The sequence below is a fragment of the Nannobrachium achirus genome (assembly GCF_963921795.1).
Source record: "Nannobrachium achirus genome assembly, chromosome: 4".
Lineage (NCBI taxonomy): Eukaryota > Metazoa > Chordata > Actinopteri > Myctophiformes > Myctophidae > Nannobrachium > Nannobrachium achirus.
The window spans coordinates 39,778,326-39,850,414 of NC_137813.1; the positions used below are offsets into that span (position 1 = coordinate 39,778,326).

The 72,089-nt window shown below is 43.5% G+C and overlaps 3 protein-coding genes across 3 annotated transcripts in view; 2 read left to right on the top strand and 1 right to left on the bottom strand.

Annotated features, from left to right (window-relative positions):
- Positions 1–25,785: 25,785 nt before the first annotated feature.
- Positions 25,786–41,527, bottom strand: cdk12 (cyclin dependent kinase 12). Its single transcript, XM_080724694.1, has 13 exons — positions 39,375–41,527; positions 37,813–38,544; positions 37,518–37,703; positions 37,279–37,418; positions 36,632–36,802; positions 35,665–35,854; positions 33,671–33,727; positions 32,002–32,103; positions 31,702–31,779; positions 29,941–30,057; positions 28,987–29,118; positions 28,194–28,417; positions 25,786–27,233 (listed from the first exon to the last, which is right to left on the bottom strand). Exons 1-13 carry the CDS (start codon positions 40,763–40,765, stop codon positions 26,788–26,790), a joined length of 3,966 nt encoding a protein of 1,321 aa, XP_080580820.1. The 5' UTR covers positions 40,766–41,527; the 3' UTR covers positions 25,786–26,787.
- A 1,403-nt stretch (positions 41,528–42,930) lies between these two features.
- fbxl20 (F-box and leucine-rich repeat protein 20) lies at positions 42,931–58,841 on the top strand. Its single transcript, XM_080722970.1, has 15 exons — positions 42,931–43,212; positions 46,000–46,061; positions 47,176–47,230; positions 47,347–47,421; positions 48,277–48,371; positions 48,604–48,672; positions 48,763–48,858; positions 49,010–49,136; positions 49,608–49,682; positions 51,272–51,402; positions 52,040–52,100; positions 53,042–53,086; positions 53,177–53,233; positions 53,602–53,814; positions 53,952–58,841. Exons 1-15 carry the CDS (start codon positions 43,171–43,173, stop codon positions 54,057–54,059), a joined length of 1,311 nt encoding a protein of 436 aa, XP_080579096.1. The 5' UTR covers positions 42,931–43,170; the 3' UTR covers positions 54,060–58,841.
- Positions 58,842–68,970: 10,129 nt separating this feature from the next.
- Positions 68,971–72,089, top strand: part of LOC308282583 (SH3 and cysteine-rich domain-containing protein 2-like) — a 38,796-nt gene continuing 35,677 nt past the window's right edge. The window contains exons 1-2 of the mRNA XM_080722971.1: positions 68,971–68,996; positions 69,460–69,571. Coding sequence (XP_080579097.1) covers positions 69,485–69,571 — 87 coding nt within the window. The 5' untranslated portion in view covers positions 68,971–68,996; positions 69,460–69,484. The remainder of the gene's footprint in view (positions 68,997–69,459; positions 69,572–72,089) is intronic.

Sequence of the window (72,089 nt, forward strand, 5' to 3'; positions counted from 1 at the left end):
ATAAGCGGATATGTGCTATTACGGCCTTGCCTGAAATACATAGTAAACAGACATATGCACAGCCGCCCACTGTACTATACCATATCTGAATTTGACATCTCAAGAGGGCATCTTAGACATATTGGAAAAGATAAACATGCAACATGAATGACGCCATGCACATCATGGAACCTGCACTGTCATTAATTTCAGACATAGAGGGAGGTCAGTGTACCAGAAGGTAGGTGTGTGTGTGTGTGTGTGTGTGTGTGTATGTGTGTGTGTGTGTGTGTGTGTGTATGTGTGTGTGTGTGTGTGTGTGTGTGTGTGTGTGTGTGTGTGTGTGTGTGTGTGCGCGCGCACACGTGTGTGTGCACGTGTGTTGCGGGAGGCTGCTTGTGTGTGTGCATCAGTGCATGCATAAGTGCGGATGGGCGAATGTGTATGTGCGTGCATGCATGTGTACGTATTTGTGCAAAGTTGTAGATGGGTGCGTGCACACATTTATGTGAGAGTACGTGCATAAAGAGGAGGGGGTAGACACAAATACACACGCGCGCACACACACACACACACACACACACACACACACACACACACACACACACACACACACACACACACACACACACACACACACACACACACACACACACACACACACACACACACACACACACACACACACACACACACACACACACACACACACACACACACACACACAGGTGTTGACAGGTGGCTGTGGTAAAGAGGTGGTCCCTGAGCTGGGGTCTGCCTGTCTCTGGCTGAGAGAGAGAGGAGTAAAAAGCTCCCAGCAGCTGTCGCCCTAATTCCTCTAACACGGTGCTTGTGCTCTGATTAGAAAACAGATCTGGCCTCTAATTTACTCCTGACACCAGCTAATGCTCTATATCTCAATCGCTCTGTCCCCACTCGCCACTGCCCTGCTAGGCTGGACACAGCCGACACACACATACGAGCAGCACACACTACAATGACTTAAGATGCCTAAGCAATGTTGTGTATGCAACAAAAACACTTGAACCACATTGTGACGGCCCCTTGGTCCTTTACACCAATGGCCTGTTCCATGGGTTCCTTTGGGTTCCTATGGGGAGTCATGTGTGCCCGATAACAGATTTATCGAGTACCCGGTATCAATCAGCTTTGGGCTTATCAAGCTTGTTATTGAGCATAGCGGCCCATGACGTCATATTTAAACAATCAAGACAAGAGGCGAATTATTACAGTACTATTCAAGATTCAAGATTAATTTATTTGGTCCCGAAGGAAATTTGTCTTGGACATGCAGGCTGCTACATAACATACAACAGGACAAGACAGACAGAAAGTAAATTACAATGAATAGTGCACAACACACAGTGCTGACATACAGGTCAAGTGCATACATTACATTACATTACACTAGTCATCACCCCTACTAACGGCCTGAGTTCAGCAGATTAACGGATATGGGAATGAATGAGTATTTGTATCTGTTCAAATGTCTTTTCTTGTTTTTAACTGGGACTCTATAACGTCTACCCGAGGGTAGCAGTTCGTATTCTGGATGCAGAACATGAGAGGGGTCAGCAATTATTCTCTTAGCTTTCTTAACTACACTGTCCTCAAATATTGCTTGAAGGGTGGGGTGCTCCCTCACACCCATCACCTTCAATGCAATCCGAGCTAGTCTATTAATCTGTGCTTTTGACCTCACAGTCAAATTACCAAACCACACACAAATTGTATAACGGAAAATACTCTCGATCACAGCATGATAGAAAAGCAACATCACTCTCTGCTGGACACCAAACACCCTGAGCCTACGCAGAAAGTGAAGTCGCTGCTGGATCTTAGTACACACATGATTAACATGGACATCCCAGGATAACTTGCTGTCAATATGCACGCCCAAGTATTTGTATGAATCGACCTGAGCAATATTGACATTATTTATGAGTAATGGAGTGTGGTCCCCCACATGACCTGGATCAAAAACCATTTCTTCAGTTTTTTTTGTGTTAACAGTGAGGTGATGGTCCTCACACCACTGTACAAAACTGCTTACCTCCTGCTCATACACAGAGGTACTTGTCTTATCGTCTATAAGACCCAAAATGGCTGTCATCTGAGAACTTAATATATGAAACACTAGGATGAATGCTGATACAGTCATTAGTGTATGCCGTAAATAAATACACACTATCCATAATATAAATTATAATTCAACACTTATTGCACACTAATGAATGATTGTTTTAATGCTATATGTGTTACTTTTGCCAATTATCTTCATAGATTGAACAAACTCACAGTTGCAACAACTGGTCAAGAAAAAAATTACAAAAAATCTGTTATGTTCTGAATTTGTCGTCTTATATCTTTCCACAAAATATTAGAAAGCGCTCAATAGTGGGCTCGGTAAAAGCAGAGCAATAACCCACCTATCTCCCCGACTCCCTCCCCAGTCAAAGTTCAGAATTTTAATGAATGAATGAATGAATTATGTACAGGATGTAATTTGCTGCAAATTGGGTGACTTAATGTAATTGACCACGTTTAAAACAATATTTGATTTTAAATCCTCTCTCTCACACTTCTGCCAGTGTGCCAGTGATCACCTTCCCCTGTGCCAATGTTGGCACCCGTACCTAAGGTTGCCTACCCCTGCTCTATACCATGATATTGTATCATGGTCACATACTAAAATATCTGACGGCAGACTATGCTATAGATCAAAATGTATACAAAAATACATTAGTAAACTAGAAGCAGTGCTCTTCCGAGCACAGGTCTCCACCAGGCTGTGCATCCTATTGGTGCTACTGTATAATAGGCCAATGTAAAAAGGGTGGCATATGTTCTTCACCTTAGATCTTTCATGGCAATCGGACGCTGCATGCATGATTTGAAGCATTGTGTTCCAAAAATGTGTTTTGCTAAAGTCTACCTGCTGGTGGCGCTATAACAGGCCAATGTGAAAAAGGTAGCATTTGTTCCTTGACCTAGTGGGAATATGTGTGGCAAATTTCACGGTAATCGCAAGCTGCGTTGATGATTTGAGGCATTTTGTTCAAAAACGGAGCAATCCTGCAAACTTTGGAAGCCAATATTAGCCAATCAGGATGGAATATGAAATATCAGACGGATCGGACTTGATCACATGACTATAGAGATACTGTGTACCGATTTGCGTGATTTTTGGATAAAATCTCAAGGAGTAATATTCAAAAATGTGTTTTACATAAGTCGGCCCAAAGGTGGCGCTATAAAAGGCTGATGTGAGAAATGCAGGGCAAAGGTTTATCCTTAGCCTCTCTAGGGAGTGTGCTTACAAAGTTTGAAACTGATCGGTGGAGTTATAGGTAAAACCACAAATCGGCCTGTTATAGCGCCACCATGAGGCTGATTTAAAAAATTTGAAGTGGCATTTCTTCCTCGACCTAGTGGGAACGTGTGTGCGCAATTTCATGATAATTGCACTTTGCGTTTGGGATTTGAGGCATTTTGTTCAAAACGGCTCAATCCTACAAATTTTGGAAGCCAATCTTAGCCAATCAGGATGGAATATGCAAAATTGGACACATCCGTGTCAATCACATGACTGTCGAGATACTGCCTACCGATTTGTAGGATTTTTGGACAAAATCTGTAAGAGTAGTGCACAGAAATGTGTTTTGCAAACATCGGCCACTAGGTGGCGCTAGAAAAGGCCTATTTGAAAGATTTAGGGCAGAGGTTCTAGATTGGCATCCAGGGAATGTGTGTGCTTACTTTGGCAGCGCCCGGGCCAACGGCGACTGAGATTTGGTGCACACAAACTGCGAGGACGCACGGATGCACGAACGCACAGACAGACGGACGGACGCACGCACGGACGGACGCACGGACGGACGCACGGACGGACGAAGGGGAAAACATACTCTCCCCCATGCCTTCGGCTGGTGGAGACAATAACCACTTAAGCCCTATTAAAAAATAATGACAATTTAGATCTGCTATTGTAAAAAAAAAAAAAAAGAAAAAAAAAAGAAAGAAAATGCATTCCATGTAGGAAAATAATAATAAAAAAATAAAACCGGGTCCATTACCCAAAACGTGTCACGGCCCCATAATTGGGAAACGCTGAGAGCGCAGAGCCATGATTAACCCCCAGTTGTCACACTAATGATTAGAAACATGGATAATTCCCTTATCCCTATTGGCATCCGCAGAAAATACAACACAAACCAAGCCGTCAGATAACAATTGGTTTGTTTACTGGTGGTAATAGATAATTAGACTTTTCTTTTTTTAATTTCTTTTCACATTTGACTCACAAATGTTCTGAAAAATGATAAGAATTCACTTATTGTGTATGCAGTCCCCTTTTTATTTATTCAAGGCTTCAACAGGGCTCCTATCAGTGGCTCCATTGGGCCTCTCTGGTCTAATTTCTTTTTTTTCAGCAGCAGTGATCCTCTTGGTTTCAGCTTTTTAGAAGAGTCTGGCATTGCATCGCAAATCTAAAACAGAATAGTGATATCTTTAAATATTCTACCTAGAAATATATTTGAATTTCATCTTACCATTTGAATTTTTCCCATTGAAGTCAATGGGGAAATGTAATTCACTAATATATTAATGGCCACTAGTCCTGTGCCCGGGGGGGGTATGCACAGTATATGAAGGATTGAATGTAGGAGTCTCAGACCGGTGCCCGTTGGGCAGAACAGTCACCATTGACGTCCAGTTGTGCAATACCTGTCTGTGATGTAGACACTGTTTATTATCAGTGATGTCAGCATGCAGACAGATGGCGGACATCATCTCCAAATTTGGACATCGTTTCAGCTTGCGGCTGTTACCATGGTGGATGTCACGATGCTCATTTCCAAATCTGGGCATTGTTTCAGCATGTGGCTGTTACCATGGTGGCGACACTGTATCAGTGATGTCAGTATGTGTGATGTCAGCATGCAGACAGACGGTCAGACGGACAGACATTACATTTTGGTAAATTAATAGTTATAGATATATGGAGATCTGTGTCAGTCCTTGTCCCTTTCATGCCCATATATGGAGATCACTGATGTCATCGCTGTTGTCAGCCCCTTCTTGGAATGCCCATATATGGACCTACTGTGTCAGTCTCATGTGGTCTATGATGTTGTCAGACAGAAAAGTTTAATTTTTAATCAAAGTCAATGGAGAAAAATTATTCACAAATAAATGTATATAAATGAAACTATATAACGTGATTGTGCAGTCCAAGTAGGGAATGAGACATTACCCCAGGTGAAGGAGTTTAAGTATCTCGGGGTCTTGTTCACAAGTGAGAGAAAGGGGAAGACGGAGAAGGAGATCAGCCGGAGAATCGGAGCAGCAGGAGCGGTTTTGCAGTCGCTGAATCACACTGTTGTGAAGAAAAAAGAGTTGAGCCTTAAGGCAAGCTCTGTCTTTCGAGCAATCTTCGTTCCCACTCTCACCTATGGTCATGAAGTGTGGGTCATGACCGAAAGTATAAGGTCTCGGGTACAAGCGGCCGAAATGAGTTTTCTCAGAAGGGTGGCTGGTATCTCCCTTAGAGATAGGGTGAGAAGTTCAATCACCCGAGAGAGACTTGGAGTAGAACCGCTGCTCCTTCACTTGGAAAGGAGTCAGCTTAGGTGGTTCGGGCATCTAGTACGGATGCCCCCCGAGCGCCTTCCTAGGAAGGTCCTCGATGCACGTCCCACTGGGAGGAGACCCCGTGGCAGACCTAAGACCAGATGGAAGGATTATATCTCCAGACTGGCCTGGGAACGCCTCGGTATACTCCCAGAGGGAGTGGAGGAAGTTGCGCAGGATAAGGAAATCTGGAAGTCTAAGTTGGAACCGTTACCCCCTCGACCCGATTCCGGATAAGCGGTTGAAGATGGATGGATGGATGGATAACGTGTCTCTCTGCAAAATGCAAGGAATTGATTCCCGATGAAGCCGGTCGATTTAACATATGGCCTTAGTGCGTGATTAGCACAGTAAAAAAAATGTTGATGAAATATGGAATAAGGTCGGACAACTACTATAGTGTGGTTGCCCTGTAGGGGAAAACCACACTAATAATTGTTGCGGAATAGCATGTCAGAGTTTAAAACAAACTTTTGGGGCAATTTAGAGATACTTAAGACTATTGATCCAGTGTGCTGCTATATTATCTATGAAAATATAATTGTCAGATTGGGACTCATATCTGCAGATACTCATTAGGCCTACTCATTAATCATACTCAGATCAGGGTTGGAGGCAAAAACAGGGGGGGGGGGGGGGGGCTTGATTGAGACATGCCTAGAAATACATATGCATGCAAGAAAATTACAGACAAGTTATTTTACTATCGATTTCACACAATTATCAATAAGTATCTATAAATCAACAAGTGGCCCTAGCCCTACAGTGAAAGAACCGTAATAATATATCACAAGAGAAGCATTTCAGGAGGTATTTCAACAAGAGAACACTTAAGCCTCGAACAGAGTCGGTTTCGCGGTGGAAGGCTATCCACCGCGGTGTAGTGCGGTGTAGTCTTTTTGAGCGTTAACATTGTAGTTTTATGACTCAAAAAGACTACACCGCACTACACCGCGGTGGATAGCCTTCCACCGCGGACCCGACTCTGATAGCGGCTTTAGTCTACACAGAAATAGAAGTAACAGGGGTGAATGAGGGTGGGAGAATGTGACTGCCAGTTTGCATGTTGGGTGCTGGTGAGAGGCTGCCCGGGTGGGAAACTGGGTGCTGTGATGGAGTTGGCCCAGCAGGGGGCAGAGGTGTGATGCTGGGAGTGGGAGGTGACGGCACAGTGTCACACTTAACACAAGGTGTCACCTCATCAGCCTCTGAGAGCGAGAGAGAGCATGCATGTGTGTGTGTGTGTGTGTGTGTGAGAGAGAGAGAGAGACAGAGAGAGAGAGGGGTGGCAGAAAGCAGGGAAAGTAAAGGCGTGAGGGTTTTGTGTGAGTGAGTGACTTGCAAGTACTGTGTGCTGTGTTTCTGTTGCATGTCAATAATAGGCTTCATGTATGTGTGTGTGTGTGTGTGTGTGTGTGTGTGTGTGTGTGTGTGTGTGTGTGTGTGTGTGTGTGTGTGTGTGTGTGTGCGTATTATGTGAAGGTTTATTCCTCTTTCCTTCCTCTGTCCCCTGTATTCGTCTCCAGGGACTCACTTGGCATCTCTCCCTAGTTTTTATTCTTGCTCCGCGAACCGCTGCTGCCTGAGCTCAAGCTGGCAGCACACACCCACGCACGCACACAGGCGTGCGCGCACACACACACACACACACACACACACACACACACACACACACACACACACACACACACACACACACACACACACACACACACACACACACACACACACACACACACACACACACACACACACACACACACACACACACACACACACACACACACACACACACACACACACTCTTCCTGGTCACACAAATGAACCAGCTTTGCACCAATGTGCCCCCAAAATATGCCGTGAAAGGAAGACATTCTCCCCGAGCTCTGTTTAAGTAGTCAGCCTGTCTCTTTCACATCAATGATGTAGATAAATATTGGCAAGAAACTCTTCACAACCAAGCACAGCCAAATACAAGGGACATCAAACACGGGCTACAAGTTTAGTTCAAAGAGCTAAACACAAATACACAGGCATCTATGAAAGACTGTGATGCTTACAGTCTCCCAGGAAACAGCCGCATGTGCACGTACGCACACACACACACACACACACACACACACACACACACACACACACACACACACACACACACACACACACACACACACACACACACACACACACACACACACACACACACACACACACACACACACACACACACACACACACACACACACACACACACACACACACACACACACACACACACACACACACACACACACACACAGCATTCAAGGAAGCAAAAGGATGTGAGCATTCCACATTTGGTTTGTTTATTTGAATCTCTGCTATAGCAGCTTCTTTAAATCCCCAAACCCCGCCGTTGCAGCCCCTAACTGTCGGCAATCTCACATTTCTCGTGCAAACACGCAATGACAGGCACACGAGCAAAACTTCAAAAAGCAACAAATGAATAAATTAAAGACAAGTCTGACGGGGATGAATTAATAACAAGGGGAGTGAAATACAAACAGGAAACAGGAGTGCGGGAGAGATGGAGTGTGCCTGAGTGAGGGAGGAAGCACAAGGGAAGAGAGACAGAGAGAGCGAGAGTGTGTGTGACTTTGTGTGAGTGTGTGTGTGTGTGTGTGTGTGTGTGTGTGTGTGTGTGTGTGTGTTGAGGGGGGAGCAGCTAAAGAGGAGAGATGACAGAGAAACAGAAAGAGCGTACGTGTGTCAAAGCACTTCCATTCCAATCTCATTTTTCTATAAGTCAGACAGACTCTGACATGTGGTGGGTCTCCCGGTTGAAGGTTGAGAGAGCAGCGGCATCATTCACAGCGCGCGCCGGCTGCGCCCCCAGCTCACCCGCTCAAGTAGAAAACACAGCAGCACTAAGCAAGAGGGGAAAAAACACCTGCCATGCATTTGCACACGGACGTGCATGTTGCAGGTGAAAATTGCCTTGCCTGAACGGTGACACAGCGTGAGGCTCAATGAGCGCATGCCTTTTTGTTGTGGCTCTCCTGCTCTTGCAGAAGAAAACATTATTAATTTATTTATTTTGTTTTGGGGGTGGGGGGGGGGGGGGGGGAGAGAGTACAACCACGAACGTGGTATGCAAATGAAACGGTTATTATTGCATTGCTCATCAAGCAGCGCGGAGCAGACATTAATAGGCTGATGAATATGCATGTGAATTTGTTAATTAAGTTAATTATTCTGCTGAAAATGCATTCGTCTTCCAAGGACATCTTCCCCAGGATTCCAACCTGCTCCACTCATTAGTCATGCGATATTTTACACTGGGCGCCGAGACAAGAGGTAGAAAGGGGAGGGGGGGGGGGGGGGGGGGTATGTGCACAATATGAGGGCATCATGGGCTTTAAGTCCACTTAACAATAGCAATAACAGTCTCTGGGAGGGATATAACAGTACTAATGACACCTGATCATTAATCACCTCTTCAAACCTGAAGGGTCAGTGAAAAGCGACAAGGCTCTGCAGCCGTCTACAGTGCCCTCACAGTGGCCAGACATTTCACTCAGTCTCCCCTTTTTCTCTTTCCTCTCCAGTAATTCCCCCTCTTCGCTGCTTTTCCTCTAATTGCTTATTAAAACCCTCTTAAATGAACTTTTTGTGCCAACTTTCCAACACATTAATTAATTGTTGTAGCCAATTAAGTGTCGCTGTGCAAATGAGCTTGAGCACAAATGGTCCTGCAGGGCCGGCCCCCCCAACACCCCCCTCCAACACCCCCCCCCCCATCCACCCACCCACACCACTACCCCCCCCCCCCCCCCACCTCCTCCCCCTCACTGCCTGCCTTCCCAGCAGCCCCTCTGCTCTTAAAGAGGTAGCATCGGCAGGGAGAGATAATTATCGACGGAGACACGGCTAAACATGGTGTCAGATGTGCTGGAGAATGTGAGGAAAAGACATGGTGTGTCTTAGATTGAAGGGAAGATAGTTGCGAGATGCAAGGACAAAAGCTTCAGGATCTTTGTTTCTCCCTGACTCAACATTCTTTGTCACTCCCTTCGTCATAAACCAGTCAGGTGTTTCGTTTTTTACAGAGTTTATTAAACCCGTCAAAACTGTGAGTGAGAGAAAATAATAATCAGCATACAGAACATAAATCATGACAAAAAAGGTAAAAGGAAAAAATACAGAAATTAAATCACCTCTCTGATTGCATGGGAAAACAAAGGGAATGAATGAGTCCAGGGATCCAACATATTGGGCTACAAAGTGAACAACTGAAACCAAAACAAATAAACAACCCATCAATGAAACTCAAAATATTTGCAATCAAACTTAAACAGTGCATCAAAAATACGACAAAAGTTGCAGTTTCAAACACACCTTGTTTAGCTCACCACGCCGCTTACAAACTTTTCTGCCTCCTCTCACAGGAGAGAGACTGACTGAGGCTGCAGCGCGGCCATGTCCGGGTTGCCATATAAGGCGGAGACAACAAGCATTTCATGACGTCAAACAAAAGGTGCTCTCAAAGCAATATATTTGGGAAACAAATTGCGTCAGCCAAACTCCCACCAAATAAATCCTTTTATTTCAAATAACTTTCAAAACAAATGAACAAAACAAAAACCCAAACATTAGTCTTGACTATGAACTTTATTTGCTTCAAGTAATAAAACAATCTTCTGTACGGGCCTGTCAAGATAGACAGGTCTCGTACTCCTTTTCCCTTTATCGTCCAAGGTCGCATCGCACATTAAAAGCTTCACTTTCCTGACCCTTCCATCAGGGCTGGGATAAACTTCGACTACTCGAGCCATCTTCCAACGGTTTCGTGGAGCGTTCTCTTCCTTTAAAATCACAATGTCATTGACTTCTGTATTTCTCATTTCCTTCTGCCAGACTTGTCGCTGCTGAAGGTTGAGGAGATACTCCTTCTTCCACCGGGTCCAAAATTCGTTAGCCAAAAACTGCACCTGCCGCCATCGTTTCCGTAAGTATATGTCTTGGCTCACGAACTGCCCTGGAGGTGGCATGATGATGCTGGATTTCATTGTAAGTATGTGATTAGGTGTCAGTGGTTCTAGACTCGTAGGGTCGTTTAAGTGTTCGGTAGTGAGAGGCCTGCTATTCACTATAGCCATTATTTCATAGAAGAACGTCCTGAGCGACGTGCTGTCAAGTCTTTGGGCGGATTGATCCAAAATTGCCATCAATACATTTCGAACCGTTAAAATCTGTCGCTCCCAGACTCCTCCCATATGACTGGAAGACGGACAGTTCATTACAAATTCACAGCCATATTGCTTTAATTGCTCTTCATTTAGTCCTTGCATTGCCTCCATGAATTCTCCCTTTGCGCCAACAAAATTCGTGCCTTGGTCGCATTTTAATTGCCTGACATTTCCTCGTATTGCAATTAGAGTCCTCAGAGCGTTGATGAAAGCATCTGTAGTAAGGTCATCGAGCATCTCGATGTGGATGGCTCTACAACACAAACAGGTAAACAGTAGGCCATATTTTTTCAACTGCTTCCTAGCCTCCTTCACATAAAAAGGGCCAAAACAATCCACTCCACAGTACGTGAAGGGAGGAGTCGTTTCCATTCTTTCCGGTGGTAAATCGGCCATTTTTGGCTCTTGCGTGCTTCTCCTGTATCTTCGGCATCTTGTGCATTTATGGATATGAGAGGCAACAACGCTGCTACATCCGATGATCCAAATTCCATTTGATCTCAATTCATTTACAGTAATTCCTCTTCCTTGATGATGTACTCGTTCATGATAATGCTTAATGATTAATGAAGATATGTGGCTTGTTTTAGGTAAAATCAGTGGATGTTTTACATGGGGGTGAAGACTCGATCTTGTCAAACGTCCTCCAACCCTTAGGACCCCCACGTCGTCAATAAATGGGTCTAAAGCGTGCAGCTTGTTGCTCTTGTCCTTTGTTTTAACTGACTTGTGAAGCTTGACACTATCAAGTTCAGTTCTGAGAGACTCTTCCTGTGCCAGCTTAATGATGAAAATCTCTGCCTCTTTTCGCTGCTCCACACTTGTGGCTTCACCTTTAAGTGGGAGACCCTTGACCCCTTGAGCATAGCGTTTTAGGAAGGCAATGGCTTTAACTGCTCTTGTCCAGTCGGAGAACTTTTGTAAGCGGTCCAGCAATGTCCTCTTTTCCTTCGCTTGTACATTAAATACTTGGGCTTTGCGAAGTTCTGGATCATCGCTCATGACCTCTTTCACTATGGTTTCTCCTTCAGGTAGCTGTCTCTCCCATAAGAACTCTGGGCCTGTAAACCAATTTGAAGTTACAAGCTGCTCTACCGTTAGCCCTCTCGAAGCATGATCTGCCGGATTCGATTCCGACTGAACGAAGTGCCACTGCTTCACTTCAGTAAGAGACTTGATTCTCTCAATTCTGTTGGCAACAAAAACATGAAATCTTCTGGCATCATTGTTTAGATATCCAAGGACTACTTTAGAGTCAGTCCAGAAATATTCTTTAAGATTGTCCACTTCGAGTTCGTTTCTGAGCAGGGCACTAATTCTTGCCGAGATGACTGCGGCGGATAACTCCAGACGCGGTATTGTCGTCACCTTGGTGGGGGCAACACGTGCCTTACCCATGACAAGTGAGCAATGGACTTCACCGTTTGTGCTGATAGCTCTGAGGTAAGAGCATTCGCCATATCCGGTTACACTCGCATCTGAGAAATGGTGAAGCTCATACTGAGCGACAGTGAAATTTGCAGGAATATAGCACCGGTTGATCTTTATGGTGGACAAGTTCTTAAGGTCTTGCAGCCATGATTCCCACTGGGTTCTGAGATAATCTGGGAGCGGATCGTCCCAATCAAGCTTCTCTTGACACATTCGTTGCAATACTTGTTTGCCCAGAAGAATAAAAGGAGACAAGAAGCCCAGAGGGTCATAGATGGAGGCCACGGTGGAAAGTATGCCTCGTCGGGTTAGAGGTGATGGTTGAACAGTGACTTTAAATTCAAGGCTATCGGATGATAGACACCACTGAACACCGAGGGCTCTCTCCATAAGGGGTTCTCCAAAGTCCATACTGAGATTTTTGCCACTCTCAGCACATTCTTCCTTAGGTATTGAAGACAAGACATTCTTGTTATTGGAAACAAACTTATGCAGTCTCAATTGACCAGTACGGCAAAGATCTCTAGCTGAGTGAATAAGCTTGATGGCTTCTGCTTCACTTGTTACACTCGCCAGGCCATCATCAACGTAAAAGTCTCTCTGAATGAACTTGACAGTGGACAGGTCAAACTGTCCCTGACCTTCAGAGGCAAGATGCTTAAGACCGAAATTGGCACAACCGGGAGAGGAAGCTGCCCCAAAAAGATGCACCTTCATTCTGAAAACAGATGGTGGAGAATCCAAATCACCCTTCTCCCACCATAAGAAGCGTAAATAGTCTTGGTCTACAGGTTTTACATGGAATTGATGGAACATTCGTTCTACATCACACATGAAGGCAATTGGTCCTTTACGGAACCGACAAAGCACTCCCACCAAGGAGTTGGTAAGTTCTGGCCCAGTCAGAAGGTGGTCATTCAAAGATGTATCTTTATACCTGGCTGAACAATCAAAGACCACTCGTATCTTAGTGGGTTTTTTGGGATGGTACACCCCATGGTGGGGAATGTACCAAGCAGGAAAAGTGCCCAGCTGTTCTTCTGTGACCTTCTCTGCATCACCGCGAGAGATTATATCTTCCATAAAGTTCACGTAGTCCTCATAGTACTTCTGGTTTTTCTTGAACTTTCTTTGTAAACCAGAGAGACGGTGGACTGCACAAGCCTTATTGTCAGGCAGATTTGGTCGCTCATCCTTAAAGGGCAAGGGCATCTCGTAATGACCATCTGGTTTTTGTGTAATCTCCTCCTGCATTTTTGTCAAGAACTTGAGATCTTCCTGGGAGACTGTTGTGTCTTCTCCAGTTCTTTCAATAAAATCAGACTCCAGGACCCTTATGATGTCATCTGGAGCAGTCATCTCTTTAATTTGAGTTTTGCAAACATAGTGAACCTCATTTTTAATTTCCGCCATTGGGCTCACTTCTGGCATCACTTGCCTCACAGTAATGCGGTGACTCACTCCGATATCGTCGCCATGAAATTCACCTGGGTCGCCATAGCTGATGACGCTCCACCCAAGGTCAGTTTTTTGCGCAAAAGGTTGGTTTCCTTCACCATAGACAACCTCTCGAGGCATTAGAGCACGTGGGCAATTATAGCCAATTAAGATAGCAATCTCACACTCTTGATGGGGAGCGATATGAGGAGAAAGGTGCTTCAAATGAGGCCAAGGCTTAACAGTCTGTGGAATTGGTATATGGGATCTATTTGCTGGTATGAATTCACGTGTATACATAACTGGAACAGTGATCTTTGTGTTGGAAAAGAACCCTCTCACTTGTAACTGCTTAAGTCTCTTGCATGGTACAATTGTCCCTTTGGAGGACATTGTGGACAATTTAAGTTTGACTGGTTCCGCAGATGCATTTAATTGGTCTGCAACTTCCTCAAGGATGAAGGAACAGTCACTTTGGGTATCAAGCATAGCATATACGAGGATTTCTTTCCCATCATTCTCAGGGGTCGAGACGTAGACAGGTACAATAGAAGAGGTTTGATTGACAGCTCCATCCTGTGAGACACTGTGAGATATTTTAGAATCAGTTTGCACAGATGCTGATGGTCCTTCATCCTTGTTGAAATGAGCTTCCTTTCTGGGCTCGAAGGGCTGATCATTATGAATACAGGTTGGGTGACGTTTCTGACAAATGTCACATGTCATTTTGTTCCTACAGCCCTTTGAATGATGACCAGGTGATAAACATCCGAAACAAAGCCTTTCCCTTTGTATGAACTGAATTCTGTCGGCAAGTGGTTTTGCTTGGAAATTGCGACAGTTGCTTAGTCCATGCCCAGTTTTATTACAAAGGTGGCAGGTGATTAGTTGCCTTTCTGTGGTTGTATTGAATGTTTTTGCATTTGCTGTTTGATTTCTGAATTTACTGTGTCCATCAGATTCAAGTTGTTTCAGAGCACTGTATGACGTTATTGGGTTGCAGGCAATACTGGATTCGAGATTGAGGTAGGTTACGAAATAGCTGAAATTCGGAAATTTTCCATATTGTAGCTGGTATGTGGTGGCTGAACGATTCCATCCTGGGATTAGCCAATCTGGCAATTTGCTTGCAAGCTTTTGATTTTCCATTGCATCGTCCAAGATTCTTAAGTGTCCGTTATGTGCAATAGCGGATTCACAACTCCTGAGAAAATCAACAAATTTACGCAGTTCCACTCCATCCTTCTGTATTATTTTTGGCCAGCTGTGCAATTTATCCCGGTATGCCTTCGCAATAATAAATGGATCTCCAAAACGCTCATCCAATACGTTCCATGCAGAGAAATATGCGTCCTCAGTATCCATCCAAAAATATCCCTCTACAGCCTCTTTGGCTGCTCCGCCTATATATCTTTGCAGGAAATACATTTTTTCCACTATTGGGACGTTTTTCCTTTCAATTAAGGTTTGAAATGACGTTTTCCATAAGTTGTATTTCAATGGATCATTGCTGAAAATGTCGGGCTCCGGTATAGGCAACCGATTAGATGAGATAGCCTCAGAGAGCACCTTGACCAGCTTTAGGGTTTCATGTTCAGGTGTAATGGCGACCTCTTGTGATGATGGTTGGTCTTGCACATTGCTTTCTGCTGCACTCAGAGGTTCCCCATTTTCATTGTACACCGGGATATTTGCTTTAGCTGCACATAGTCTTTTTTGTTTTTCCAAACGATCTTGTTCCCTTTTTATTTCTTCCATTGCTCTTTTGTTTTTTAGATCCTCTTCTTCGAGCTGGTTGAGCCGTCGCTGCTGCTGCTCCTGTTCGGCCATTAACCTTAGAAATGCTTTGGTGGCGTTAAATTCAGCTGCAGCCTTGTTGGAATCTTTAAGTTGAACTTGCTGTGGAAATGTTTGATTTGTAACCGGCACGCTTGACGTGGTACTGCTGTCAAATACAGAGCTGACTTCTGGCCAGTCTATAAGCGTTTCCCCAGTTTGTTCAATCAAAGTTTTTGCATTACGGACAAGATTTGATGTAACCTCATTGCATTTATCGATTCTGCGACGAACGGTGAGTGTTGGAATTTCCACTTTACGATAATCATTATATATTTCATTTAGCTCCTTTGAATACCTTTCCAACACATCAACATTATCTTGCAAAGTTTCAAGTTCAGTGTCATTAACAATGCCCTTCTTTGTATTTTTAGCCTCGACCTTCCAGTGTGCGTAGACACGGTCAAATTTACCCAGTAATGCATTTAATTTGGTAGCTAGGAAACCTTTCCCTTTCTCAGTAAGTGTGCGCTCTCGCTCTCCTCTGCGTGGTTCAGTACCAACTTCAGGAGTAAGAATTTCTGCTTGCTTTGTCTGTGCTAGTGACTTTTCAGCCGTCTTTGACCCATCTGCGTTTAGCGACATCTTTCACAAAACCATAAACCAAAACCAATAAAACACCAAAGCTTAAAAACCAGATAAATCAATTTCCTGCAGACCTTAAAGTGCCGTTTTTTCTTTTTTTACATTTAATTAAACAAACCCATAATGCATTTTTTAAGAACCACCAATATTTCACCAATAAAACCGAAAAGTCTTTGTTTCACTCATATGATCCGTTTTCAATGCAAGTAATGTGATCTCTTCTCAAATGTCTCTTTAATGTTTAAAATCTCTTCAAGCACCTTTGATAGCACACATTCCTTTAGACTCTCGTGTGTGTACTAACCTCTTGTGCCGTTACGCGTTTGTGGTGCTGACAAGTACATGTTCGTGTCGCTTTACTCTGTTTGAGGGAAGGGTGAATGAGGGGGGGAGGGGGGCGATGAAGGGGTAGGCTACTCCAGCAGCTCCGCACCAGTCTGTAGCACAACGGGCTAGCGCTTGTTGAAAGGCGCCGCCTGGCCCTGTGTCTCCGCTGATTTGGCCGGGCTGCTAGCTGACGAACCTCCTCCAGGACGCCTTGGATCACTGATGAATGCGGAGTTTTGACTGTCACTCCCTTCGTCATAAACCAGTCAGGTGTTTCGTTTTTTACAGAGTTTATTAAACCCGTCAAAACTGTGAGTGAGAGAAAATAATAATCAGCATACAGAACATAAATCATGACAAAAAAGGTAAAAGGAAAAAATACAGAAATTAAATCACCTCTCTGATTGCATGGGAAAACAAAGGGAATGAATGAGTCCAGGGATCCAACATATTGGGCTACAAAGTGAACAACTGAAACCAAAACAAATAAACAACCCATCAATGAAACTCAAAATATTTGCAATCAAACTTAAACAGTGCATCAAAAATACGACAAAAGTTGCAGTTTCAAACACACCTTGTTTAGCTCACCACGCCGCTTACAAACTTTTCTGCCTCCTCTCACAGGAGAGAGACTGACTGAGGCTGCAGCGCGGCCATGTCCGGGTTGCCATATAAGGCGGAGACAACAAGCATTTCATGACGTCAAACAAAAGGTGCTCTCAAAGCAATATATTTGGGAAACAAATTGCGTCAGCCAAATTCTTAACATAGCAACAGTATTGGTTGAGACACAAGAGAGAAGGCCTAGCGGGGTCGATTATGGTTCTATAGAGGTGACCTATTACGTTATTGACTACACCCCTGACCACTAAAAAAGGGAAATAATGTCTTCTATGGCAGTGGTCCTCAACCTTTTCAGGCCACGACCCCTAAAATAACCCCCCACCCTGACGATCACTAAGAGTTGAGGCATTACATTTTGTATATCACGGTTTTATTGTGAAAATAGCAGATCTACATGCTCACAACATGTAGATCACCTATTTTCACAATTTCTGACTCTAATATTAAACAATTTGGGCAATGTTTAATTTGTCATTTCAGAGGTATTAAAAAGTCCTTCAATTTCCACTTTAGAAATGTGCAGATACTCTATATACACTTAAACTTTATGTTGGTTTGTTTACTGTTGAGTGAGAAAACGGTGTTGCACATTAAGTTAATCATCTGGGGACCCCCCAAAATAATTTAGGGACCCCCTGGGGGTCCCGACCCACAGGTTGAGAACCACTGTTCTAAGGGCCGATGCATACTCCGCTTTTAGAGTTTAACTCGACTCGGTTCGGTTCACGGTGTCGCAACATCTCAGCAGCACTGAACAGCCGACTTTATGACAGTACCCCCCGCTCCCTGAACCTCTGAATGATGTCATATTGTAGTTTGGACAGAGCTGAACCGAATTAAACTCGGCTCTAAAAGTGGCAAAAGCCAAACCAAAAAGAAAGTGCTTTTGTTACGAATCCCTGCTTGCTTGTTCAGCTATAGAGGAATAACAATGAAGAGGGCAGAGAGTGCCAGCAGTTGCGCACTAAACTATAAACAGAGAAGAAACTGAGATAGTGTTATTGCAACAATAAAGCACTCCCATACAGCAGTAAACCATATATCACCACTGGAATAAAGTCAATCAGTTTTTGAAATATCACATAAATAAAAAATGTAGCCATAAACAGAATGGCTGACATTACATTTTGTTTGAGAGGAGACAAAGAGTGGCTCAGACTGCACTGAAGACAGCATAACTCTTTCACCACCCAAGTTGCATTCATAATTTAAATGTTTTCCAGTATAATCAGCTTGGCTAGGAGGGTGACGGGGTGTAAATATCTCGCCATTAGAAGAATACCACTTTTATTAGGCTAGAAATATACAGCTCTTGTTACATACACTATAGCTGTTCATCACATACAGTGGGGGGTGTGTGTGTGTGTGTGTGTGTGTGTGTGTGTGTGTGTGCGCGCGTGCGTGTGTGTGTGCACGCAGACATCTCTTTTCTCTATAAAATCAGAGACGTTAACCACCCTATCGTCCCCATTTCAGTAAATCATATTAGGTGAACAACATGCAGAAATAGGTACAAAAAAATTGACTATCTCCAAGCGTTGTGTGCTTGTAGATTGGCTATTTTCAGCTATAAGGAGGGGACCAAGTATAGACCCCTGAGGGACCCCAGTCATTAAGTATACAGGGTTTAAGTGGTTAACCATTCCACATACATCACCACTACTCCCCGCACCCTCCACCCTCACTGCTTACCTAGCATCTGCAGGGGTGTCAAACTTGTTTTGGGGTGAGGGCCGCATTGCGCGAAAGGTGACTTGAGGGTCGCATGCATGGTGAGCATCAATGGTGTGTTCTAAGCTTTTGAGGGCATACTATAATCTATGATCCGCGGCTATTTGTGTGACCAGCGCATACACCATTGCATAATGCCTATCAGATACGCTACTTTGTAAGGTTCACAAGGGCACACAGCATACTCCGCATAGCCACGTGACAGGTAGAACACAGCACTGGTGAGCATGCACGCGTTCAGCGTTGACTTACACAGTTCTCACATGGCTTTGTTTTTCAGCCTGTTGTCTCAGTCACTGCTATAAATAATCAAGAATTGAGTGCAAAGGACCCCAATGTAAACAAGCCATAGTGGTTTCTTGGGTCCTATTAGTAGACCTTGTATCTGAACTGTACTGTCCTGTGCTTTTCCTATGCGAACTGCTAATAAAGTATTCAATCAATCAAATAACACATTCACCCTGTAGATTCTACAGGGTGTGAAGTGTTGCAAGGGTCATCTTCTGTCCTCATATTCATATCAGACCTGTACAAAGTAGGCTTCAGGTATGAGATACTTACAGGCACCTAAAGGCCTGTTTTGTGTCAATGTCATTGATTACCTCAGCACTAACTGGAGGCAAAACAAAGGAAAGGTGTGTTGGAGTCAATACAACTGAAGAGATTAGTAGTGAGAATTTTACAGTACATTGACCCTAAACATCTTGCTGTGTTGTTGGGTGCCAAAATCGAAGAACTAATGGATCCAAGTTGAAAAAACAAACTACATTATAGTGTTGTGTTAACCATTAATATTGCATGCATGTCTTGGCAGTGGGGTTCAGAGTACATTACATAACTACTGATCAGAGTCTCAGCATCCCATCAAACAGTTTTATTTTGTTCTAAATTCATGTAGAAATTATTGATGGCCATTAGAAAACATTAACAAGTTATCAATTCATTTAGGGATGATACTGTATCTACGAGAAACCTTTTGGGAAATCATGTATCATTAGGATCTCATCATCAGCTTTCTTCACATTATCACTGCACCTACAAACTCTTATTATAATAGCCAAACCACAAATTAGGTGACGGACAAGTTGCGACCAAACACAGACCTATGTTGCAACTGTACTTGAGCCACTTCTTCTGTCTATTATCCGTTTGCCAAAAATAGGCAATCTACAAGCTCAATACTATTCTGCTATATCTGCTATTTTGGGCTAATGTCCACCCCAGAATATGGATGCTAGAGTTCAAGTGGTTAATTCAATGTGTTGTATAACAGATAGGCTTGCTTACTTGTATTTCTCTTCCTTCTTCTCCATCAATGTTCTCCTCTCCACATTCTTGCATCTGCTTCCCTTTCCACGCCTCCTGCTTCAGCCATCTCCTCACTCAACCATCTGAATCTGCCGTCAGCAACAAATTACATTTTAACACAAACCAGTGCAGAATGACAGGTTAGCAGACGTTCCTAGGGCGTTTGACAAGAAACCAGGTTGAAACATGGCACAGATACACAGTAAATCCTCAGTGTTCTAACACTCAAACTCTACAAATGGAACTAAATGGACCCATAAGGGTCCCATAAGTTACAAATGGATAAATCAACATTGTGTATGTACCCTTTCAGTGGAGTAGATTGTTCAGCTCAATTCAATTTTAGTATAGGATTAGGTCTTGACTGTATAACTATAAAAAAAACAGTAAGATCGGGAGATAAGCGACTGTAAGGTCGCATACACAAACTTTAGAAGGCAATTGTAGCCAAACGGAAGGGAATATGGGAAATGGGTCAGATCCATGTTGATGACATGACTTTAGAGATACTGTGTGCCGCTTTGCGTGATTTTAGGCCAAAATCTGTAGGAGCAGTGTCCAAAAATGTGTTTTGCAAAGATCGGCCTGATGATGGCGCTAGAATAGGGCCATGTGAGAAATCAGGGGCGCAGGTTGTGATTTGCCATCCAAGGAGTGTGTGTGCAAAGTTTGGCATGGATAGGGGCAACGGTGGCGGAGATATGAGTAGGGGCAAAAGTGTGACGTGACGTGTGACGGACAGACTGACTGACAGCTGGTGGAGGTTTTGATAGTAACTGCGACCTGACGGTCGCAATCAACACTGTGTATGTACCCTTGCGGTGGAGTGGATTGTTCAGCTCAATTCAATTTCAGTATAGGATTAGGTCTTGACTGTATAAAATCAAATGTTTGTAGTTTTCTCTGACCATGGTGGCTTCTGTATATTTCTAAACTCATCAGCAACTTTTAACTGCTTTACAGGACATCAGATTTGTGAGTCTGGTACAACTGAAACATTTAAAAGCTACACCAAAATGTACCATCATTTCAATGGCTATAGCCGCCGATACAGTACAAACATGATCTCGTTGGCAGTCACAGGCACAAACTCTATGAACATGCTGAATCTGCATACAACAGGGAATTGTCTTTTGGCGATGTGTGCCTCACATCTCAGTGTACATCTACTTCTTTGCTACAGGCTACCAGGCCTAGAATATCTGTTTTTTTAATACCAGATGTAAAACATTACACTTGCCCACTCTAGCTTTCTACAGTATAATTGTTGGACACAACACCAGTGATGATTTTTAACCCCGGCCCTTAAAATCAGTAACAAAACCAAAAGGGACAGTGAAAAACATGACAAACCTCTGAAATTCTCTATTCACTATAAAGAAAGGGGAATAAATATAACACCAAATTTCATGTACATGTGCCAGTGACTGTTTTTGTCAAGCTATTTGCCATAATTTTTCAAAACGACTGGAGATTGCTGAAAGTGACAGAACAGCATTCAAAATGGATACTGCCTCCCGCAGTCGTGCCAGTCTCTGTCATGGCGAGGATGAGCTTCAGACTGGCAGGACAGCACTTTTATGGGCACTGCCCATGAGGTGCCTTTCTGATTGATGGCAAAGCCTCCTGCGCCGCCTTCTCTTCTCAATCCTGATTTATTCGTCTGGTCTCTGTGACTTGGCACTGGCATTGCCCACTACTTCCCCTATGGTAACTCCCTGCGGGCACATTTACCATTATTTGGAGTCCCGATGGGCAACCGCATCAGACAGACATTGTCTACACGTGCACACGCTCTCATTGGCCACATCTACAGACATCACACACACACACAGTGCACGTTCTCGTCCCGGCTCACACTGGGGTGTGTGCTAGAGGGCAGGTGAGCCTCACACTGCCTCCACTCAAAAAGGATCTCTCACAGTGGGCTCAGCTGGGCTACAGTCTGCCTGGTGGGCCAGGGGGGTAAGCGGCTCTGTAAGCCTGCCAAGAGAGGCAAGGTCTGGGGTGCGTGGGGCCAAACCCAGCGTGGGCACACTCACTCACGCACACAAGCACAGTCGCTTGCACACACACACACACACACAAGCCTACGAATATGAACCTCACACAGAAAGATCCTGTGTTGACTTAACTCTGGCCATGGCTACACGGAGCTGGATATTTCTGAAGCTAGACATTTTTTTGTGCTGTTGGGGCTTGCAGCCACATGAAGCTGGATATTTCAGCCGCGAAGCTGGATATTTTTTAAACCGGATAAATAAGTGAAGACATTGAAAAATATCCGATTCACTGGATCCGTGTAGACACGGTACCCAGATATCTCTTAAGACTTTACTGTGTGTGTGCTTGTCCCCCAGTGGAGGTCTGGGGTCTCAGATTATTTTAGACCTAGATATCTTTCTCGTGTGGACCTAGATATTTTTCTATGTGGATATCTGAAAAACCGGGATATATGAAAAATCCAGCTCCGTAGTCATGGCCTCTGAGTGTGTTCAAAATAGAATGTAAGCTAATGGAACTGTAGCGGCCCAATCTACAGCACGGTTCTCATCAACGTTCAGAAAGGATCGGTCAAAGGACTAAACTGTTAAGAATAAAATCAACACTTATATCAATAACATTATTGCTAAGAGGTATAGTTCCAGGCCTATTGGGCTTTTTATTATCGGAAGATTAGGCCTCCAAGTTATCTGTACAACCCATAAGAAACATTGTGCAATGATGCCGCCCCGGCTAGGTCAGAGCTGAAAAACTCAAAGGTAGATGGGTCCAGGTCAACTAGAAGTGACATTGCATTATATTTTTTTGCCTGGCATGTTGAGGGATGACTGTGTTTTATTAATGAGGGACCTATCGCCCATGCTATGGTAACTGAGGGAATGTCCACCACCTGGTGGCTATTTAGAGAGGTTTTAACTAATGAACCTGCAGCACAGATAACTGGTCGCATGACTTCCTTTAATAAACGGAAACAAGAAAACACATATTACAAAATATCTTTTGTTGACACACGAAACTTTAGCACGTTTCGCTTCCTTATATCCTTTTCCAAGCAAAACAACCCAACAAAAACGAACTGAAAAGGGAACCGTGGGACATGTTCATTTTAAGCATGGGTCTTTCGTCTTTAAAGTAGAAAATAACACAAAAAGCTTTTGAAGCACAGACTGGCAGGGAGGCAAAAGGCAGACGTATCAGAAGAGACCATCAGGAAAAACTTTCAATGTTGTGTGTATGTAGTTTAAAGCTGTGGCTAGCAGAGTACTGTGAGCAAGAGCAGTTTACTGTATATCCTTGTTTGAGAACATAAGGGCAACAGGTTCAGATTTAGTACAACACTGAGGGTTAGCTAGCAGTGAAAGCAACTGTTGGTCCCAGCATACATTGTTTCAAGAGAGAGTGGCTATCATAAAGGCTCCCCAGTTCAATTCCCACAACAGATTTAAGTCAAATGTCCGTGAGCTAGACACTGGGGCCTTCATTCTATGTCACTCTCAAGACGTACAACACATTTTTAGCAAAACAAAAATGGTTGCAATGATGACAGCTTCAAATTTATAACAGAACCACTAGGTTAAGAGTAAGACGAGGAAAATAACAGGCCCCATGTACACATTTCACTTACGTTTGTGCCACCCAGAGGAGCGAAGTTGTTCATTATTTCCCACCACGGCCAAGATCATTCAGGGGTCGCTAAAGCCACAAAAGAGGCACAAGGTTGAATATCAGGGATCTAGCCAGCATATCTAAAGTTCAACAGAAATGTATTTCTGTGATCCAGTGTTTTATATCAGGGCGTTCAAAACCTCTTATCTGCACACCCTGCCAGTGCTTTCACATTTCAGTTGCACTGTTACATACACTGCTCTAAACAAAGCAATTATCAACATGATTGCCTAATCATCAGTGGGCCCTGCAGGGCACAATGATTTGATTTGGAACAGAAATGAATTAAACAAAATCAGAGCTGATCCCAATTCATGTACCACTCATTTGGAGGGAACATCATTCCGCCAGGCCGTTAAAGATGGACAGGGAGTCAATGAACACTCCTCTGAAAACCCATTTTCTTCAGTCACTGATCGTCATTGTCCATTGCAAAATACCTTTATTCAACATTCAAAACCTACATAAGGGTTTTCACCTGGAGATGGCCCTTTGAGACATAACTGGTCAGGTCAAAGGTGTCACCTCTTTTTTTTCACCCACTTCTTCTACCTTTTCGTTAGGCGAGTGCTGCTAGTGTTGTGCCTTGTGCTGCCCAGATCTCTTCCTCCAGGAACCAAGAATCAGCGGGCAGCTCCATGGGAGAAGCGGAGGTCCTGGTCCTTGGGGAACTGTACTGCAGTGGCAGCGGTAGAAGTCACCAGTCCTGCTGGGGCCTCAGCTGCAGTGGAGGGTTTAGGGGGAGAGTCTGCCACCCAGGGTCGTGGGGGCTGTGCCTGAGCAGAGGTGTCCACAGCTGGAGAGGGGTTCTTGCTGCGTTGGGGTGCCCCAGCCTCAGAGTCCTTTTGGGAGATGAGCTGAAGCAAGGCGGCTGCCACAGTGGGGCTGATGTCCTGACCAGGCTGGCTCTCTGAGTCCACTTTCTGTTTCTGTCTACGTAAGGGAGCCGATGGTGGAGGTCCGGGCGGGGACGGAGGACGATGATCTGTAGCTGAAGGGGCCGCATCGGTCCCAACTGGTTTCCTTTTTAATATTACGCCACCTGAGTAGGGACAGAGGGGGAACAAAACCGTGATTGAGCGGTGATGAGAAATTCAATATGGCACCTATACACTGGTCATATTGTAGGCATCCTCCAAAACAAAACCCTTTATTTTACCTGCCTCACCTGGCTCATCTCACAAGAAATACCATTTAAAATAGTAAAATAATGGACACAACTCAATACTGTACAGTTAACTAACATTCTACAAGGTAACATGTAACCGAATGAATTAATCCTAGATGCAAATCATTGGATGTGCCATTAGTTACTTTTATGTTAATAAATCATTATTTTGCTTTGCTAATGTCATGTTGAAATAAATGCTGTAGACCTTTAAAATTAGATTTGTTTTTTGCTAAACCAAATCAACCAACCCCCCACTCATTGGCCTAGAGATGTACAGTAACATATGTATACCGTTTCTACAACAAAAAAGTACCATTAGCACATTTAACAGCGACTTACTTCATGGGTGCAATAGGAATGTGTAATCTTGTACGCAATGTAAGAAGTCAATGACTGCCATTCAAGAGTGCCCAAAAAAATGCAGGTGTAGTTTAGAAGATCACGTCCACACTGGGTGAGGAACTCTTAGGAGGGGAAAGTCTAACTAGATGGACAGAAAGGGTGACTTGTGTATGGTACATTCTGTAGATTTTATAGGTTTATCTGACATCTCCGCGTTTTACGGTAATGCAACAACGCTATGAGACACATTCAGTCATTTATCTTGACTACTCAGCTATAAACCCTTGGAGACCGTTTCCAAGGAAACAGGATTGTTTGTGTAACATGGTTTTATTCTGCCTACTGATACTGATAACACTGGTGTTTTCATACAATATCTAATTCAATGTGAACAGTCAAAATAAAAGAAAAGAAAAGGTGTGACAAACCAAAGCTAAAAGAAACACATGCAGGTAAAGTCTAAAGATTCAAAACATTTATTTTGCACTTTATAATTTATTAGACTTTCTTCCAAAAAAAGAAAAGAATTGCTGACATTACAGACTGTTTTAAAGCAACATCGTTTCCTGCAAAAGAATCCATGACACCGGTTTTAATGAAATGAAGTGAGGAATAAAACACACGTGTGGGAATGGGAAAGATACAAGCAACAAAGACTGTGAGAAAGAAACAGGAAGAAGGCAGAGGTGGAGGGAAGAGTACAGTGTGAACCATGAACGTCCTAAAACGAATAACTACACCCTCGGTTTATTTGCCACACTAGTGGGAGATGTCCATGTGCACAGAGCCCTTTCCAGGTGACCAGGGTCACGTAAACACTAGTCAGACATCTCGACTTGCCAGCTTTACGTGTGTAGTATATGCGAGGGTAAAAAAAGAGAGACCGTTGTGTGTGTACGTAATTGCACCTGCTTATCGAAAGCAGTTAGAGGATCCGTGTCTTGCTCAAGTCTTATACTGACATGCAGCCAGGGGAGTCGTATCAAACCGGGAACCTTTCGATTCCAAGACTGACACTCTACCTCTTGAGCCACTGCCGTCCACTGTGTGGGGAGTGGGGCGTAACGAGAGGGAGTAGTGTGTGATGAGTGGACCGCTTATCCACCAAAGGGACCTAGCAATCTTTAACATTTCATGATGTGCATCGGTTGATCCTTTAAATTCACAAGGTAGTTTACGACATCTTTTTTGCCCATGTCACATTATTTGAAGAAATGCTTTTCCTTCTTTCTTTTAAAAAGGGCTTAAGAATTATCAGCATTTCTGGACATTTATAGTCAAGCCTATATTTGTTTACAGCAGATATATTCGAATATCTGTCAAACATTTTATTAAATCTGTATGGCCTAAAGGAACCTTCGTTTACAAAAAGAAAACTTTATTTGACTTGTCCTCTGTCCTGATCTGTGCATGGATACAGTCCCCAGTGATTTCCACCTGACCCTGGTGCCTTTTATTTTACCCCTAGAGACTAAACCCAGACTTGCCCTTGCGTTCGGCAGCGGAGGCGGACGAACCGCGCGTTACCGCCTCCTCTGACTGGACACCATTGCTCTCATCGGTTTGCTCTGCACCATCGGCCTGCGGCTGGATGATATTGCTCAATAAGAGGGCCAGCAGATTGGCCTGCTCTTCCTGGCTGAGGACCGGTTCTCCAGGCACTGGGGACGGCTCCTGGGGTTCAGGCGGTGGTTCAGGGGGCTGAGACCTGGTAGGCTGGGCCTGTTGGTCGTCTGGAGCCCCCTGGTGGTGGGAAGCCTCATTGAGCGCCGACAGGGTCTGGCTGAGGCTCTCTGGGTTGGAGATGTTAAGGAGCTGAGCCACCTGGCTGAGGTCTGAATGCCCCTGGAGCAGGTTCAAGAGCACAGCCATCTCTGTCCGATTCAACTGCTCTGCTACAGCTCCCAGGCCTGAACACATTAACACACATGGAACCAGAGTCATGAACAGCATTTGACACGTATTTGACTAATAGGGGAGAAAAAAAAAGAAAGAAAAAAAAAAGAACAGTTTTTGCTGATCAAATTCCATGACATCTATTGCAATTTCCATAATCAATCTTAGCTGGCAGCCATTTTGAAATGCTTTGCTTTTACTTTGGCGACATGTGGATTGAACTTACTCATGACATTATTTCACAGAATGGAAACAAGATGTGTACACATGGGTAGTTAGATCAACCTATACATAACCTATACATGTATATTCCATATCTTGTCCAGGTTTTCACTGATTATTAGGAAGGAACCATGTAGGGTTGTTCGATGTGGCCTAAAAATCGATTTATTTCTCAGAAAAGTCGATTTTCGATTCCGATTTCGATTTTTTGGTAAAAGAATAATACATTGTTTCAACTATGTTGTTTTCATTTAAAAATGCAAGGACATGATTTTTTTTTTATTGTTGTTTTATTTTTTTTATTTTTTATATAGCCAAATAGCAAAATCTAATATGGTGAGCCCTGCCCAGTCTGACGTGTGCTGCACATGCATCAAAGAAATTACACATCAGAGATAAAGTAGTATTAATTTGGTGTCGGACCTTGTCGTCCTGCTTTAGGAGGACCGGGCTGTGCACTTTTTGCCCCGTGCAAGGCTCCAATGAGTAAGAATTACCCTAATTAAAGTGAAAATCGATTTTACGATTTCTTATTTTTTAAATCGTCCAAAGGAAAAAATCCAGATTTCGATTAAAAAACGATTAATCGGAAAACCCTAGAACCATGACACACTAAAACACTGTCAGAGCGACTCCTGACTGCCTTTGCATGTGTGTATGTTTTTTCTGAAACACTGCCTTAGTGTCTCATAGACAAAGGAGATCCAATCTCCCAGGTTGCTGGTGGTTAAATGGTGTGTTGCAGCAGTTACCTGACAGCTCATTGGCTGAGATTGCTGTGGAGGGTGGTCTTCCGGGTGGTGGGGGTGGCGCACCAGCAGGGCTGGCCTGGGGCCGACTGTTCTCTCCACTAGAGGGCCCTGTAGGGGTCTTACGGGGCACTTTGGGCACAGGCACATCCTCGGGCAGCCCGCTCTGACGCGCGCGCCTTCTCTTCTTACTCCACAGCTCGTGGCAGTCCTGGTGGTGTGGGAGACTGAGGGCAACAAATGGCAGAGGCACAGAGAAAGAACGCAATGCATGAAGGGCAGGGTTGATGAAAGCAGAAATGATGAACAGAGGGAGAGGGGATGGAAATAAACCAATCATAAGTCAGGCTGGAATAGTTATCTAGTGCAGTGGTTCTCAACCTGTCGGTCGGGGTCCCCAAATTATTTTGGGGGGGTCCCCAGATGATTAACTTAATGTGCAACATTGTTTTCTCACTCAGTAAACAAACCAACATAAAGTTTAAGTGTATATAGAGGGTATCTATTCTAAAATGACAAATTGTCAAATATTAGAGGCCGAAATTGTGAAAATAGCAGATCTACATGGTCACGTTGCGAGGCGTTGTGAGCATGTAGATCTGCCATTTTCACAATAGAACCATGTTATACAAAATGTAATGCCTCAACTCTTAGTGCTCGTCAGGGTGGGGGGTCCCTAGTTAAAATATGATTCTTATTATTATTGAAAAGGTTGAGAACCACTGATCTAGTGCAGTGTTCTAGTAGATAACTTTGTGACAAGGAAAGGGAATTTCACGGTCGTCAGGGAACTCACTCTGGTGGGGGCATCTGGCTGGGCTCAATGTCAAACAGGAAGTCACTGTTCAGAGCCTGTTCTGAGGTGCAGCGTCGCGCCGGGTCAAGGGTCAGCATACGGTCCAGCAAGTCCAGAGCGTGACTAGGCAGACTGTGATTGAGGGGGAGAGAGGGAGGAGTTTTCAACAACTGAGCCAGACAGAGGTTTGGTAACAGCTACAGCAGGGGAAGGCTGCCGTTCTTATGTATAACCTTTGGGCAATCAAAATCAGTTGGAAATGTTTGATTTCTTTTCAGGTGGTGGCATATCCGACTTTATTCCATCCGTCCATCTTTGCCCTCCTAGATGACCTTTATTTTGCTGCGCTACTCCTCCCACAGTTTTGGTGGCACACACTTGGGCCATATGTCAAATCGAACAAATCGAATAGGAATCTATTCCTTGCATTTTGCAAAGAGATAGGTTAGATAGTTTAATTTGTATAAATGTATTCCTGAGTTTTCTCCATTGACTTTGATTAAAAATTTAACTTTTCCCAAATATGGAGATGACCGCCATCATAGACCACATGAGACTGACACAGTATGTCCATATAAGGGCATTCCAAGATATGGGCTTAATATTGATGACATCAGGGATCTCCACATATGGGCATAAAAGGGGCAAGGACAGAATGATTAGCACCGCTCAAATAGACAAGGACTGACAAGTATTTGCAAGTGTGACCCGTGTTACGGCCACACTTGCAATTTCCAATTGCATATTTCTATTTAAACTTAATGTTGGTATGGCACACTGACTATCAAGAAAATAAAAACATGGCAGTTCATACGAAAAAGGTTGTTGCATTGGGGATCGGCTACATTGAGCCAAGATATTTAATGTAGAGCGAAAACAGAAAGGTCACTAGTATGGAGGGTCACTGAGGGACTGCTCAACAACGTATGGGGTTTAAGTGTTAAAGCCACATACAAGGCAAACTCCTCCCGCAGTCGTCGCCTATACTGCTTCTTGGGTTTCATGGTGTTGAAGTAGGGTAGTTTAATGACATCAGGCCAGGCTGCAGGACAGGGGCTCCCACACAGACGACTGGGAAAGAAGGACAGAACAGAAAAGGAAGAGTAAGACCACAGACCTACATTTTCCATTAAAGATCCTATGACACGGCCTGAAATTATCATGTATGATACACGTCACGTGGTCTCTCTGAAAAGTTTGTAACGGCACGCGACGTATGTATGACTATGGTCTTCCTGACTGAGACTGCTGTCTGCGTTCTCCGATACATTTTGTAATTTAGGTCCATTGTGCCTGGGAAATCGTAGTTGGGGGAATATTGGAACAGACTACCCAGTGCAAAGTTAGGGGCCCCCCAAAAGGCCTGGACTTTGGTCTAAAAATGCATCCATAAAGAATATTGGAGGCCCTTCATCCCTCAAGTCCCGTGCTTCCTTTGTTAAGATGTAATGGCTTAGGACGGATTAAGACTAAGGTCCTGGGTCCGCACTTGGTTCCGCTTGCCAGATGTTGTAATTAGTGTGAACTATTCTGTGAAAATTCATGCGAGTCTGTGAGAATTCATGTGAGTTCATCCATGGGCTAATCATGCTTACTGTAGGATAGGGATGGAGCGGTATAATGTATTACGGAATTAACACAGTGTAAACAGCCACAGTATTTACACGTGAGATTTCCGAGCTCATGGTATGCTCACTGTATTTTGTTTGATATCTTACTGTGAAATCTCATACCGCTGCATGCCTACTGCAGGGTGCTGTGTTCGATATGACATAATTTACACAAAAACCCCCCCAAATTAAAACTAAGTCTGGGCAGCAAAAAATAAATCTCCTTATCAGAAAGAATGAGGGGAAAATGCCAACACATTTCTTCCAGAGGAGAGGGGTGCTAACATTTTAAGACTGCTTTGAGATAATACTGTTTGTATGGTAGGCTAGATTCATTGTATAATGTACGGTATATAAAATGACTTAAGGGGAACACACACCAGAAGCGGGCGGCTGCACAACATCGCATAGCAGTATTGACGCACGTGAAGTGCCGTGCGGTAAAACCAACTTTATGCGGCGCATCCATTTCCCCCGGTGGGGAGAACACTTTCACAGCGGCGTATCGGCGCAGCGGGCGAGGCGTCCGACCCGCGTGCGTCTGACGCCACCGGTGTGGGTTAGTTAATTGAAAATAATGTGAGCGTACGTTTTGACGTGCCGCGTCCGGTGTGTGCTCCCCTTTAAGTGCGAGTGGCCCCAAATCTAGAGCACTCTGCCTGGAAGGCTAGTTGGCAGTGCTGTGATTAGCCAATAATTGGATGTTTGGCAATAGCTTGTTTAACCAAATGTGACAAATGTGACAATTACCGGTACCTCCTTTCTTGTCAAGTAGTGTCTTTTCGAAAATAGTTTTCGCATTAATCTTAATGTAAAATATATAGTATATATATATATATATACAGTATATTATTAGTGTAGGCCAGGGCTTAACTTTACCAGACACACAGTGCAGAGCAGCAGTGTTAAAGTTACAGGCCAACAGAAACACATGCTGGAATCCAAATCCAAAGACTGAAATTAGTTGTGGTGGTGACTGAGAATTGAATCCTTGCAATTGTAGGTTTTTGTATCAACACATCCCTAAGTGCCTGGTGGTGAATCTTGAGAATGTATAAGCCACTGTGGCTGATTTGTTTTGTCCTGGCCATAATTGCAAGCCTACCTTATGAGTTCCAGCTGTAGTAGTTCCTGGTTGGCCTGGAAGATGGGCTTCTTTGTAAAAAGCTCTCCCAGAATACAGCTGGGCATAGACAACAATGGACACATTTAGATATATTAGCAACCACACAGCTGGACTGTTGCAAACCAAATCAATCAATTATCAAGTACCAATTATGTATTTAAGATGTAAAAAATAAATATGAAAGAATAAATACAGCTAGAGATTATAAAACGAATAAACTCAAATTGAGTCAATCCACAGATTCCAGTTTCCATGATTGTGTGTGGTGGCCACGCTTACCCACAGCTCCATACGTCAATGGCTGGAGAGTACCTCTCCTCTCCCAGGAGGAGCTCAGGAGGACGATACCATAGCGTGATTACTTTATTAGTGTACGGCCGACTAGAGGCAAGAAGAGACAGAATACAATGAGATTCTGCAATGTGTAATGGTGGAACAATAATGCCACCTTGTGCCTAAACAAACACTTCAGTTCAATCATTCTGTGCCATTGAGATCATGGGTTTTAAAACTGTTGAGCACCATCTAGTGGACAGACTTTGACAATGGGAAGATTAAACTAAGCAGTAATGAATGATGGGATTGAATTAGTGATGTCAGAACGAAATTTGGGAGTCGAATGATTACATTTTTTTTTAAATGAATCTTCGAATGTTGAAATTGCCATTCAAATGTTTAAAAATGTTCCTCCATAAATGTACTGAGAAACAAATCTAATACAGACTCATTTCCTGACCTACCGATGTGAAAACAAATGCTTTCATTACATCACTCGTGATCAATGGTTTGAGTGCATGCACTGCCACTGCACACAGTAAGTTAATATGTCGCTGCCATCCAATGAGTCTGTGTTGTGCACGCTCGGCCGTGTGCCCGAGTCTCAGGTCATGTTGGGTCAGTGCAGCAGGCAAGACTCCTCCCTTTCCCCCCAATAACTGAAGTTGATAGTTAAGTTTAACAAACTTCCATAATTATAACAACAGCGACAGTTTTTATGTAATAATAACATTGTTTACTCTGCCGCTACAACGTGGACCTGTGGCTATCAGCGCTTGGGACGGTGGATGAGAGCCTGTTCTCGTTAGGAAATATACGGGCTGCGGATCGGTGGATGGAGTTCATGATAATATTACAGTAACATCCATCTAAAAGTAGCTACTATACACCCATGCAAGTGAGAAAGTGGGTAAAACACAGTTGCTTACAAAGTGACACAAACCAGCAGGAGTTTCTATATCGCCTGTTATCTTTATCAGCACCATTTGTGGACTATGCTCGGAGGTTCCGACACAAAAGCTTTAAACCAGTGAAAATTAGGAGGCATTTCCACTCAAATCACACTAGAGTTTATTCAACGTAAGAGGACAAACTGCAGGGCCAACGTCGATGGCCACTAGCCAGGTTACTTGACCATTACCAGTTGCATCTTTTCATCTGACACGTGGTAAGAAGTTGCAGCCTAAAGGCCTGTCCATACTCTCTCCAAAACCGAACTTTTCGTCGTAAAAGGTAACCTAAATTAAAGCCAACTAATGTAGTTGTTTTGTTTAGCCTGTTATTATAGAATTTTAATGTGTGCACATGGGTGTTTATTATTGTATAAACTATATAGATATTCTTTGAGCGGTGCAAACATTTCACTCTGTATTAGTACAGATGTATTAGAACGTCCATGCTCATACACATTAAGTAACTGATGTCACAGACAGAACAGCCCATACAAGGAGATAAGCATGTGTGTCGTGTTTGCACCGCTCACTTCGCACAAGTGCGATTTTATATAATTATAATATATTATATAACATATTTGAATCATCCATGAAGTCATCCATCACAGAGTAGTATACCACAAATTCCATTTATTGTATTCAGTGGTATTGCCCCTCTCCATACAGGATAAATGGAGACATTTAAATATGTTTACAACAAGCAAACATCTTTATCTTACCTCTCTTCTGAATTGTAGAGCCGAGCCAAACCGAAGTCAGCCAGTTTGATCTGACCACTGCACAAATAAAACAAAGCAGTTTTGTGAGATAAGGAGTCAGTCTTATAGTATGGAGCATGGGAAACCATGCTGTGTCAGCAATTACAGACAGACACTAATGATTACTCTTGTATTGCCACTTTAACCAGAGTAAAAATCCTCTTCTTGTGTAACAAAACAGATATACTCCATTTTAATCATACTTGTCAGGGTCTATTCACCTCTTAAGGCAGAACAATGCTCACTCAATTGCAGATTTGCACAGTGTGATTATTTACTGCATCAAATCAAGACATTTGTGCAGGTTGCGCACAAGCACTTGAGCTAACAGTGTTCAGAGCTTAAGTGTGGTTTCTACAATAAATATGGCACTCTAAAGCAGTGGTGCTTTGGGGTTTTCTTTTCAGGGAGGACGGTCATTTATTGACGTCACATGCACGCGCGCCTTTAGATGTGTACGTGCGCCTACATGAGCGCATGAATCAAATAGAAAATACTGCGCTGAGGTAGAGAAACTAAAAGTTTGCTTTGAACGAATCAGTACAGTACCTACACAGTAATGGAGCCATGTAGCCTATGAGGACGCACGCACAATGACGCACATACAGTCACCGCTAGAAACCTACAGTAGGGTAGGTGTTAAAGTAGCCTATCCATATGAATAGGGTAGCCTACTTGGGCTTGTGAATCTATGGGGATGCGCAGCGCAAGCCCACCACTCACTGGTAAACTTGTTATGCAAATAGCCATTTGATTAGATAGGCTACTATGGCAAGTCGTCACTTCTATATCCTATAACTCTATGGTTCTAGCATGCACTGTTCTGTGCCGTTCCTGCGTGTGCATGTGGGAAATATATTGGCCTGACGGCATGTGGTCATGTCTGGCCTCGAAAGCTGCAGCTCTAAAGCACTTTCCTAAAGAACAGATCTGTAAGTGCAGAGTTCATAGCAAAGAGTACTTAGCACCTTTGTTAATAAAAAGGCATTTGCATAGTCTGCGCTGCTCCAGTGCATTCTTTTTCACGTTAACAGCCAACATCAAACAATGGCCTACAGCAGGGGTTTGCAAACTTTTTTGACTCGGGGCACCCCTGTAAATAACTCTTTCATCCACGGCACCCTTGAATTACACCGTTTATTTTTAGAATCTTAAGTCATATTGGAGAAATATCTGTTTCCATCAAAACTGACGTTTAACTTGACGTTTAGTTAGTCACTTGAACCCCAGAATCCCAAGTCTGGGGGATTGTGTTTGTGTGTTTGGTGAAGAGAGTTGGCCATAGATGGAAAAAGAACTCATCGAGTACAGTGCAAATCAGGTCTGTTTTACTAAGCATAGTGATGTGATATTGATGAATTCCAAATGTTATCAGATTATTCTGCAGCACCCCTGGACTGACATCACGGCACCACCCACTTTGGGAAACTCTGCCTTCAGATCTATAAAATAACGTGGTTACACGTTGTGTCTCGCTGTATCCACGATGCATTGTGAGCTTGTAGTTTGGCTACTTTCAGTCTGTGTGTGACACTGATATATGACTACGCATCAATCTGGCTTTAGCTAGAAGATCTTTTCATTTTGGCATGTGAATAAATAAAAGATATTTCATTTCAAATTCATTAAGCAAAGGTATGGGTCAATACTGTGGATAGTGAAGGCTTCACTCAGTTGCCTGAATAGCCCGCTACAGAGCAGATTGAACTATCGCAATAACTGAATCGTGACATTGTATCGTACCGCCAGATTCTTGGCAATAGGAAGCCCTATTGCATCAGTCAACCAATCACCCATGACGTGCCATTGAGAGGTTGGCGAGAGACATGCTATACCCACACACTCATTTATATTGTTTTATCTTCTTTTTGTTCGTTTTTGTTTGTTTGGGGGGGGGGGGGGGGGGGGGGGGGGGGGGGCGTCATTACGGATGTGTGTGCAGTGTTTGCCATTACCTGTTGTTGAGTAGTATGTTGGAACATTTGATGTCTCTGTGCAAGAAGTTTTTCTTGTGGCAGTAATCCAGGCCTTCCATCAGCTGCCGCATGAAGCTACGGATGTGTTCTTGTGAGAACTGGACTAGGCCAGACTCAAGCAGGCCCATCAGATCATGGTCCATATACTCAAACACAAGATAGAATGCACCTGAAATGAGACGAAAACGTTAGTTTTGGAAGCTAAAGTACAACATTATTCCCACACACAAAGTATACTTGTAAGATCAATTAATTACACCCAGTGGACAGATTGCAATCAACATTTCCAACACAGTATTTTTGCAAAATTATAATGATATAAGAGCACAGCATGACAGTGGATCAGGAGGGAGTGACCGCAAGGGAATCAGAAGGTTCCTGGTTAGAATCGACTCCCCCTTGGTTGTCTTTCTTTGAGGAAAAACACTGAATTCCTAAACTCTCCCGATGAGCAGTTTGGTTTCTTGCATGGTTTTTACAGGTGCTCTGATCGGCCAGCAATTGGGATTGGCCGATATTTAACGATGACAATGATGTATTATACGTGAGCCAGTTATTTTATTTCATGGTCGCACAACGGCTGAAACATGCTCGCAAACTATTCCTATGCATTCGTTATATTGTTGTTGATGTACTGACATTATCTTGCTTATTATAGTGATGTATTACCTGCTTATTGTAAGTCGCTTTGGATTTAAAGCGTCTGCTAAATGCCTAAACTGTAAACTGTAAACATGCTCGCTGCCTGCATGCATGCTTCTACAGAGTAAATGAATGAATAAATACATATTTTTTATGGAAATATTGCCCTCCCACATAATCATATCTGTGATCATATCAGCCGATCAGACTTCTTAACATTACATCAGCATTTTTCTTATTCCTGTTGTTACCTCTGGACACTCACAGATTACAACTTCATCCAAGGGAAAACACTGATTATTACCTCTGTCTTTTTTGAAGTCAAGTGCATCCTGTTTGTCAGTGACTATCTCCTTCATGTTGACCACACTGCGGTGGTTGAGCTGTCGCAGGATTTTAATCTCTCTGATGGCCGTGATGGGGAAGCCCTCCTTCTCATTGTCCAAGCGCACCTTCTTCAGAGCCACCAACTCACCTGGGAAGGGTGAACAGAGAGCATTCACAAAAGCTCAAATGAATCCAATGCACATTTAATTTGTCAATCTGCTCAAGCGTAGGGCTGTCACAATTATTACATAATTGTCTAATCATTCATTTTCATAATCGTCAGAAATAGTGGAAATAGCAGATCTAAAAGCTCACAAGGTGTCGCATTGCGACGCGTTGTGAGCTTGTAGATCGGCAATTACCACTATCAATGTTCTTTTTTAAGTATAAAGTTGTCAAATGTGTCAGTAATTTCTTTGTATATTTAGGTTATGTGTCATATCTACCATGTGCAACTTAAAAGCCTAAAAGCCAAACAGAAATGTACCGGTAAATGTCAACGACAAATACACAATTAAATCGCAATTATTTAAGTGACAAATGTCATAATCGTGACAGCCCTCCTCAAAAGTATGCAAAACACCAATTGACAGTAAAGAGACAGAGTTCACCCCATATTCTTACCAGTGTCTTTGTCCTTTGCTTTGTACACCTGTCCATAGGTTCCTTCCCCTATGATACCAATAATATCAAATTTATCTACACAGCGTTTTCCCCAGTCACTCTGGGTCTGTTTGCGCTCGCCATAGCGCGGACAGCAAAACCTGGGAAAGACAAAAAAATAACCAATAAGAAAGTCTTACCAAGGAATTTGGGGGAAAGGCAGATCTTTTAATGAGGCGAGAAAAGAACAAGAAACGTACTTTGGTCTCTTTTTAAGGGCAGTCTGGGGTAGCGGGGGAGCTTGGCGGAGAGGGGGGGACTGTGGAGGTGAGTCGTGGTCACCTCCAGGTAGGGTGGGGGGCAGCGGCAGGTCGATCAGTGACGGCCGACTGCGTGCTTCCTTCTCCTTCCTGTGCGGCCGTTGGGGAGGGGTGGACCTCTTTGGACTGAGACAGAGACAATATCTTAAGATAAAAGAAACAGGAGTGGCAAGGTGTTTGTGTTTGTGTGTGTGTGTATGTTGTGGTTGGTTATACACATTATCTGATCTATCACCTGTCCTGAGAGTCTCCCAGCAGCATGGGTGGCAAAGGGAGTGGGGGCAGTGTGGAGGTCTTGAGTAGAGGCGCCTGCCGGACAGGGCTGCGTGCAGGAGGGGATTTGGGCTGGGGGACGGCTGTGGGAGGTTGGAGAGTGGTTTCTGACAGAGGTGGTGGTGGCGGTGGTGGTGGGGGCGGTGGCGGGGCCTGAGTGACTGGGCCAGGCGGCATGGGGGGAGAAGGCTGGTGCAGAGGAGTTGCAGGGGATGCAGATGATGTTGGAGGAGGAGGTGCAGTGCCCTGGTCTTCATCAGTGGGATTGTCCTGGATCGGAGGCGCAGGGGGAGGAGGCGCAGGGGGCAGAGGCGCAGGGGCCACAGGCTGCGCTTCAGCCGCCGCTGCAGAGTCTTTCTCTGGGTGTATCGCTTCAGGTTTAGAGGCCCGCGAGGAGGGGCCTGTGGTCTTACTCCGTGCCGAAGGAAGAGGGGTAGAAGTGGCATTGCCACGGGCAGCGGCCACAGCGGCCACAGCAGCCTGGCGCTCCTTCTTCCGCCGGCTAAGCTCCGCCCCCAAGCTGGAATTCAACGGCAGACGTGACGTGGTAGGGGATCGGCTGTTTGCCCGGGTGCTGTGGTTCCCACCTCCGGTTCCTCCAGATGACGAGTGCTTCTTGTTGCGAGAGCGCGATGAGGACCGGCGGGAAGACGAATACAGCAGAGGGGTGCGACTCCTTGAGCGCCCAGAACGTCTAAAAATAAATGAATAAATAGAACATTTTAGAGAAAAACTTTATTTTTAATCACATTATATATATTCAGAGGTTGGTGGTTGTCACCTCTTCTCGCAAAAGACAACTTTGCATGGATCACATAAATAATGCAATCAGTAGTACACATTAGGCCCAAAGCCAACTGTACACAACTTTCCAACATCCCATCGTGCATTGCGCAGAAGTTGCACGGAGCTTCCGGCGCCGCAGCCGAGTGTGATCTACAAGCTCACAACGGTTGCATCTGCGACGCGAGCTTGTATGTCTGCTGTTAACCGGAAGTGTGGTGCAAAAAAATAGAAAATCCTCAGATTATAGTCGACATGAGATTTGCCTTGCTGGGATACTATTGCAACTGGAGTGGGTGGCTCAGTTTGACAAATTTTACACCACCTTTACACATATTATGAAATAAAATGGCTGGTATTCTGATTTAAACTTTCTCCTACATCAAAGGATTTTCAGGAGAGAAGAGCTGCTTAAGAGATATGTCTGATGTTACATATATAATACACTGTTTTAAGTAAAATTTTATTATAAGATGAATCTGATCTAGGATGTTAAGTGACATGACTCAGGTCTTGGATCAGAAAACATTCCACGAATCTATGAATATGGGTTCATTCATAACTAATAAGATAGGATTCCCCTTTCTAATGTAAATTAACCCTTTATTATCATCTACCTCCTCATGTTTGTCTCCATCTTCATGCAGCAAAACTCACTTTGACGTGTGCGTGGCGTGCAGTGAGACTAACATGGTGTCAATTTCAAACCTTGACCAAGTGTCAGTGAACTGTGGTACTCACCGTGACATGGGGCTTGTGCTGGAGGACCGGCGGTTACCGTAGGGGCTAATGGAGCGTCTCCTTGAGTAAGGACTACTGTCCCTCTCATAGCTGGATGACCTGTGTCTGCTGCCATAGGGACTTTCTGACCTCTGCCTGCTGCGGCGAGACATCTCCCGGTAGGGGCTGGGGCTCTGCGGCGCTGGCCTGCGCCGGTGGTAGCTGTCATCCCCCTGTTGCGCATAGCCACCGCTCAGAGGGCTGTCACTGGCAGCCCCCCTTCTCGGGCTGGGGGACAGAGCAGAACTTGTACCTTTACGACGTGGGCTGCCCCTGCTCTTGCCCTTGGGGCTCGACTTTTCGGCTCTTCGGCTCTTTGATGACTTTCGGTGACTCCTGTCTGTACGTGCCCTCTGGGAAGATGTGCGGCTGGTGCCTTCCCCGTGGGCCTCTCTCCGCTGTTGTCTCTCCTTGCGGGACTTCCCTGAGCGACTGCTCTCCTTGCTGCGGGATGACGAGGTGGAAGAAGTGGCGCTACCAACACTAGCAGCAGGTTGTTGTTGTTGGGAAGTGGGCATTACCTCCCCACGCTCACGCTTTGACACAGAGTGAGAGTCCTCTGACTGATGATCCTGGCGCCGAGATGTGGAGCTGGCTGACGGTGCAGCAGGGGCAACTCTGGTTGACGGTGCAGCAGGGGCAACTCTGGTTGACGGTGCCACAGGGGCAACTCTGGCTGACGGTGCCACAGGGGCAACTCTGGCTGACGGTGCCACAGGGGCAACTCTGGCTGACGGTGCCACAGGGGCAACTCTGTTCTTGATCTTTGCAGAGTCCCCTTTCTCACGGTCCCTACTAGTTTTTTTCTTGTTCCCCTGATCCACATCCCCAGGGTCTTTAACTTTGCTGGGGTCCTTGGGCTTTTTGCGAGAGTGTCTGTGCACTTTGTTCTCACTGCCCCCTGCAGTGCCGCCACCATCGACCCTGTCAAACTCCGCGGGGGGTTCTAATCGTTCTCTGGCCCCACGCTCCGATGGTTTTGATGAAGGTGGGTCCGAAAAAGTGTCCGAGTCTGAGCTTATATCGTCATACTCCACGAGAGGCTTCACCATGTTGCCGGCAGGTGGCGCCGTCCCGGCGAGGGTAGAAACTCCAGGGCCCTGTGCAGCCGAAGGCTCACCACGACCATGTTTGCTTGATTTGTGCCGTTTGCGTCTTGCAGAGGAGGATGAAGACATAGACGGCTTTGATTGAAGCTTGCCATCTTTATTCGTCAAGTTCCCTGCAGAGGAGTGAGGCGGGACCTGGGTCTGTTGTTGCCCACTGCTGTTGCCACTCGCCAGTGCAGCAGGGCTAACGCTAGATTCCAGCTTCCTCTTGTTGGTCCCATGATGTCGGTCCGAGCCAGGCATTCCTCACGTCGGCGACGGTACCTCTCCTGCAAACGGGGCTCGGCAACCCAGGCAATTCATTCACGAGAGAACAGTATTTCCAAAAATGAAAGTGTACAAACAAGCATTTAAGGGAGGGGGGAAAAACAAACAGACCAGGCCGCTCACGTTCAGTCCTTGTCAATTCATTCCATTGACGTCGCCGACATAGTTTGCCAACGTAGAAACAAACAAAAAAAAGAACGCCACGGTTGTTGCCCCGACCAGCACTAAAAACTCTGCTTTGAGTTAGTATATGAAAAAGATCCACACAGGACACCGGAGCATTGTGGTCTCGTCTTCGTTTCTATCTAGCTAGCCTGCTAGCTAATGCTGAGTAGCTAGCGTGCTGACTCGTAAAAAGAAAAGAAAAAAGTCCCTTAGTAAAAGCTGTCGTTGTCCGGTGCCAAGTTTTGTAAAGGTGTATTTATTCCATAGAAATACGGTTTTAGAGTTCAGAAACAAGCAAAGGCCGTCATTGAAAGCAGCTCTTGTTTCTCGAACAAAATGAAAACTTGACCCGGTTGGTACTGTTTACATGTTCCCTTTAATGTCAATTTTATCTACTATAAACTCAATGTTGATCAGAAATTATAGTATACTCGTGTGCAATAAATGTTCCAGTTTATTATCAATGGCTCTGGGAATCAACCAGGCCTGTATTTAGGGCGATGCTAGTGGATTTAAGAACATCCACGGCCCTGTCTGAAGGAGACTACAAACGCCATTGTGGCTCCCTGTGACTAGCAGCTTTTCCTTACAGCAGCACGGACCGGAAACCCAGTGGGCTGTCAATCCTCTGTGTATCCTAGCAACATCCTATCAAGAGCTTTAACCCGCCTTCTGTACTAATCAACGATTCGCTGTCCACGCATTATATGCTTGGACAAATCCAGTAATGTGTGCCATTTTTATTAAAGTTATTTAAACACATTGTCTGTGTTTGTAACGTGTTTGTAACATGTTTGGAGTTATTACATTAATTCCATATTAGATAGACTAATGTATAAAGTTTACATTTACGCATCTGCAACGCGGCCAGGCTAGATTAGTTTTTCAGTTCCAAAAAGGCTGGAGCTGAATCTAATTAATAACACTACATAATAGGCAATAGGCTATATCGGTTATTACTGGAGCTAGACGACGAAAAGTGACAGACACACACACACACACGCACACACGCACACACACACACACACACACACACACACACACACACACACACACACACACACACACACACACACACACACACACCCTCTTGAGTCTTGACAGTGACTTATATTCCAGATACATTGAGAAAAGTAGGGGATAATGTTTATTAAAGATACCTTTATTTGTGACCCCCCCCCCCCAAAAAAAAAACCTTGTCGACAAGCATGCATGGGATTGTGTGTTTCCCATGGTTTCCCGCTATGGTTACGCATTCTGATGAGAAATGTACGTGTGCGTTGATTGGTTACTTTCCCATGCTGGAGGTGGGGTCATTGACAAACAGGAAGTGGCGTTCTTTGCTGTTTTTACAAAGTGGCAGTTCAGTCCTATGGTTCAGTTCAGTCCTTACACAGTTACAATGTATGCACAAGGATATAATGTGACGGGATAATCGCACAGCATTATGGCTGACCAGTAACAATGTCACATTCCACGTGTAAGACAATAGCAAAGGAAGTCTACCTCTAGTAGCCTATACATTATAGTGCATTTTATTAAATAAATGGTTAAACAATGAACAGCAGCACTGCATGTCTGTTGAAGATTTTTGACTTACAAATCAAGGTGTGCTCAGAGGTTTATCATTGGCTATTGCAAGAGAAATGTTCAACTTATTTAACCTTTTGCCTTCATGTTGGCTACATACAGCATCACTACTTGATAATCATCTTTGCTTTTAAGCCACCACAAAGGCCATGGCAGTGCGAGCTTTTGTGAATATATTGACCAATAGGCTATGTAGGCACACATTAAGGGTTTACTAACAATGAGTTGTGGTTAGGTAACGGGCCACAGCACCGTTGATAATAACGTTAAAGTGATGCAGGCCTTGTGTCAACTTCATTTTAGGCTGCTATAGATTCTATTGGACTATTGTGTTGTTGGGTTAGTGGGGGGAGGTGAGTGGTGGTGAAGTGAGCAGATATAGCAACACGGGCTCGCTGGTCAGACAGTGCCGTTTGATCAAAAGACAGCACTCTTGCGTTTCGTGTTAAATTAACAGGCTGAAAAACAATGAAATTAGCTGTTCGAGCACCCGAAAGGACGGTAGCATGAGAGTTACAGAGGAGAGTAATAAACAAGAACAGGGCCGACATCTCCACGGCACGCTACTGCGCTTCCACTGAAGGCATTATCCCCCCCGGTTGAGTCGGTAAACCGTACCGTCCGATATGGGGAAGGAGGTAAATGGTGTTTCGCGGAGTCGGTTTGAGGTGAGTTTTCTATCTGTAATAACTGGTTGTTGACGTCCATTCAGCGATCCTGTTGTTAACGCTAGGATATAGGCCTACTTGACGACTGTCGCTGTGTTTATTGTACAACGGCGCTGCTTATGGGCAGGCAGGCAGCTTCCGCAGTCGAATGTTTGGATTAGGTAAAATACTGTTGTTTTGTCTTAACAACAGCATTTAACGCGATTTTTTCACGGAGGACACGGGCCAACATGTCCATTGACACCTGTCATGCTGTTGATTGTTCTATTTGGGGATTTTAAAGGCCCTAAAATGTGTCCTCGCTTCTCTTTGTGCCGTCAAAACAAAGACAATGAGGCACCGTACGTAGCACATACAGACAGTTTTGATACAGTGTCATTTAAATCGCCATGATATATTTCTCGGCTTTCCTTGGGCAATGTTCAGTTGGCATTTGATAACCGAGTATATCAATGGATCTCGGTTCTTTCATATTTTTTTCCCTTGGCTTTTGCCGATAGATTGTCTGTCTATATGTCTGCTGCGGCTGTGGGGGCCTTGGGCTGAGACTTCTACATGGACCGTATTAGATCCGCCATGGCTCGGCTCGATTATTTACAAATAACCAGCCATAACGTTTTTTTATTGAGTAAACTTATATGAATTAAGCCGCGCATTTAATTGGAGAATGTTGTTGACTGCGTTCACTATCATAAACTTTACGTCGCAGGCAGCAGTAAACACATGCATGCAGCCAAGTATTGTGGAAAAATAAACAAAAAAAAACTTGAATTAGCAAATGCTATATAGTCTATATTCTCGAGATGACATTGGTTGTATAGCATGAGCTCTTTGTGTTGTTTAATCCCTAGCTTGCTGGGATTTGTGTGGTTTTATTTATTTTTAACGGTGCAACAGCTGAAGACTCGGGAGATCCAGGCCGTACCTTCTGGCCTGACAGCTGCGGTAGATACGTGATCTGTAGTTTATTAGCCAATAACAATGGGCTACAACAGGCTGGAAAGTGGAACGCAGTTACGTCACATCATTTTCTTGGTTAATTTAATGAAAGTCTTCAATAATGATTGTTGTTGCTATTTCTGATTGACGTCAGTCACGTCACCACCCTAGCTACTGTAGCTTTTCCCTGAGCCTGTAACTCAAGACTACTAAGCTACAGGCGACAAAACAATCTAAATGTATTGCAGACAGATTGTCCTATGATGATCATTTAGCCGAATTTCACAATTTCAGTCCTTACTTATAGACCTATTAACCTTACCCAGTAGGGGAAATACTATGTAGGCCTACATAATATCTGTAGGCCTATTGTGTAGTAGGCCTATATCATATCTGTAATGTGTTGTATGTTTAAGGTTATACGAGGGTTGTTGTTGGCCTTGCTCATCTCTCTCTCTGTGTGTGTGTGTGTGTGTGTGTGTGTGTGTGTGTGTGTGTGTGTGTGTGTGTGTGTGTGTGTGTCGATGTTTCTCCAAATATGTTTTGAACATAACAGTGTTCAAATGATACACTGATTACACTCAACACCTATTGGGCGTATAATAGTTCATTTATGCCAAATTACATTATATATTTATTGCATATTGGTCAAAGAAGTAGGCCTAGTAGTTATTTCTTTGTTGAATGCTTCTTGTCAGGCAAGTTGTGCATGGCATGTTCCATCCTGCACGTTGTATTCACACAACAAAGATTATCACCCCTCAATTTGCTTGTTATTTTTTATTATATAGCCTAATAGACTAAAATGGATCATTGCATCATTTTGCCATATTGTGACTAATGTGATACTCATAGATTAACATAGAGAATGGCATCATCCCACCTTCTTGGATATTATAGTCTGCTAATATACGTAACTGGAAACCCTGCAAGAGGGAACACAGTTTTACAATACTTCATCTGTATATATATTGCACAGGCATGGTCATGATCGTGTATGCAAGTCACATATACCTTCTATTATGCAAAGTGGTTGGGGTTTGAGAAATTTGTCTATGAATGTACTGGAGCCTTTAGGCTCTTATTTCTGATTTTCTGTAAAAAAAACATACAATTATTTGTTTGTAATGCCTTTAACTTTCACATAAGCAAACATAGTCTCAATGGTCCTAAAATATACACATTTATTTGAACTACTACATAAGTTGGAATACATTAATGTGAACACTAGACAAATACAACAGTGTGTTAACTGACAAACTGAATATATCTACTTGGATCAGGCAGCAATACTCCATTATACCATTTTGTAGAAGACATACAATACTTCCTCTTCTGTATCATCCACCAGCAAACTCTGCTGTGTTGACATTGATAATCAGATTGTGAACATTTATCCATGGTTATGTACTGGAACTGTCCAGGGCACTGGTTCCCAAACACTGGGTCGGGACCCATTTGTGGGTCGTGAACACATTTTTATGGGTCCCTTCATTTTTGGTTTCCTACATTTAGATTTTAATTATTATTTCAAAACATTTTCAAAAAACATTCCCCAAAAAGATAAGATTTTCAAAATCCAATGAATTTCATTAATTAATTAATAAATAAATAAATAAATCTAAGAAATTCACTAAATTAGAAAACAAATGTTGCTGTGTTGTGAGCGTGTAGATCAGCTATTTTCACTAGTTTGTGTCCCTGCCAAACGTCTAATTTCTCTTTTGGTTCTTGAGCTAAGTATTTGGGGACCACACTGGTCCAGGGGGAGGGAGGGCATGGATGGAGGCAGCTCCAGCCATGCTGAGCCTGTCAGGCAGGCCTAACGTTGTTCTCTGCTTCTTTCAGATGTTCTCAAACAGCGACGAGGCAGTTATCAATAAGAAGCTGCCTAAGGAGCTGTTGCTAAGGTGAGTGAGATTTCTAAACACATGATGAATACAGGTTTTCATTAGGAGAATATTGATATTTTTGGCGAGGGACACCATTGTAAGAGGAAGTATAAATTAGTCTAAAGCCAAAGTCTTTGCTGAGTGTTACTCATGACTAGTTTCATACTCACCAGTCAAAACCAACCTATCTCCCCTCTTGATCACCACATCCAATGAATAGAAACACACAGAAGCATTCACAAAAGCACAAAGTCCTTGCACCTGCCCCCTCTTCCATCCAGCCAGGCGGCCAACCACAAGATTTTCTTGATCACTTATATGTAATGTCTGTGTTAGGAGGTAAAAAAAAAAGAAAAAACACTCAACGACTTAAAGGCAGTCACTTCTGTTAGCGAGTTTAGTCAACCAAACCAACTAGCCAGCCAATCAACCACCATCTGCAGCTTTCTCCCCTTGCCCCACACCCTGCTCTCCCCTCCCCCATGCTAAAACTGTAATTAAAAACAGATGCTCGCAGTTATAAAACATTCAAATCGATTTAAGAAGAAGAAAAAAATAAAAAGTCTAGAGCCCCCTGAACAAACAGAAAATGGAGGCCATAACTCAAGCCTGTGCCTTGCCAACCATGCTGCCTGGGCTGTTGCTGCTGACTGTGCAGTGTCTGTCCAGGTGCAGAGAACTGATTTAGAGAGACATGGGTTTACTCAAGGCATCTCTGTAGTTTATCACACAGACTAGGTTTACCAGATATCGATTCTTTATAACTGGGCCGGAGCATTTCTCCATCACAACTAACCTGGCTCCAGCCCCTGAATCACGCTATAGCTTCAGCTGAACGGAGCTCTCACATTCAGGATAATGGAGTGAAACGAAATGAAAATTCAGGCTGAGTGTCAGGCTACATCACTACAACACTTATTTGAGTAAACACATCTATTTAGATAATGGGGTAAACATTATCTGCCCAGTGACAGTCAAACACGAAAGCAGCAGAGTCATTCACGTCCTTGTGTTGAGTACGCAGGCTTCGTTACAGTACATACTCGTGGTTGGGTTGAGGACAGGGTTTTGTGTAAAAGAGGGGACGTCAGCGGGGTATGAGGATTCTTAACGGTACCGGTCTGTCTTCTAGAATCTTCTCCTTCTTGGATGTGGTGACACTTTGTCGCTGTGCCCAGGTGTCACGGGTGAGTCTGTCCTTCATGTTGTGTGTAATAATGTGTGTGCACACACTCACTTCAAGTGCATGGACATCTCTGAGCGAAATCTTTGTCTTCAACTACGTTTCTCTCTCCCCTCCCAGTCCTGGAACGTTCTGGCCTTGGATGGCAGCAACTGGCAACGAATTGACTTGTTTGACTTTCAGACAGACATTGAGGTGACCAGTAACTTCTCTCTTTCCTCCCTGTACTCCCCACATATCCTCTTTTTACCTGGGAAATAAAACCGAGCACAAAAAGTAAGGAAACTTGACTTTGGTCCATTATATCTCCCCTTTAATAATACCAATTGGCATAGTGTATATTTGTTATATCAACTTTATTGTTGATTAGTCACCTTTACAATGAGATACAGCTTGTAAGCATCGGACATTCGTGGAATGAGCAACACAGCCAAACCATTTTTGGAGGGGCGCTACCCACACGTTTGGCTGTGTTGCTCATTCCACGAATGCCAGATGCTTACAAGCTGTACCTCATTGTAAAGGTGACTCATCAATAATGAAATTATATCAAACACATTACCATTTGGCATAATTAAAGGGGAGATATAATGGACAGAAATTTGGCAAATCTTGGGGCGGCACTACCCACACGTTTGGCTGTGCTGCTAATTCCACACATGCCTGATGATTACCTCATTGGTAATCATACCTCATTGTAAAGGTGACTAATCAACAATAAAAATGATATAAAACACTATGCAAATTGGTATTATTATAGGGGAAATGTAATGGACCGAATCAAGTTTCCTTACTTTTTGTGCTCGGTTTATGTCACTATCATGATAATAGACAGATACTGTGTAATCATTTTTTTAATCTCATTGTCACAATACAATATTATCACACCATATCGATTTCGAGGTATTTGGTCCAATGCATTGTGATATTTGATTTTTTCCATGTCACCCAGCCATATTTGACCTTGTCACAACAGTCCCTACATTATCCCGTGTTGTACTGTAAATGGAAATGCAGACGGCAAGCTTGATTGTCTTGTGTTTGTTGCAGGGCCGGGTTGTGGAGAACATCTCAAAGCGATGTGGGGGATTCTTGAGGAAGCTGAGTCTGCGGGGGTGCCTGGGGGTTGGGGACAGTGCCCTAAGGTAAGTCATTGGGACTTTCTTTTCACTTCTATCCTTAAAAGCAGAAAGGCCATGGAATTATCCAATTAAAAATGTTTTAAGCAATAAATGTAAAGATAATATTAATACAATAATTTAATAATTAAAAAAAATAATTTGGCAAGAATCTACATAAAAGCCACTCTATACAACTTGATTGAGCACAAGATGCACTGTGAGCAAACACAATCTGTGCTTGTTCTTTCCTATGTAGGACTTTCTCCCAGAACTGCAGGAACATTGAACTGCTTAGTCTGAATGGCTGCACCAAGATTTCTGACAGGTACGTCACTGAGTGAGACATGTGGGGCGGGCATGTGTCCTAAAATCTATTTCGGAACATAATGTACTGTACTATTGTTGTTACCTACAGCACGTGTAATAGTCTCAGTAAGTTCTGCCCAAAGCTGAAACACCTGGACCTTGCCTCCTGTACCTCGATCACCAACCTGTCACTCAAAGCTCTCAGGTGTGTAATGTTTAGAAATAATACTTCTCTCTGTCCTTTTGTTCTTCCCCTATGAGTCTTACCTTACTGATCATTATCTGACTGTTGGTGAAAATGTATAGTGGGCAGGTCTTTTTCCTCACCTTTTCCCTCTGCTCTCCTTCTGTCTCAGTGAGGGATGCCCTCTGCTAGAACAGCTCAACATCTCCTGGTGTGATCAGGTCACCAAGGATGGTGTCCAGGCCCTGGTGCGATGTTGTCCGGGACTTAAAGGCCTTTTCCTCAAGGGCTGCACACAGGTACAGGGAGGGTGTTCGGCCAAATGCGTTTTCTCCAAATGAACAAACCTAAGATTGCAGCATGAAGACACTTTGCGGTTTTCACCCAACGACGACAATATATTATTGTCATTACTGTTAGGATTACGACATGCATATCAGGGCTGATGTTGTTGCTGAAGTTAATTGTCTGCTGCTAAGCAGTGTGTACCCCTTGAGAAGGAGTATTAGGCGGAGGGTGGTCACAGACCCCCCCAGGCATACTGGAGTAATTGGAATTTAAATAACATGGCACTTATTATTATTGTACACAATATGCAGACTGGATGATATTTTGGGTGGAAATGGCGTAAAGGTTTGCTGCGAGTCAGTGCATATCCTGTGAGATGGGGAATAAAGAGTGTAATAAAATCCGCAGGTGTCCTGGCATAATTAGATTTCCAAACGACACTCTAAATGCCTTTTTCCCTGTGCGGCTTACCTCTGTTATAGCTAGAAGATGAAGCTCTGAAGCACATCGGGGCGCACTGTCCAGAACTGGTGACGCTCAATTTGCAGACATGTTCGGTAAGTACAATACCCATGATTGTAATGCCTGATTTATATACTTACTTGTACAACGAGGTCATGCGCCAAAATAGCCGATCTACAAACTCAGAACCACAACATTTCGTACCATTACGCGTTGTGAGCTTGTAGAGCAGCTATTTTCTCCACACCCTACTCTGTCATACGAGAATAGATTAGACATGAAATAACTGGAAGATAATGGTTTGGTTAATATACTGTATGTTAAGTAAAAAAAAAAAAAAAGTAAATGTAATTATATTGCACAACTTCCATATGGTGGCTGTATGCTCAAGTATCTTTGGAACACAGGAGATAAATATTGGTTGAGTGTATGTTTAACAGGCTGTGGTTGTAAAGTGGGTCATGCTCCTCTGTCATTGCTGTTCTCTGCTGGTGCGGGGAATGCTAGGAAAAAGGCCAGTGGGCAAGTCTGCTCGTTGTGCATCCTGCTCCTGAGGAGGGAACCTGTTGTGGGCTGGGGTGTAGCAATCTAGCCCACATAGCTAATATTGGGTGAAAGTTGCTCCCAGACAACATATTTATTTATATGGCTGCTTCAGTCTAAAAAATGACCCTCCTTCATCATCACCCAAACCACTTTTTCATCATCTTGCGCCTCAGAATCTCATCTTGTGCTAGTCGCTCCGCTTATTTGTCATTCTTTCAACTGCCTTTTTCCCCACTTTTCCCTTGCTTCCCTTTCTTGTTCAGGCCACACTGTCAGTGGACTAAATTCCCCATGTTTACTTTGTTTAGTACAGGCTAGTTTCCTGAGGACCCACTTTAGTATAGGCTTGTATTTGGCCAATCCCTATTTTTCTTTTTTTTCTTTTTTTATCCCCCAAATCTTTATCCCGCGATTTTTTTAACCCATTTTTCACACAGTGCCAATTATCTAATGTAATCCTGGGCATTACACTCCCTCTGCCAACCTGGGGAGAGCAACGGACTGACCTCATGCTTCCTTCTATGAATGAGGCTGGCCGCCAGGGGGAGGCAGTATAGAGATCAGGATTAATGCATGGTTTTTGTGAGGGTACCTATCCTAGGGGACACGGGGGAGAACATGCAAACTCCACACAGAAAAGCCCTTTTGCCAACCCCACCTAGGGTATGGGCACTGATGACGCTGAGGAGAGAACACGCCCTCAGCGTCCCCAGCAGGAATTGACCCCAGGACCTTCTAGCTGTGAGGAGACTGCCCCACCGACTGCACCGTGCCCCCCAATCTCTAGTTTCTAAGGACCCCTATGTTTAATGCACTATGAACACTTACTGTACATGCATGCATACATACATGCTCTTTACAAAACTTACTTACAAAAGTATGTTGTGCAACCATCCTGATTCTATATAAAAACCATAAACACCATCTCTGAGTCCTGTTTGCTCTCTAACCAGAGCTCTGTGGTGGTCATAGCAGCAAACCCCCTAAGTAATTAGGGGGCACAGTCTGGTCACAACACATTTTTCCAAAATGTGGAAAAATAAAAAAGATTTGTTCTTGAGGCTGTTTTTTTGCTGCGTATGTTTCTTGAGTTGGGATTCAATGCAAGTAATCTTCATGGTCTCTTCTCGTTGAGCAGCAGATCACAGATGAGGGTCTCATCACAATCTGCCGGGGTTGCCACCGTCTCCAGTCGCTGTGTGTGTCTGGCTGTGCCAACATCACAGACGCCATCCTCCACGCCCTGGGGCAGAACTGTCCCCGCCTCAGGTATGTCCCCAACACACCCACACCTCAGCTGTGCTCTTCTCAACTTTCAGCCATCATCAGCTTCCTGTTTATAAAGTGTGAGTCAGAACATGGCAGCTAGAAGGAGAATGAAACTGGCTTGTCACTGCCACAGACACCAGGAGTTCCCAGCCAGCAAAACTGTGCTGTGGGAACCAGCACATGGAATCACGAGGAAGGGCATCCCACAACTACCTATGTGGACATACTAAAGAAAGATGCAGGGGCAGAAAGTACTTTGGCGAGCTAGCCGGGTGTAAAGAGGATTGAGATGACTGGAGATGCCATTGAAGGACTTGTCCGAGGATGACCTGTCCTAGAGAGAGGGCCTAATGCTGTGCTAAAACGACCTACAGTAAACGTGTTATTAAAACCGTAGGGCTATTTGAATAATGATACAAGCAGAATGCTGTAAATACCGGAAGAAAAAAAGGAGATATGCAAAAGCAATAATACAGTTATCTGGTATGCTACATGGTGCATTGCTTTCAGTTGTATTAAAATAGCGTACCAGCATCTCCATGCAAAGAACCAGTGGGGCCAGTGGGTCAATGATTGTAAGTGATCCTGTCACACTGTGTCACAGTACAACTCTCTGTTCCTCTTTCTGTCCTTTCAGAATATTAGAAGTGGCTCGCTGCTCTCAGCTCACCGACGTAGGCTTCACTACATTAGCCAGGGTGAGTGTTGCAGCTCATACGTCCTTGTATGCAATAGTAAGTAGAACCATTTCACACATAATTGATCGTGCCCCTGAACACTGTATTTGTTATGCATTTATTTAATCAGTAAATCCTTACATGTACACTCACCTTTCCCCCTGACTTCGATGTTTCGATGTTTGTTCTGTACATTTCGTTAACTTTCGCACAACTTAACAAAATAGTCATCAAGCCATTGCTTGATGACTATTTTGTTAAGTTTGATTGTGTGGTTCTCTCACTTGTTGAACACAAATAAAAAGGAAATATCGGGTCCATTCTGAGATCGCTATGAGCAAGCCACCCACTGATCATGTTTATTTCATTAGCCCAGTTTGATGCTTTGCTAAACTGCAGTCACATTAAAAAGAAGACCCCCACAATCCTAAATAGGGTCTGACAGTAGAAACCCTCACAAACACATACACACACACACACACACTTAAAGAGCTATCACCCCATCGGAAAAGTGCATGCTATAAGCCTTTCCTCATTGAGGAAAACGCAGAAATTGTAACCTGGTCCGAAAAAGATAATGATGGACAAAGATTTCGGAAGCAGTGGGTAAACGTGATCGAGGCATTGTGAGGTAAAAAAAAATGTATTTATTTATTTATTTCTTTATTTTATTCACATGATGCATTTTGGGGGTGAAAAATAGGGAGCAGTGTCAAAGCTCTGTAAAACCGTTCTTTATTCAATTGAGAGTGAAAGAGCATTCCCGCCTCCCTCTGGCAAATCCAATCGAGCACCAATCGCCTCAGAGCATTCTGATGGATGGAGCTGGGTGTAGGCGTGTTCGTGTTTCCCTGTCTGCTGGCAAATGTGCTTGGCTTTCCTACATAACGTAACATACTCAAACAGCCTCATTACTCACTCCAAGCAGGTCAACTCATAATGTCACTCTTGCTCTCCTGCAGAATTGTCATGAACTTGAGAAGATGGACTTAGAGGAATGTGTGCAGGTTAGTTAAGTTGCATATTCAGACATACTGTTGCCTATTGTATTGAGGCAGTTTATTGTTATGAGTTCATTTTTATGACATTTCTTATAGATCACAGATGGCACGCTTATCCAGTTGTCTATCCACTGCCCTCGTCTGCAAGTCCTGGTGAGTGCTCGCAGCGATCACATGTTTTCCCATTAGATTTTTCCCCCCTTCCCCTTAACATCGATATATAAAATTGCCTTGTGGGTGAACGGAGGGCGTTACAAACGTAACCTGCCCATTTTATGGAGACTATTTTGGGGTGGACACAGACAGACTGACAGGTACAACTGGCACCCTGACAATGGATACAATGGGTACGCTGGATATTGCATAACTGCGTGGGGCATGCATTCCTGACATGCATCGTTTCCCGACCGTCTAGCGGTCCCCTAGTTGGCCATTGACCGCATTTAAACCCCTTTGGCCCTTGCTCTATTGTAACAACAGTGGCTGGTTCTTTTGTCACAGCTTCCTTTCTGCCCCATTAGAGTCTGTCTCACTGTGAGCTGATCACTGACGATGGCATCAGGCACCTGGGCAGTGGTCCCTGTGCTCACGACCGCCTGGAGGTGATCGAGCTGGACAACTGCCCCCTGATCACTGATGCATCCCTGGAGCACCTAAAGAACTGCCACAGCCTGGACCGCATCGAGCTCTACGACTGCCAGCAGATCACCCGTGCCGGTATCAAGAGACTAAGGGTGAGTTACGCAGGCTAAGTGGCTAATTACTGATTTATACACAGTGAATGCCGCATACTTTAAATGCACACATTGGATTGACGGAAACATATTGATATTCTCACAACTGTTTTCTTTCTCTCGTTTCCCTACTTCAGACCCATCTGCCTAACATCAAAGTGCACGCGTACTTCGCCCCTGTCACTCCGCCTCCCTCTGTAGGGGGAAGTCGCCAGAGGTTCTGTCGCTGCTGCGTTCTGCTATGATGTAAAGACAACACCCCTCCCCTCCCCATGGCCCTGTCGTCTGACCCCTGCCAACCCTGACCTGCTGCCCCCCCCCCTCGCCCCCATTTACAGAGTACATGCTGGTGTGTGGTTCCCACTTCGGAGCTGCAGAGAGAGGGAGAGAGCCAAACGACGCCATAGGGTCTCTCACAACCTTCCCAACAACATTCCCAAGTTCCCCAAAACAGCCTTTACACACGCGCGCACACACACACACACACACACACACACACACACACACACACACACACACACACACACACACACACACACACACACACACACAGACACAGTATACATATGCACATACTTGTTTTCTTTTTGAAATAGTATACACACAGACCACCACGGAAGAATGTCTGTACATTCCTTGCTGTCCCCAGGCATATACTAGACACACCAGTATCATGCAGGGTTTCGTAACAAACAAATGTTATCACCATCTCTAAGGCATTACTCTTCATTAAATACAGAACAGGATCAAGCGTCTGTTTTAATCAAACAGATTAAAGCAATGTGCAGCAAAATGTGCAGTTGCAGTAGAATACAATACAATACAATTTTTCTCACCTGTACATATATACCCTACCAGTCAAAGGTTTGGACAAAGCTTTCATTCAATGTGTGTGAAGCTGTGTCCAAACCTTTGACTGGTAGGATACATACATACATACATACATACATACATACATACATACATACATAGTATATCCACTATCTGAGGGTGTTCGGTTACAGGCCACCTCCTGACCCAACTGCAAATGATCCAGAGCAGTGCTTTGTTAGATCTGTGCCGACTGCCCTCTCCATTCTCAAGTAGATTTATCGCCACTGTCGGGCAGAAACCTAGTATCTCCAAGTGTCAGATTTGTATGTTTTTTCGTAAAGTAAAGCCCTGCTTCATCATACAAGACTGTCGCACAAAACTAGTGAAAATAGCAGATCTACAAGCACACAACGCCTCGCCTCGCACAAGTGTTGAGTGCGTGTACATTGTCTATTTTCACTAATTGAAATCGTTTTTTAAAATTGAAAACGGTTTTGGACATACAAGGTTTCCACCCGACAACGTCGTTATGTCATTATGAAAAAAAGTAATAGTGTCTTTCACAGCCATGAACTGCCTAACCGACCCTTAGCGTGTGCGAACACACACACACACACACACACACACACACACACACACACACACACACACACACACACACACACACACACACAGAAAGACTTGTGCATATAAGTGTCGATAATACGAACTACTGTGCAATCACAAAATGTTAACCCACACCCACAGTCCTTTGCACTGACAGTAAGAAATGATAATTTTATGAGGAGAATTCTAACGGCTGCCTCAGAATGACATTTGAATGCTATTTTACTGGCACCGCACACAAACACACATACATATATACACACACACAAAGACGCACGCAAACCTACGCATAAATGCACATTACACTCATCACTACACCCCCTGCCTCTCTCTCTCTCTGTTACAATCAAGAAGCTTCATTGTACTTAAGAAAAAAAGAGACAAACTTAATTATTTTTCTAAAATGGACACCAATTGAGACTTACAAGTGGGGATTCGAGAAGATGCCAAATGTTGCATGTAACAACTCTAGTTTTTTTAAATCTAATTGTACATATGTAAGGACCGCGGGAATCCAAGCACCGAAGCCAGCGAAAATACACCGTGAATGATGGTGTGAAGGAGGGACTGTTGTCAGCGAGCCTCACACGGGGGACGACGGTGAACCACTGTTGGAGAATAAAGCAATGAGTTGATACTTGGCTGTGCGTGGCTGACGCACCCCTAAGATCTACAAGCTCACATTGTGAGCTCGTACAGTAGGTCTGCTATTTTCGGTTCGTAACCCCAATGCGCAGTTAAGTTAGACTCAAAGCTTGAACATTGTGCCAGTACAACATCTGGATTTTCATTGGAGGACTAAAGCTGATCATAAATGTCAACAACATAAAACATACAGTAGAGTAGACACTCTATTTGGTAAAATAGAAAAGAAAAATGTTGGACATCACATTAAGACTCTGTGCTGTCAGACCAGGACATTGGAAAGAAATAGCCAACTGAAAACAATCAAAAGCATCTCTATTTTGAGTTCAGTTTCATTTAGTTGCCCTTGTTTTTTTTTGCGTCTGTGACAGTTCTGATCATGGCGAACTGGTGAGCCACGTGCAGAGTTGAGAGGAGATGTGCAACGTCTAAGTGGAACACACACTGTAGCGTCGACATCCCCTCGGTTCCCATGAGGCCTAGCACTGGACAGAGTGATGGTGGGTCGGACCCTGCCACCTGTGACCTCCTCTGTCCGTCTCGGACCAGTGACTTGGGAGGAGATTCAGACGAGAGGATTCACTACGGGAGGAAGTCGACTGAATCTTGAGCTGAAGCAAGCGCACAATTCTGGCCTGCTGACAGACATGTTGGAATGATATGTTGCAATGGAGGGCTATGGACTAATGCCCCCCCCTCACGATGAAGTATTGAAGCCTTTTATTATGGATGATCTTCTCCTGCACATGCACCTGCTACTTCCGTGTCTTTCCTGTTCTGTCTGTCATTTTTATGATTCCGTCTCCTTCGCTTTTCTGTTCATCACGGCGTCATCTAGATCTCCACTCTCCCCCTTTTGCATTTGTGTTTTTGGTGTGGTTTGGGGTGGGCCTGTTTTTTGTGTTTGAAGTCATGAGTTCAGTGTCTCCCGGTTGATTTTAAGCCCTGTTCCAGTCTTATGCAGTTTGTTTATTATGAGTTATTGTTACTAAATGTTTGAGTGTAGCTTTTGTGCAGGGGAAGGGTTTGAGCCAGTGCAATTGTAATAAGTGTTAAATGATAGGTTGACATTGACTGTGAGTTTAAGACGGAGTGGTGATGGCTTGTATGTATAATGGAGGTTATACTTGTTGAATGTGTTTCCATCAAGGACTTGTCCTCAGATGGGCTTTTTGGTGTGCCGCTATCGCAGAACCAGATTCCTCCCCTTGTGTGCTGTCCGTTAACCACTTAAACCCTATATACATAGTTGACCAGTGTTCCCCAGAGCTCTGTACTCGGTCCCCTCCTTTTCCCACTCTACACCAAATCTCTTAGCTGAAAATGGCTATCTACAAGCTCACAAAGCGACGCATTGTGAGCTTGTAGATCTGCTTTTTCTGCCGAATGTTCGCCTATTAAGGCATGCCCCAGAATGGGGATGTTAGGGTTAATGTGGTTAACTTACTACCCTTTTCAGATACCCTAACCTGCATAGCAAAAATCCCAAAAGTGTTAATTTAACTCTGAGGGCTGTATTTTGATTGTACCAGCTCTTTTGCCTTAACTTAAAGGCCTGTCCATACTGTCTCCGACCACAGAACTCTAATTCGGGGTAATGCTTTTCAGAAGATGCAAGTGACGTCATTTTGTAGTTGAACCGCACCTTTACGACGAAACGTTTGGTGGTCGGAGACAGTATGGACAGGCCTTTAAGTTAAGGCATAAGAGCTGGTACTTAAGACAATCAAAATAGAGCCCTGAGTGTCAAAATGTACCAGTAAATGGTACATGTTTACACTCTTAGGTAGTTAAATTAACACTCCAGATTTCTCTGTGTATCTCATGGTGCCCACCGTGGCCTGCGCATTTCATAAAACAATCTGTCAAATTTGGAAAGTCACCCTTCATTGAATCACGATTCTATTCAGTTTATGATCTTGGCAAGAGAGCAAGTGTAGGCCTAAATGAATCCAGTGTAATCCAGTGGGATCATGTTTTGTTTGATCAGGAGTATATGGCAGATTAGCAAACATCCAGGAGCCAAAGTGGTGAAGATGTGTTGCCTTCTGTATAATGTCTGATTTATAAACTCCTGCCGACAACAGCAGACTTCACTGCTATAGTGCTTTTAGAAACTGCTCTGGGGTTGGAGGGTAAATTTAGTTTAACCACTTCAGCCCTACTGCGTCATACGACAAATGGCAACGGTATTGGAAGATTTTCACCTATGACAACATGCCCACAATAGGGACGCCAAGATTAATGTGGTTACGGGAAAAGACTGGACTCGGTGAAAGAGCCTGTTTAAACGCTATCACACAAGCAGTTGTGTGACAATCTCTCGCCGCAAATCTGTTATTTTTGGTTAAAGCCATTGGTGCCACTAACGCACACAATGTTTATAACGCACACAGACGCTATACACGTATTTTAACTGCTTTTTGGCTCTCGGCACTGAGAGGATTAAAACATTCTGTCAGACCTATAGCACCACACTCACAGCTCCTAAAGATTCTATTGGCTTTGCAAAAAACAAGAGCAGTGTCTACAGTGACATGTAATATATACACTACACAGTTATACACTGGGTTGTTGTCTTTTTGGTCTCAGTACATAAATTATGGTATAAAACAATAACTCATAGTCCTTTGCGTCCTTCTCTGTGACCATCCACCAGTTTGCATGGAGGATTACTCGACGTACTCTGGTCAGTTCATTTCATGCACACTTGTGGTCCCAAACACTGGAGTAAGGCTTAGAATTGGGGGCAGAGGGCAAGAAGAGGTGAATCTACAATGTGTTCTTGGTAGTTTGATGCCTGAGGAATTACAAATACAACTTTGACAATGACTGTAAATCTTTTCCTTTTTTTTCTTTTTTTTTTCTTTTCTTTTTTTTTTCTTTTTTTACAATTAACCGATATAAATGAATATGTACGTATGAATAAATATATACCTATATTATTAAGATAGGTCTGTTAATCATCTGTGATACTGTGTGTTGCCTCCAAGAGCAGAAGAGTCCAGAATGCACTTGCTGTCCCTCTAGTACAGTGGTTCTCAACCTGTGGGTCGGGGGGCCCCCAAATTATTTGGGGGGGTCCCCCACATGATTAAATGAATGTGCAACATTGTTTTCTCACTCAACAGTAAACAAACGAACAAAGTTTGGGTCTATAGAGGCTACAGGCACATTTCTAAAGAGACAATTTAAGGACTTTTTAATACCTCTCAAGTGACAAATTAAACATTGTGTCAAAGATTAGAGGCAGAAATAGCTTGGGTACAACATCCCCAGTTAAAATATGATTGTTTTGGGGTTCAAGGCCTGAAAAGGTTGAGAACCACTGCTCTAGTAGATGTTTTACTGCCTAACTGTAAACACTAGAGGGCAGCAACAGGCCACTTGAGGTGACCTGTGCATTTTGTAGTGGGCCTCAGGTGGTCACACAGGATCTTGGATTCATACAACAAACCACATACCTGATTGATTCATTAACACAGAAGAGAGCATAGATCATGTAAAAAAAAGCTGGGCCTGTACATTAAGCCAACAGCACAATAACAATAGTTGGCCTATACCTCAACAGGACTTACAGCACAGCACACATAGCCTACATTGTGTGTAGGCTACACACAATTGACATCTTCTCAGTTGATTGATACGCCAAAGGGTCCCCCACGCCCTTCTATAGAAAATCGTCCCTCTGTCACCGAGTGCCGCGCTATGAGCTTGTAGATCTGCTATTTTTGAAAAATCATGCTCATTTTGTGAAAATCTTTGAATATAGTCTATAGGCCTAGATTATTGCCAGACCCAGGGGGTCGGCCTACAAAAGGCTTTGTCGGTCTGTCGGTCTGTCTGTCGGTCGGTCCCTCTTTTCCTCAGTGTGCCTGTGTTTGCCTCTGACTGCTCATCTGCCCCTCCCTTCCCTTGCTCGGCTGATTGCCTTGAGTGCCGTCACCTGTACAGGACCAGCTGAGTTGAGTTGGCTGACGAGCTGCTGACACTATAAATTCCTCAGCCCATCTACAAGCTCAGAAACATTTCCAGCTGCTCAGCCTATACAATCCTGTGTGTTCATGTGTTAGTTCAGTGCCATACTAGTGAAAACAGCCGATCTACAAGCTCTTGCTATTAAGTGTTGAAAATGTTCCGCCCCAACTCTGTCAGAGTTCCCCTTAAATTTGTTAACAATACAGGCTCTCCTGATGAGCGCAACCCCCCCCCCCCCCCTTCCTTGCATTCTGATTTTCATTGCGGGTCTGGCAGAACCAGGTGACCTGGTCTAGTTTTTTAAAGCAAACCTTTGTAACACCAATCTTGGGACTAAATCTCATTATTCCTTCATCTCATTAGTCCTAATTGGGTTAGGGTTTAGACATACATTTACTGAGGTTAGGGTTTGGGTTAGGTTTAGGCATCGTTTTACTGAGGTTAGGGTTAGGTTTAGGTTTAGGCATAGTATTTTCACCAGGTTAACATTCACCAGATTCGGACTAATGGGATGTAAGAACAATGAAATGTCGGACCAATGCCATGGCACCCTCAAATCTGGGGGTCCACGGCCAAAAACTTTTATAACCACTAATCTAGCAACATACGTTTTTCATAAAACTGTTAGGATTTGGGAGACATTCTGATATGGCTGTTACTCATCTGTGATAAGAGGCCAAAATGCATTCTGTCCCTCATGATGTGTTACTTGCCTAAGTGTAAACACTAGAGGGCAGCAACAAGCCACTTGAGGTGACCTGTTCATTCTTGTATGTGTGGTCCTCAGCCAGGTGGTCACACAGGATCTGGGGTTCATACTGTACACACCTGATTGATCCATGTAACACAGAAGAGAGCATATGGATTGAGACAAGTCATGTAAAAGACCATTGACTTGCGGCAAACAGCACAATAACAACCTGTACCTCAACAGGACTTACAGCACACATAAATGCAACAGCATAATTTGACATTGACAGTACAGTTTAGGCATTTAGCAGAAGCTTTTAATCCAAAGCGACTTTAATAAGCAGGTAATACATCACTATAATAAGCAAGATAATATGTCAGTACATCAACAACAAATGCATAGGAATATCAATCTAGAAAAAACAATAATATAGGTAGACCATGCACCTAATCAGTAAAAAACGTTTCTAAAACCTAAAAAAATGCAAACTAGCTTCATGTATGGTCAATTCGTGTTACAGTAGTGCTATGGGTTTAGGTGGAGTCTGAAGGTGCATCTTCGGTCCACGGCGGAAGCTAGGGAGCGAGTCTGTAGTTCTAAGTGCGACAGGGAGTTTATTCCACAGTTTGGGGGCCAGGAGGGCAAATTGTCTAGGACGAGTGGATTTTTGTCCTGGGGTTTTTAGCGAGGGTTCTGTTAGCATCCCTGTGTTGGCTGATCTGAGCGAACGGGTGGGGTTGTAGGAGTTGATCAGGTTTGGAGGTATGGAGGAGCCGTACCTTTGGCTGCTTTGAAGGTCAGCATCAGTGTTTTGTATTCAGTGCGGGCCGCAACCGGGAGCCAGTGGAGGGAGCGGAGAAGGGGGGAGACGTGAACATTTTGGCTGGTTGAAGACCAGTCGTGCCGCAGCATATTGAGGTTCTCTCCTCGTTGATACCCCATAGGTCCCCCATCCCCTTCTATAGAAAATCCACCCTCTCTCAAGTCTCATACTCTAACACAGACCTGGGCATTGTGCGGCCCGGGGGCCGTATGCGGCCTTTTGGTTCACTCTGACCGGCCCTTGTAGGGTTAATGCAAATTACAAAATAAACACATTTTCAAATTTTACCTCATGCATGGACTATAGCTGCATTTATTTTATTTTGACGTTTTTTATTCACGTACATATGGACGCAATGCATACATCAGCACATGTGTGTGATCATTGGATGCTGTTTCAATAACAAGCAGGCGGTCAGACTGGTCACAAGTCAAGACGACCTGCCTTACCTTACCCTTCAAAAATGGCTAAAGTGGCTAAAAAAGAAAAGTCGATGCCGAATGCCGAGTTTTCAACACAAATTGGACTGCTAAGTATTTATTTACTGAACTCGGAGGTAAAGCTGTGTGTGTGATTAGTTTGTGGGGAGCACATCTTGCGGGGAGCACTGCCTGTTGGCCCGGCCCTCCACAATATTTTCTGTTGTTCATGTGGCCCCATGGAAAAAATAATTGCCCACCCCTGCTCTAACATATAACTTTGCTGAAGGAGTCATGTGTGATGTGATGTCTCCAATTTACAAACTTTAATAGTGCCCTCAATCAACCAGTTTATATACTTGAATGTATTGAAAATGGCAATGATAGGCTGATATAATATTATCTGCAATAAATACAACATCGCCTGAGTTTTGCAAGAGGTGGGCCCCTATAAACTGTTCAAAATGTTTGCTATGTTCTTTAAAGGAATCTCACTTTTTCCTGCAAAAGCTCATACAATCAAGTGTTGTACATTATAATATTATTGAGGGCGAAGAGCCCCATTCAGACAGACAGACAGACAGACAGACATATTGGGGTGGATAAGAATGTAATGGGATCTTCATGAAAGCAGTGGTTACTAAGTAGGCTACATTTACTTTAGAAGCCTACTGTACTTTTTTGTACAATTGTGAGGTATTTGTACTTGAGTATTTCCAATTTCAGATACTTTTTACTTCTACTCCACTACATCTCAGAGGCAAAATTTGTACTTTTACTCTTACTTTTAATAGCAGATCTACAAGCTCACAATGCTTAGCGATGCAACGCATTGTGAGCTTGTAGATATATGCTATTTTCAAAAGATTTTAATACAAATGGAACATGTAATGAGTAGTTTTGGCGCCCACTTTAAGTAGACCTACATTTTGATGCCAATACTTTTGTATTTTTACTCAAGTACTGTGTTTTCAAATTCTGGACTTATACTTGTAACAGAGTATTTCTCCATTTCTGTATTCTTCTTTCGTGTATCATCGTCCTTGATGATTGGTTGACAACATTGTATTTCACAAGATTTCTTGTTACTTAGGGGAGGCCATGGGGCTGGCTGTTGTCTTCCCCCCTTGCTGAGAGGGGCATATAGACATCTTCTAAATAATTCAGTTTTTTCTTACTTGCTTTTTGGATTTCTCCTCACACAGTTGGAGGTCTCAGCTCCACAAACAGTCTTATAGTCAGATAAATGGAAGGGATAAATGTACTTCAAAGATATCACGATGGTTTCTTTCACATCTTCAAAGTGAATATTTAGGCTATTCCCTCCAGGATGGGTCTCTGTTATTGATATGGATGACTATACCCTTTGCAACAAGAAAGGCAAAGTTAAATAACAGCAACTTCAGACTCTATAGCTTTCGGGCCTGGGCCAGCTAGGGCCGTTCAGTAATTTGACCCTGCAAGTATATAAAAACCACACCCAGTGTGAAGTGAGCGGTGCTATTTATGAGTTCGTTAACAGCGAAGCTTGACTAATGAGCCAAGTGTGGGACATACATTCATACAGACAAGCGGTTAGCACCACTCAAAAACAAATGTCAAGTCTTTTGTTTGCATGAAGTACTGTATGTGTAGTGTAGGGCTATATTTTGGGTATGATGGAAGGCTTTAAACCAGGGTTCCCCAATAGGCGGCCCGCGGGCCATTTGCAGCCCGCGGGGGGCTACTGTCTGGCCCAAACCAACCCCAGTAATAATGGTGGTATAAGAGCAGCAACAACACAAGTATATTGTCGTTGTCGGGTGGAAATCTCTTATCTCCAAATGTGTACGTTCTTTCGCAAATCATACAAGGCCGTCGCACAAAAGTAGTGAAAACAGCAGATCTACAAGCACACAACAGCGTTTAAATCATTTTTAAAATGATAAATTCAAAACGAACGGTTTTGGACATACAAGATTTTCACCCGACAACAACGAAAACTGTCGCTGGAGTAGTGGGAACGCCACCGTCGCCCCCTGCAATGTTGTGGCCCTCGGCTTGGTACCCGAAACATAATTCGGCCCTTGGGAACCCTGCTGTAAACACACATGAATGAATAGGACTATAGAGCAAAATGTCCACTGTGTGAATATTGCAGCAGGGCTCTCTGTGACAGCACCTGGATGTAATGCATCAATATTATTGACCTGGAATCAAAGCACAGTTTACAGAAATACACAGGGAGAGAAGCTCACTTGTTTTCCAACCTTTATAGATCTTAAAACTCCTCCAAAATGCCAACACTCCAGCTGATGCCTGCAAGCTGATAAGTGATTACCCACTTTAAAGGGATATAGTTCACCCCCAAAATGACTTTCTTTCTATCGATTACTCACCCCATGCAGACTTGAATTCATGGATATAGGGAACAAAGCAGGATCTATAGGGAATCACTGCTGGTCATCAAATTATTGGCTTAGGAATGCGACAAAAACAAAAAGATATCCATGAATTCTCCATGGGGTGAGTAATCGATAGGAAAAAAATCGCACCCGTGCTAAGTGAGCGGTGCAAACTAATTCCTGCGCAAATCAGTGTTGATAGGCATGCATGGCAATATTCTTTTTGTTGTGTATGATGTCAGTCTAGAGGTCTGCTCAGACTATATAAGTCTTTATTGTCATTTCTCATCAGTTAGTTGACCAAGCTACGGATTGTAGCTTGTAAGAGTGTCATAGTGTAATGATAAGTGACCTTATTTACCTCCAGAGAGGCCTCCAGAGAGGCGAGAAGAGGCCAGAAGATGAATATTTTAGTTTTTCAAAGTCTGTTCATTTGTATTTTAAACTTGTATTACCTGCCTATCATTTATAACCTGTAAGATTTTCCACAGTCTGTCTAAAAGTGTGGTTATTTTATCGCTTATAAGTGATATTCATCTAATATAATTTTGAAATTCAAGGTTTTTTTTTTAACAATATTTTTATTGGTACATTTTTGATATTTAAAGAACAAAACATATACATTACACTCTGACACATCACCCCCCCCCCCCCCTCCCTCCACCCCCCTCCCACACCGTTACAATACAATTATGAAGCAAAAGACAAACAAACAAATACAAAAAAAAACAAGAAAACAGACAAAACAAGACACTGGTGTGTATCCGCGATCAACACTTATAAGGTTAGCACCGCTCAATAATTTTTTATGACGTATTTTACGCGGCCTAACCGCGTTATGACGTATTTTACGCGGCCTAAACGCGTTCTAAATCAGGGTGAACCAATCGAGTGCCTCTGTGACTATGACATCATGGACAGATCAACAGAATCGAAGTGTTTCATTGGTCTAGCGAACTCATGTCATCATCATTTGTGACATCATAGTTTTGCTAAAAAAGCGGTCTATAGGAGCGGTTAGCACCGCTCAAAAATTAATTATTTGGGTGAAATATCCCTTTAAATCCTATACTTGGTTGACCGGAGTCTCCCAGGGCTCTATAATAGGGACGCTCCTGTTTTCGCTCTGAACTAAATACGTTTACGGGAAAATAACCGATCTACAAGCTCACAACCTGTCACGCTGCAATGTTTTGTGAGCTTGTAGATCGGCTACTTTCGCCAAATGTTTGTCCCAGGCGAGGGATGCAAGGGGGATCAAGTTGGTTAAAAATAAACAGTATTAAAACAAGCTGGAACGATCCATCTCTGTGCTATTTGGAGAGAGCCGAAACACATCCCAGCCCAAAAACAACGTCAAGGCTGGGATGTGATTGGTCTCCCTGGACACTTGGGAATCTTTTTCTGTCATCCTCCTGCAGCTACACATTTTGTTTTGTACTTGAATATCGTCGTTGTCGGGTGGAAACCTTGTATGTCCAAGACCGTTCGTTTTGCATTTATCATTTTAAAAATGAACTAAACTAGTGAAAACAGCAGATCTACAAGCACACAACGCCTCGCACCGCGAGGCGTTGTGTGCTTGTAGATCGGCTGTTTTCACTACTTTTGTGTGACAGCCTTGTGTGATGAAGCAGGGCTTTGCTTGGTGAAAAAAAACGTGCAAACTTGAAACTTGGAGATACGAGGTTTCTGCCCGACAGTGACGATATGTTGTTCCTCTAGGTCACTGTTTATCAAACGGTGGGTCAGGACCTATTTGTGGGTTGCGGACACATTTTTATGGGGCAAAGCGACGCGTTGTGTGCTTGTAGATCTGCTGTTTTCACTATAGTTTGGGTCCAGGGTAAACGTCCAATCTTTCTTTCGGGTCTCGTCCTGAAATGTTTGGGAATCTCTGCTCTAGCTTGTTTTGCTGTTTGTTTTTAACATGCTTACTGCTTGCAGGTACCTGAGCATCAGCCAGAGAGTCAGTGGCAGCAGGGGTTTTGAGCCAAAGGTTGAGAGGACAAGTGTGCTTTGTTTTGTGTAGAAGCTACCGTAAAGCCCTCTCATCAGAGCTTTAAACAGCCTTTAAATTCCCTTAGGAAGCATAGACTTTCGATGAAACTCCTCCATCCTCTTATAGGTCTTGTGTCCTCCGCTCCAGTTGTTGCCATGACAGCCCTTGCTCCTTCATCTCCTGCTCTGTAGTTCTTCTCCAGGTGGCTTGAGGTCTTAAGCTCCTCTTCCCACCTTGCAGGTTCCATGTTAGAGCATGTTTTGTGATTGATCTATTGTGTCTTCGAAGTGTGTGACCTATCCATTGCCATTTCCTCCTCCTGATTTGTGTTTCTATTCTGTCCTAGAGAGGTCCCACAGGTCGGCATTGGTGATTGTGTTGGGCCAGTAGATACCTATAGGATGCATCGGAGGCAGAGGTTGAAGAATGTCTGCGTTTACTTGTAACACCATGGGTCAATTTGTTTACATTTGTTCTTTCTCAAATGGATAAATGGACACTGAGGATAGTAGCCTCGTGAACCAGCCTCTTCCAGAAATCTACATTTTCATTAGCTTTCATGTAAATGTAGATTTCAGGGAGAGGCTGGTTCATGAGGTTTACTGTGTATCCACAATAACGCAGCAATTAAATTCAAAATTATGGAGAATGTCCTATTAATTCATCGCTGTAATCTGCTATGCCTTGGCACTTCTAAAACAGCAGAGAGGAATAATTATATGAATATGATATTCATGAATGTTTCTCTCATCTTTTCCAAACCCTTGCCGGTCCATTTCACTCTCAGAGAACTCTTTGGGTTTCACTGTGTGATAGAGACCCCCTCACACATTGCAGTATCCAGGGACATGCTGGGCCCCTGATTCAGCCCGGGAAAAAGAGTTGGAGAGGCCCTCATTACGCGCTATAGAGAGAGATCTCTCTCTATAGCGCTGCTGCTACTCAAAGATTTGTGACAAAGTGACAAGAAGTGGGCCAATTACATGAGTTATATTTCGTCGTTTACGGGTGGAAACCTTGTATGTCTGTACGTTTGTATTATAATTTTAAAAATGATTTAAACTAGTGAAAACAGCCGATCTACAAGCACACAACGCCTCGCACCACTGCTGTTTTCACTACTTTTGTGCGACGGCCTTGTACCGGTATGATGAAGCAGCTTTGCTTTGCGAAAAAAAATTACAAATTTGAAACTTGGAGATACAAGGTTTCTGCCCGACAGTGACGATTTACTTTGTTGGCCGCCCAGCCCCCAAAATGGAACAAAGGCCGACATTTTATTTTAATTTTTTCCCTAATGGCCGGCCTGGACCGGCTGGGAATGAACCGGCCGTTCGGGAGTTGTCCCGCTTTTCCCAATGGTCAGCACGTCCCTGGCAGTATCTCTAAGCCCCAACTTCATTCCACCATAGAAGGCTTCTGAGAGCATGGAACACACTTTGATAGGGCTTTGGTGAAATATATGTGCAGTGTGGCTTTCAGTGCAGGGTGCCTGTGATTGTACCTGAAGCCAGAGTATTAACACAAACAGTACAGAGCTGTCACTTATCACCTTCATTACACGCTTTTAGAATGCACTCACTGTGGCCACATCACATGTATTCTCCTTTTATAGTCTGTCTGCAGTCTAGGACTGTGAAAAGCAAGGGACAATCAATACAAATCCACACAACACATATAAAGCCAGGTGGGGAATTAAAGAGTCAGCAGTGCCGCTGTTGCTCTGTTGGGTACCTTAGTCCTTAGGCACATGCCAATTATAATTGCAGTGTGAAGATTGTCCTTGACAATGTCTTGCTGGGCTTTATTCAGGGCTGTCACTGTGGCCACCAATTAAGGCTATGGGAGCTGTGTATTCTGTGTTGTATTTAGGTGGAGGAGAACCTTTTAAAGCCAGAGATAACATGAATACACATAGCTACACAGGAAGATAACAGGTGGGTAAATGTGAATGTAATGCCAAGGATTCGAACCCTGGTCTCCCCAACATCAGTACCACCAGACCAAAGGGACATCCCTATGGACTGGGGGAGGTATTAGACTTTTGATGTCATCAGGCTTAGGCAGTGGGTCACTCTGCTACACTCACCCCCCCTTTGACCTCCTCCCATGGGGAAACACGATCGGGGTCACGGCACCATTGTAACGCCCAGGAATCGAACTTGCGTCTCCCGCGTGAAAGTTCAACATCTGAACCACCAGACCAAAGGAACATCCCTATGGACTGGGGGAGATGCCGAGGCAGTGGGTCACTCTGCTTGCTACATATAGAATACTTAGAAATGTGGTTTCTCTATCACTTCATCTAAAGTATAGTGCTCATCATCCATATTTCTATTCAGGACAATCAATGTTGGCACTGGAAAGGCAGTGTTATTTGATCAGAAAGTCTCATACCTCGTAATTATGACAAGTGTCACAAGTGATTGTTTTGGTTGGCCTACCGATACATAGGCTACAGGAAATAAAGGCCATTAAATATGAGCCCTTGGCAGCCAGACCTAGCACTAGCAGCAAATGAGGGAACTGGGACGTCATACTTAATAACGCTGACCTTACACTGCATCAGCTCTGTCTCTCTGCGTGTGTAATTTGTAACCATCGGGGGAGTTACTCTATATTTAGACTTATCCCAAGCCCCACCCACAGCCACGAATCCTGCATTATGTCGAAAATAATCATTTTTGAGCGTGGTTGTAAAACTGCTCCCTCCAATCATGCGCCTCAGACGCACGGGAAGGCGTGCCTCCGTTTGCGGTTAAATTGAATCTCACATCAGCGGTGCATAGGCTATGCTGTAATCCAAGTGGAGTGTTGCGTGGTGCGGATTTTTTTGCATATCTGACGAGTTCTTCTCGTTCTCTGGATTTGGTTTGATATATTATGGTGTTTTAATGTTGCCTTTTCCGTTGCTGATTCAACCCTTTGGCTGCAGGATGGTGGGATTGTGGTTTACTGGAACTTTGTGATGCGCAAGGGACTGGCACTTGGAGCAGATTGGAGCAAGTAGCCTAGCCTATACCCGTTTACAGTGACGCTTCCCTGAATGTTTGTCCTTACCCTGAAATATTTAAACCAACGGTGTGTATACATCGGATAATAGACCATGCAGTGAGTGACAGCTCGTGTGGAGAGAACAAATAGCCATCCACCGTTTACCTAATTGAGCGCTTAAATCCTTGTAATTGTCACGCTCTTTCAAAATTATATGGACAAAGCCGGATCTTCCCAAACCACAAGCCACCAATTAAGGAATTAAAAAGTTGCGGTGTTTCTTTCAATAGACTTTCTGTTTCGGGGGACCCGGTGATGACAGAGAACAATGAAATGGAGAGCGAGTCGCAGCTCCAGCCCTCTCCATGCGCCCTGACCATCCAACCGACACATGCATCCAAGGCAAGTAGGCTGGCACAGCCACACACTTTGTCATTTAGCCTAGATACATTTCTTTTTTTTTTTATATAATTTCTTTATTGCTTTTTGACATGAATACATTCCGCAATTGTAGTTTATAGGGTGTCAAGAAGTTTTTTTTTCTTTTTCCCCTGTGCACTTTCAACATACAACATACAACATATTACAAACAATACAAACATCTACAGCTTACATTGCAAAGATTATTTTTTTTTTTTTACATTTCATTCCCTCTCCTTTACCCTTGTTATCCCTCCTGGCACATCCCCTGTGGCGCAGATATGGTGTATATGCACATGGAAACAAAACCAGATAATAAAAATAATAATAATTAAAGTAAAAGTGTGCTATGACCTTAGCTTGGAGCTTGTCCCTGTGTCAGAGCTGGCAGCTGTAATGTCTTTAATTTAGTTATATATTCAATCATAGGACCCCACACCAGATCAAATTTCTTCGGTGATCCCCTTAAATTGAATTTGATTTTCTCCAAGTTTAGATACATCATGAGATCTTTAAGCCATATCGATGCTTTAGGGGCCAGAGATGATTTCCACTCCAATAGAATCCTCCTTCTTGCTAATAGAGAGGCAAATGCAAGACATTGCTTTATTCCACTTCCTCTAATTTGGTGATCAACTACAACTCCAAACAGCGCCAACTCTGCACCCGGTGACAGCTCTACGTTCCAAGCTTCTGTTAGGTGTTTAAAAATATTAGACCAGTAGCCACGTAAGCGAGGACATGACCAGAACATGTGTGTCATGTTCGCTGGGGACATATGACATCTATTACAAGAGTCTGTGACACTAGGATATATTTTAGATAATTTAAAATTAATAAGCTAAGGGATTTGTACAGAGATAACATATTTTGTAGCTTCAGCGAATTGTGTGAAAAGTTTAACCTTCCAAGATCTCATTTATTCCGGTACTTCCAGGTTCGTGATTTTGTTCAAACATATAATACTTCCTTCCCAAATGCGATCCCTAACTCGCTAATTGACACAATATTGGACATTGCTAAAATTGGAAAAGGGCTAATCTCAAAGATTTATAGTTCTATTTCTATACATACAGAAATATCTTTGGATAAAATCAAAAAAGACTGGGATAACGAACTGGGAGGGGTTATAGATGATAATGTTTGGAAGGATACTCTAATGAGAGTGAATGATAGCACTTCTTGCTCTAGGCTTTGATTGATTGATTGAAGGCTTTATTAGAAGTTTGCATAGGAAAATGTACAGATTCATGACGGTACAGTTCACTGGTACAAGGTCTACTAAAAGGAGATCCATGAAAAGACTAAGCTTATTTCAACAGGAAACCATTAAAGTATCTCATATAACATTGAATGACAGACAAATAGAACACAGTACTATGCAGTAGATATGTAAAGAAAAAAAGAAAACAGTAGGTCTATACAATCAGTAAGTACAGTATATACAATATATACAAGGAAGGGGCAGGTAACAGTAAGTCTAAACAATCAGTATGTACAGTATATACAAGGAAGGGGCAGGGAGGGTAGGGTTGGGCTAGGTTTTTTACCAGTTGTGAACGGCTGCTGCCTGTAAGTGGTTTTTTAGGGCAATTTTAAAGGATGCTAGTGATCCACACTCCTTTATGGCCTTCGGTAAGGCATTCCACATTTTTGTGGTGTAGCAGAAGAACGAGTTCGACCCTTTCTTTGAGTTGACTCTGGGTTGAACGTGATCTGTGGCACTGCCTCTGGTGTTGTAATTATGGACATCCTTAACGTTCATAAAGTATTTTGACAGGTACTTGGGTATCATAGTGGTGTAGTGTATCTTGTACACCAGGCCCATTGCAAGTTGCTGTACTCTGTCATCTACTCTGAGCCACCCCACTCTTAACTGGTGAGTAGCGGTGAGGTGAGTCTGATTGGGAAGGTTAAGCAGGACCCTAATTAGTTTATTTTGGGCTGTTTGGAGTTTAGTTTTTAGGGCTTGTGGGGCGTCACGATACCATACGTGGACTCCATAGTCAAAGAGGGGCTGGATTATTGCACCAGCTATGGTCTTCAGTGTGTTGAAGTTGACCATTATCTAAAATATAGCCTAGATACATTTCTACTAAATTCTACCAAAGTGGCAAACATTTTTCGATGCAGATCATGTATCATTGCTGGTTATATATTGTTTCTCCTCATTGGGCTATTTTATATAGGCCTATAATGATTTGTTCTAGCATTATCTTTCCCCCCCTCAATGTAATTTTTTTCAATTAAGAGTGAAACATTAATTTAATCATTAGGCTATTATCGGGAGTAGAGGGCGGGACCTCTTTCAAAGTAGGCAATAACGCAATAATAATAATAATAATAATAATAATACCTCATTACCTCATACCTCTTATTGGAGAATAACCTATATGTTTATTACTATATAATTACTAATATTATTATAAAATATAATTACATTATTATTATTATTATGTGTATAAGTTGGGGGACTAAATAAAAAGCTGACTTTACAAAT

Bases quoted from the DNA above. Each gene is read 5' to 3' on its own strand.
- cdk12 (XM_080724694.1), bottom strand. From the start codon at position 40,765: ATGCCTGGCTCGGACCGACATCATGGGACCAACAAGAGGAAGCTGGAA. The intron at 35,855-36,631 runs GTAATAATCAGT...GTCTCATTTCAG, and splicing joins TGACTTCAAAAAAGACAGAG to GTGCATTCTATCTTGTGTTT. The intron at 32,104-33,670 runs GTAAGATAAAGA...TCTTGCCTCTAG, and splicing joins CTCTACAATTCAGAAGAGAG to TCGGCCGTACACTAATAAAG.
- fbxl20 (XM_080722970.1), top strand. From the start codon at position 43,171: ATGGGGAAGGAGGTAAATGGTGTTTCGCGGAGTCGGTTTGAG. The intron at 48,372-48,603 runs GTAAGTCATTGG...TTTCCTATGTAG, and splicing joins GTTGGGGACAGTGCCCTAAG to GACTTTCTCCCAGAACTGCA. The intron at 52,101-53,041 runs GTGAGTGTTGCA...GCTCTCCTGCAG, and splicing joins GCTTCACTACATTAGCCAGG to AATTGTCATGAACTTGAGAA.